Raw genomic sequence first — 72,089 nt, forward strand, 5'->3', positions numbered from 1 at the left:
TGACTCCGCACACTCTTTGTTGGAGTATATATTTTTTTCCGCGAGCCCCCAAGCACTCGGGCTTGACGGTCATTTCTTGCCAAGAGAGGTACGTATTTTATAACGTTCTTTAATCATGTTTGGGGTCGTGCTCGTATGTGCGAGCGACCTTTATGGTGGTGTGCTATTTTGGCGAAGTCGTGGAGTGCGACTTCAGTTTTCGGGCGACAAAGTTTATTTTCCAATAATATCCGGTTTAGCTTGGCCCTGATTAATCTTTTGACAAACAAACATTTTTCATTTTGAGAAACGAACGACTTAATAATATTTTTTGGTGTTTCGAAGAATGACCTTAATATTTATTTTGCTCATATTTGTCTTCAAAAGTGTACATATATATTCCTTGAGACGAGTCTAAGTTTTGACCAAACTTTAACATTCATTTTCTATTTGGGTGCCGAATGAGCTTTTGGGCTTGATCTTGATTGCACTAGGGCCTCGTGTCTACCGACACGGTTTTAAGTCCTTTCCTGTTCCGCGTTTTGTGAGATCCGGGCCTTGGGCTGCATTTTCGGCGCCCAAGGCTAGGCGTTAATTATTTCGGCGCCCAGCCGTGGGCGCTAAAAGTCTTTTCCTGGCGATTGGTGGTTTTCGGATTTCTTAACGCTTTTCCGAATGGGATCAGGATGTCACTTGATGTCTTCAGCTATATATAGGGGCTAGATACGTCCCTCTTTTCCATCACTCTCAATTTTCTTCTCTCTTATAGTTGCTTTAGCTTTAATTCCTCCTTGCTTTTGTCATGTCGATTCCTCCCTTCTCACTCCAACGAGCTGTTAGGTGTTGGCTAAGAGCCCTAACTCCTACAGAAAAGGTTTTGTTGAAAGAATACCACTTAGAGGCACTTTTAGGCTTACAATAAATTAATATTGATTATAACTTTCTGTATGCAGCCCTGAGCTTTTGGGATACCGAATCCATAAATAGGATTGCCTACGTATCTTTGTTAGAATCAGGTCGCGCGTAGTTCTAGCTAGAATACATTCTAGGATGCCGGATTTTAATAGATATGCCCTGAGGTGGAAACATATTATTTAATCGGTAAAATGAGTGAAGTATTATCATTATTTTAGTCTGCTGTTTTTTGCCGTAAGCCCCGTATAAAAATGAAATTCCATGTGTTTTTTGTACGGCTATTTTGGCTATTTTTTTGGTACGCATATCTGGATACGTGTTGTACCCCCCAAGTGTTCGTTATTTTTCCGTTATGTGTGGATAAAATGACGAGCACTTCTAGAAAAAAGTTAGGCAGGCAGAGAGTTTCAACGCCCAGGCTAGGGCGTCAAAGATTTCGGCGCCCAGCCCTGGGCGCTGAAAATGATTTCTGCGCGGTCGTTTTTGACGCTTTGCTTCACATGTTCTTGCATTTATTTCTTTTCTCTTCGTTTTGTGCTTTGCTTTTTACTCGTATTAAAATCAGTTTTGAGGCTATTTCGGAGGCTTTTTTTACTGTTAGCGTGAGACGCGTTTTTGTCCAGATTAATTTTTTCTATTCGTGACTCGAAACGGTTTTGAGAATGGGGTTAGTGTGTGGAAGATATGAAGATCTTTGTGTAGGCTTTTGAGTAGGCTGAGGTGCGTGTTGCTAATGAGGTGGATAATGGGGGTTATGTTTTTTTTTTTTTTGAGCAACATTTGCATTGTTTTGGATTTGATTTCTTTTTGGTTTCTTTGGGTCGCACGGGCTTGACCCTTACGTTTTGGTAATATGATATGTGGTTCATTTTGGGGTTTGATGAATTTCGATGTCACGATTCAAGACCGAGTGGGCCTTGTTTATTGGGCCTAGAGTGGGTCGCCTCTTTGCAAGTACGTTTGGTGCTTATTTAGTGTTAGAATAAAAGTTTTTAGGAGAAATCTTACGCCTTTATTAATTTGAAAAGTCAGGAAAACACACTGAAATAAAATTAACCTATATTCTAAGGGGTCTTTGGACCATCTAAAGCCTTTATTTTTTCTACCAATCTAAAGAACTACTAGGCGCTTTTTACTAAGGTGCTCTATATGGCTCAAGCCTTGGGTTTAGTCTCGTAAAACTTTGGTCCTTCACCGGTACTCATCTTGAATTCTATTCCTTTTGTGTTGACCCACTGACATGTCTTCACCCATCCGTTCTCGATCTCTTCTAGTGTTGATGCAGGAGAGATTAACCGGGTTGGATCGAAACCTTCATCTTGTAAAGCTAGGGTAGTCATCACCGTCTCGTCCTCCATAGGCCTCGATTCGTTAAACAATATCCATAGAGCCTGGTTGTCCAACATTTCAGCTGTTTTGGTCTTGGTGAGGTGGGGTGCCTCATCCAAGGTGTGGCAGTCATGGAAAATTTCAAATCCGGGTTTTAGCAAGCCGTCCTGAACGAAGGGTTCAGGGAAATCGCAGCATGGGTGTTCTTCTCCTTCCCGAACGAACATTCCATTAAGGGTTCTCTGATACGGGGGAAGGAGGGTGGTTTGTTTGGCCTTGTTAAGGCGTAGCCCAGACAGGCGGTCAGCAATATCTTCCTCCGTTGGTTCATAGCCTAGGCCAAAGGGAGTAGATTTGTTGGGTAAAGGATGGAATATGCATTCCTTCTTCTTTATGCCCAATGGGGTTCCTGGGAAATATCCTTGAGCTAACAGCATTCTAGGGATGACTCGGGATGCGTGCGGGTCTAAAAATGCTGGATCATAGTCTTCGATGAACTAGATTGCTTCATCCATTTGAAACCATATAGGTCGTCTGCAGTTTCGGCCGTTCCAACCATAGTACAACTGATGTCGAGAGGAGGGGCGCGGATTTCCAGAATTACCCCGTTATGGTTAAGTTTAACCATTTGGTGCAAGGTAGAAGCCACACCTCCTAAGTCATGCAGCGAAGGTCGCCCCAAGAGGAGGTTGAAAGTGGGCTTGATGTCGATTATTTGAAACTCCGTGGTGCGTGCCACAGGCCCGGTTTGTATTGTAAGGTTGATTTTTCCCAACACAGGCCTTCGAGAGTTATCATAAGCTCGTACTCCTTGCGTGGAGGTTTGGAAGTCATCGTTTTCTAGCCCCAAGAAATGGGCGGTTCGAATGGGAAACGTTAACTGCCGAACCATTATCTACGAGCGCTAGGGGGATGTTTTGTCCCTTGCATCCACCCACTAGATAGAGGGGTTTATTGTGAGCACCCCCCTCTTTGGGCAAGTCTTTGTCAGTGAAAACTATAGCCTTTTCTCTAGCATCTCTCGTGACGTGGTTAACCAATGAGTCAGGTGTGATATCCGTAGGCACCGAAATGAGCTCAAGTGAGCGAATAAGTTTTTCGCGATGCTCCTTCGAAGTACACATGAGATCCCAGATGGTAATCTCGGCCTTAGTTCTTTTTAGTTGCTTCAAGAGAGGATTTTCAATGACTTCTGCGACGGTGGTGTACCGTCCATTCTCAGGAGTTTGTCTGACTGGGATATCGTCCATGGGAGGTGGGCGAATATCCGGTTGGTATATCTGTCCGGATCGGGTGAGATTGTCGACTTCGGGTTCTTGAGGGGTGGTGTCAATGAGAGCATACCCGGGCCAAGTTTCAGTAAAGAGGTCCTGGCCCGATACTTGAGATAGGTAGATATCTTCAGCATCATCATCCCACACACCGCACACTTCTCTCTCGATTCGATCCATAGGGACCACAACGAGTGGTGTTCCTTGGGGTGTAATGTACACCGTAGGGTCGAAGTTCTCATTTTCTGGTTGGTCGAGTGAGATGTGACAAGAGCCGAGTTGGCTCTTGTTGTTGTTGGGTTTGCCAATGTTAGGGAGAGGTATCACTTCATCCTCTATCATGTCCTAGATTGTGTTTTTTAGATTCCAGCAGTTTTTAGTGTCATGCCCATTTCCTTGATGGAATTTGCAGTAAGTACCTTCGACCAAATATTTTCTCTTGACAGGAGGGTCACGGGTGGGGCCTATAGGCCTCAACTTTCCTTGATTGGTTAGTCTTTCAAAGGCTTGTACCAAAGTCGACCTGAGTGGGGCAAACTTTCGATCTCAGACCCATCTTCCAGGGCTTCTTCGGGCGGGAGTCTCTTCTACGGCATGGACTTCTTGGGCTTGGGATGTGTTGCCCCTGTTGTAGGTGTTGCTTTTGTATGTGGGCTTGCTTTGTATGGTTTTTGCGAGGTCATCCTCGATCTTTATTCCCACATCATAAACTCTTTTGAAAGTGTCAAGTCCCAGGTACCTAAGGTGTTGTCTGTAAGCCGGGTCCAGGTTGTCAATGAATTTTTGGACCAATTCTGTTTCGGGAGGCCTATTGATTAGTTGGGCCGCCTGGTCCCTCCATCTAGCAAAGTAGGTCGTGAAACCTTCATTTTTCTTTTGGAAGAGAACTTCCAGCTCGCGCATGGTGACTTTAAAATCCATGTTCGACGAGTATTGCTTGATGAAGACATTGACAAAGTCCTCCCAAGTGGGGAAGAGCTTAGGGTCCTGGTGGTAGTACCATTTGAGCGGCACAGGTTCCAAGGACAAAGGAAAGGCAGGTAAATACATGGACTTGTCTACGCCTTTCAAGTTCATGGAATTCACAAAGCTCAATAGATGATCACGGGGATTGTCCGTGGCTTTAAACTTTGGTAAGTGAGATGAACTAAACTTTTCTGGTAGTTTTCCAGGAAAAGGTTCAGGATCGAGGGAGAAGTACTTGCTCCCCATGGTTTACTGTAGGACCATTTTTTCAATCCTCTTCGTTTTCCATTTTCAGTTGGCCCATAAGTTAGGTCATTTGGACCATCTGGTCTCGCAATTGTTCGATGGACATGTTTGAGGGTGCGAATCGAGGTTGGGGAAACGGAGATCCTTGAAATGAGGGATGACGGACGGAGCTTGGAGTCACTAAACTTGGTGTTGGTGATGTATCTTCGAGACGCACTAACCTTTGATTTCCAGATCGGCACCAAGTGGCAGGACCAGCCCTATGCATAAGATAAGCTAAAGTTTAGGCCCCAAAGTTTCAAGCATTACTTAGTCTAGACTTTGACTCTCTCTATTGGTTTTTTCGCTCTTTCTTTTGTTGGTACACTTTTTGGTTTTTTTTTCTTTTGGTCATTCTTTGGATTTTCGAAACACTTGCCCGTGTGACATTCATAGTTATTAGCATGTTCGGTTTTGGTGCCGAGCATTGTCGTCGTAGGAGGCCTAACAACGACACAAAGAGTTATTTCTTTTTTTTAGTCGCTTTTAGAATCGAGTGCTTTTCATACACCCTTGCAGCAATTTTTACGAATGGATTTTTTTTGCTACGTATTTTTTGCGCGGGCACCGAGGCTGCTGCGCCTGACCAAAAGGCCAGGCAGCAACTTCAGCGCCCAGCGTATGGCGTGAGAAATTTTGGCGCCCAGCCAGGGGCGTTGAAAATGCGTCCCTGGCTGGTTCTCGTTTTCTGTTTGTGTCTATTTTTTGTTTATGCGACTTTGATTTTGCGTGCTTGCCTAATAACGTCCTTTACACGTTGTGCAGCGTTTGTGGGATTCGTTACGGGCCATCCCGAGCGTCGCTTATTTTTGTGGCGATCGTTCGGGTTTGCGGAACACGTATTTTGGTATAACTCTTTGGCCAATTGGTTTATGAATGTTTGGGCAATTTTTAAAGGTCGTTGGTTTTCTAGGATTGTTTGTCACACACCATGATATATTTCGCTACACATAACTAACATTACATCATGAGGCAATAATAACATGTCATGTAGTTTATGATAAGCTTCTATGGGTAGTATTTGCGCCTAGCTTGGTACCGCTTCTATCGCAGATCCAACACATGCCCAGGGCGAGGTAGTGCCTTCAACGGACGAATTTCTCCCAAAAGGCCAATCACGATGTAAGCCAAGGGGGCATGCACCAATGAGAGGGACCTAGTGGGCGAGCGATTGGGTTTGGGACGGGTGTACTACTAGCGAAAGTGCCGAGTGGACAACATTTGAAGCGTATGCACCCCCCGGTTGGCGATGGGTAACCTTAGTCCAAACTCCCTGAGGGAGCCAAGATTCGTTATGCGGTTCTGCCCGTTCATATTAATATGTTGATTTTCAGGTCGTCCCAACTTGATGGAGAAATAAACGCGGGGTAGGATCGTTTCACCCTTCGGATATTTTGATTACCTACAAGCACGAGTATTTCCTTCACTTTCCCCAGCGGAGTCGCCACTGTGAGGGGGTCGAAAAAGCACGAGGCTAATGCGTGACCTCATCCCTCGTGGGTGTGACGATTCTTTTTGTCAAATCAAGTGTAATTGGATTTCCTGTGAGTTTACACCCAATTGACTAGTAATATAGGAGTTGCCATTCATTTTTTAACGACAATGAGAAAAACTGACAAAACCCGGTTATCGTGACATAAAGGGAGTGCAATTATGTTTGACCACGACGGCCGTAAGTTCCCTTGTGATCCCTGGTGTGGGGATCTCTCCACGTACACCCGCAGGGTAGAGATTGAGGGTTCGGGGGACTGTAACTACCGAGAGGAGTACTCGCTCGTCGATAACTCCAGAGGCAGGATATCCTTACTAGCTCAGCATAAATAATTGAAGGGACATGCGTTAACTAATAAACTAATCCACTACTACAAAAAATGGCAAAGAGACCCTTCCAAAATGGCTTAAGAGATCTCCTTTCAAGGGGTCTCTATCTCACAGGTCTCTTTGATAAAGAGACCCCCTCATCGAGAGGGGGTCTGTTTGTTAAAATCTAGAGACCCCCCACGTAAGAAAGAGGGTCTCTTATGTAAAAGCGGGTGAAAATAATTCAAAAGGGAAAGAGACCCCTTATTAGAGATGGGAGATCTGTTTTTTAAATTGTCCAGACCCCATAAGTAGGATAGGAGGTCTCTTTGAATATTTTTATTTTTGTTTATTAAAGCAGTTAAGACCTCATATATAGATAAGGGGTCTCTTTGTTATTTTTATTATTTTTTTTTCAAACTAAGACCTAATATCTTAGATATGGGGTCTCTTTGAATTTTTTATTATTATAACTAGAGAGCCTTTATTACACCTGACGGGTCTATTTGCAACCCTTTTTTTTAAAAAAAAAACGATAATAGCAGAATAATACCGCTGGTCGATCAGCGATATATTCAGAACTAATTAATATACCTATTCAACTTGAGTTTACACCTCTAAAATACCGGCCAACAGGCACCGCATTAATATACACATTACACTTGCGTTTTCACCTCTATAAATACCGGTCAGTCGGCATCAAAGCACAAAACCACACCTGCTATAATAAATAATTTGTAATAATTCGAGAACAACTCCATAATCCATCCCAAAAAAAAAAATTCCAACAAGTGATCCTCAAAACGCAAGCTTTACATAAACTGTGATTTGCATAAGCGTCAAACTTTACATCGAATTTCCAAAAACGTAAAACAAAAATCAATTCCAAAATATAATAATTCACACCAATTTACCAACAATTGGAACCGAAACTCATGGAGTTATTTCCATACCATCAATTTTGTTTTCTTGATCCGCTTTTTGCTTGAGCAAATACTCGACCCACATGTCTCTAACCTCATCCACATTTTCCGATGAATAAGTTTCTTCAGAAAACTGTAATAAGTAGCATAATTATTAATTAGTAGTTAAACAAAGCATAATTTAAAAAAATCGGCATTACAGCGCAATAAGTTTGAAGACACTGTATGAACAAAATAAGGGCAACCAACAATATATTAAGGGCAATTAATTGGTTTGAAGACACTGTATGCAGACTATTGTCATGCTTAAGGTTGAATTATGTAAACCATGACAATATGTATCTTACCAGATGAAAATATCCTAAAGATACAATGGAAACCATGATGCAGACTATGCTTAAGGTTGAAGCATAGTTTACAATTATGTAAACCATTATCTCCTAAAAATACAAGTAAAATACATGATTAAAGAGCTGAGACACATCATTTACAGCAATGCAAGAACCATAAATTGCAGGGGGGAACTTTGTTTCTGCACTAAGTGTGAACCTTGGCCACTGTAATGCTATTAAGGCAGAGTGGATGGCTCTAATCTGAGGTTTGGAATTAGCAAGCAGGTTGGGTATCACTAAGCTACTAGTCCAAGTTGATAACTTGTCCTGCGTTCAAACGCTGCAATCAAATATGGATAAAACTGACCCACTTACCAGGGAACCTTTCAATATAGTGTACAAAATTAGAAATCCCGGGATCATTACTTGACAACTGGGAAGTTTTGAGTAATCGAGAGTCCTTTGGATGAACAAATGAGCTTAGTAAAGAATTGCATGTGGTGATATATTTTTTAAAACAAAGGGAGAAATTCTACTCCCGATTTTTCTTTTACAGAGTGCAGCTAAAGTGTGGAATTGCATATAAACTGATTATTGTAAGGAATTCAGTTACACGCGTACATATTATCCATAATCACCAATATGAAAATCATACGACAAGACGATTGGTAGTTTTAGAACATGTGAAGATAATGCAGTACTAGGAAGAAGAATGCAGTAGGATCATAACCAGTTCTAAGAAGAAGAAAGTTGTGGCATACTAATATTGCAAAGATCACAGGTACACATCTCTATATTCTGTATCAATTCAGAAATATGAATATAAACAATTAATGCAAAAATTGATATCAGAAGTTAAGGAAAATGAAAGAACTCCGGTTTAAAACATACTCTATAGTCTATACTCTCTGTATAATTTCAGAAAATCGGAATATAAACAAGTAATGCAAAAATTGATATCAAAAGCTAAGGAAAATGAAAGTAATACACAATGCATATAGACTTTTCGTAGTTCATTTTGAGTTGTACAAGGGGGGAGAATACAGAAAGTAATACACAATGCATATAGACTTAGCTGAAGATTATGGAAAAGTAACAAATGAAGTTAAATAAAAAATATGACAAAGTATCTCAGAATATATACCTCATCTAAAGCCTTTTCCTTCAGCACTTGAGTTGCTCGTAAGGCCTCAATCTCATTCGTGCACCACCTATCTCATTATCTTTCTCTGAAGCCATGTTTAAAACCCAAAATAAATTGTTGGAAATCAGACATAGCTAACCAAATCCATTGTCTTAAAGGAAGGATAGAATAAGTTCTTAATTATATAATTTGTCGAGAGCTAAATTTTTAACTATGCTAAAATTGTGGAACTCTAAGCTACTACACTCAGTTTAAGGACATATAATGAGGCATATAACCAAACATCTTTGGCTTAATTCATATTATTCAAATTCGACTAAAGCCACAATTTCACACAGTCAATTAGAAATTTGCAGAACCTCAGAAAAGAAAAAACCTAACTTTGTAGTTGAAATTGAATTTGAAAAATTCAGAAAAAAAACCTAACTTTGTAACAACAATTACAAATTAAAATCGCAAATCGAAAATCCCACATGAAAATAACAATTACTAATTTCGCAGAACACACAAACTTAGCCATAATTCTTCATTTTCCGATTTATTACCTAGATTGCCTTTACACCCACGAAACTTTTAACCAATCTGAAATCCTAATTCCCCTCAAATCCTCCCGAAGAACGATCCCTAAAAACCCTAATCTCACAAAACATAACCGTGCAAGTAAAAAACCTTAAATTCCGTGAAATACAGAACAAATAAGAAAAAAAGGCAACACAATTGCAACTAAATCAACATGAACTTAATTCAAATGAAATCAACAAAACATCACAAAATCGGATATTGAAACTAAAAAATTACAGACCTGGAAAAGGTTCTTCCATTTTGGATCTGCGAGAGTGTAGCTTGCTGAACTCTGGATGCTCGCTTCCAGGTTCTTTCAAGTAATGAGGCGCCATTATCGCAGATTATTTTCTCAATCGGGTTTCCAGATCTAGAGGGGAAGTGTAGAGGAAGAGATGGAAGGAAAAGCTCTGGGTTTCACTTTGTTTCTAATGGAACAAGTTTGTTGGAAGATGTGAAAGAAGGAAACGAAAGAGACCCGGTATCAAATAAGGGCTCTCCAGCTTTTCTCGTAAATTGGCTTTGTGGGCCCAGGGTACACAGGAGACCCGTTATCTAAACTAACGGGTCTCACATTTTCCCTTTTGATTTTTTGTACGAAAAATGTGGGCCCTTTGATAAACTAGAGACCCGTTATTTAAAATAAGGGGTCTCTCGTTTTTTCCATCTTATTTTTCGCAGATAATTGTGGGTAATTTCTGTAATTAGAGACCCGTTATCTTTAATATTGGGATTCTTATATTAAAGAGACCCGTTATCTCAACCAATGGATCTTTTCTTAAGGGTCTCTTTGCCCATTTTTGTAGTAGTGATCTGAGTTGATTTTAACAATATGCAACATATAATACTAGATCGATCGCGATTATCCAATTTCCCAAAATATTATCTTTATTAGGCGTGATAGAACAATCAGATTTAATTAGTTTAACAGTTTATAAAAGGGTGAGGAAAGCAATTAAATCATGGAAAAGGGACACATTACGACGCACCCTTGAGAGGTGCGTCACGGTTCTCAGAAAACTAACCACTTTGACTTTGCTATTTCTCCTTTTATTTCACCAATCTCAAGTTACGGGACAGGATACGTTGTGTTCGATTTTTGGATCGATTGCGACAGAACGCGTGATCAATTTCGCAGCGTGAGGCTTAGGCTTAGGGGTTGGAGTCAATACTCAGAATAATGAATTGTGTGTGTTCTTTTCACGTCGAACTTGGGGCTATATTTATAGAAAAGAGTTCGTGGAAAGATAGAATTTTAGAGCTCTAATCCACGAAGAATTAGGAAAGAACACGTCCCGGGTAATTTCAGCGCCCAGAGCCAGGCGTTGAAAATAGGGTCTGGGCCTTTTTCTTTGTCAGATTCGGACTCTTAGAATCCGGAGTGTTTGCGACTTATTCGAGTCTTTTAGTGCGTATTAACTTTGTGACGGAATGCGTCTGGGCCCGTTACGAACTCTAGGCTTGTTAGGATTTTAATTAATACGTAACTCTTATTTTCGAATCATATTAGGAATAGAATTCCTCTTATAATTTCTATCTCATTTAGGATTTATGTTGGAGTGCAACACCTAATTCTGACAGGTTTCTATCTTTTATGACTTGCCACTTTTAACAACTACCCATTACGGCAGTTACTATTTTTAGCAGGTTTCCATAAATAGCAAGTTTCGGGTGAAATGAAAAGGGTGATTCAGATTCGTTATTTTATAGGAGATGCGTTGCCAAGTGGAGATTTATGTTCTCATCATCGAACCTTCCCTTTCTGGAACGGGAACAAAAGTAGGTGTCTACAAACATATACTGTAGGTCAATCAAAAATTAAAGATTTATCAACAAAAATCGCAAATATTCAATTTAACATCTTAAATTTACAAACTTTTGCGTTCGAAAAACTAAAACCTCCGAAAAGTCATAGTTAGGCTTCGAATTTGGGAAGTCTGGGTTCGGCCGAAAAATAGTTTTTTGTCAAAATTTTAGAATGCCTTTTACATGCGGAATTGACACAAAAATCACTCGATTTCGTTGAGTAACGATGCCGAAAAACTACGTACATATAATTAAATAAACGCAATTTGCAATTAATTAACAATTACGAAAATTAATCACCCCTTTTAATTCTTTGCAAATTTGTAAAATTTAACCATGTTATGCAATTTAGATTATGTAAATAATAAGAGGCTCGTGATACCACTGTTAGGTTATGATACATATGAATAAACATAAATTATGCGGAAAAACCTTAATGCCAAGAAACATAATATTTACACATAATCATATAGCATAATTTAGATGCATACACTTTGTAGCATGCCCTCCCTAGCTGTGCCCGAACCGAACAAGAACAAGTCTTTAGGACTCCAAGTGTCGTCCCTCCGTAGATAGTCCACAGCACGTCCGGATCCGCCTTAAGATTGACCAACTAGAATCGCCCTTAAGGTTCTATAATTTTCGGCTAAATAGGCAAGTGTTTATGGCTGATTTTGTGCTTAAAAATCCTAGCTTTGAATACTTGAAACTTGTATATAAATTTGTGACCCTAGGCACATATTTATATGGTTATGGAAAAGGACTTAGAATCCTATTAGAATACCAATTTAGTTTAATTAGGATCCTGTTAGGACTCTATTAAATAAATTCTATCTACTAGGATTAGGGTTTAATCATAGATCAAATTCTAAAATCTTTAGGATTCGTATTGCACACAACCGCACACGAGCACGAGCACAGCCCGCGCAAGCCTCACGGCCCACGCGAGCTGCACTTGCTCGCAGCCCATGTCCGTCGCAGCCCACGACGTTCCGCGCGCGCCATTCCTTGCTGGGCCTGGCCTTGCGCTGGGCCTGGCGAGGCTTTGGCGTGTGTGTTGATGCATATGGCTTGTTGGGCGAGGGCCTGGCTTCGTGATGGGCCTTCGTCTAGCAAGTCTCGTCCGATGCTAATTCGTACGATACGCTTCCGATTAAATTCCCGATTCCAGAATTCATTTCCGATACAAACAATATTTAATATTTCCGATTCCGGAATTAATTTCCGTTTTGAACAAATATTTAATATTTCCGTTTCCGGAATTATTTTCCGATTCCGATAATATTTCCGATTCTGACAATATTTCCGTTTTCGGTAATATTTCCGATACCGGTAATATTTCCATTTCGGGTAATATTTCCATTTCCGATAATATTTTCCGATACGTACCATGTTTACGTTTCCGGCAACATCTACGACTTGGATAATATTTATATTTCCGATACGATCCATATTTCCGTTTCCGACAATATCATCGTTTCCAAAGTATTCATTTACTTGCTTTTGACGATCTCAGGTCCCACTGAAACCAAGATCCGTCGATTTCGAATATCCATAGATGGAGTATTTAATGCCATTAAATACTTGATCCGTTTACGTACTATTTGTGTGACCCTACGGGTTCAGTCAAGAGTAAGCTATGGATTAATATCATTAATTCCACTTGAACTGAAGCGGCCTCTAGCTAGGTATTCAGCTCACTTGATCTCACTGAATTATGAACTTGTTAATTAATACTGAACCGCATTTATTAGACTTAACATTAAATGCATACTTGGACCAAGGGCATTATTTCCTTCAACCTTCCACCTCCATGCACCTCCAAACTTCTTTTGCACCTTTGTACAATTATTTTCTTTAACTCTAATTTCAACAAAAGCTACCAGATTCACTCTATTATTGCTTAAGTACTTCTTCTATTCTTCTATCTTTGAGGGGTCATTCATGCCCCTTACATTCCAGGATGAGATATTCATGTTGCATAAATTGGCATGACCCCCCTGTCACCACCTCCCTTTCCACCATCACCCCCTTACTTCTTGGTACATCTTCATGAACTTGAGCTAATCCCACACTGCTAATGATTGCTCTTGTTTCTCAATTCCTTCCGGTAACCACTCTCCACCCTTCATCATGAGTGACAGAAGGATTGACAATAATAGGATCCTCATGACTCACTGGAAATTGATCACCCTGCTCACTCTCAGTACTCTTATTCTCATTTTCCTTGCCTTCCACTTGCTGAGTCTGCACAGTTTTCTTAGGCTTCCATACTTGAACAACCTTCGTCTGTGGTTGTCCTGCTGGCTGAAATCTAGTTGTGTTGCCCTGTGTCTTCCCACATACATGCCCAACAGTTTGGTATTTGGAGCAATATGGGGGAAGCCATTCATACACCACCTTTTGCAATATTGTTTTACCTAAATGATCCTGGATAGCCACAGTTTTAGGTAATTCTTTTGTTACATCCACTTCTACTAGCAGCCTTGCAAATGAGATTCTCATCTGTTTTGATGTACACTCATCTGCATAAAGTGGTACACCAAGAAAGCTACCTATTCTGCTAAGGGATTCACTCCCCCAACAGTTCAAGGGTAGATTAGGTAATCTGATCCACACAGGAATCACTCTTAATATCTCCTCCTGGAAGTTAAAGTTTACAGACCATGGCTTGATTACCATTGGTTTACCAAAGAAGGTATAAGGTCCATCAACCAGCACAGTATCTCTTTCACTTCTAGTTTTAAATCGAATGACAAAGTACCCTTCATCATGCAAATATACTTGTGGTTTACTAACATTCCTCCATTCCTTCTCAATATATCTAATAACAGCCCCAATATAGGGTTTCTCTCCTACAACATACAATATCATTGCACTATCCCACTGCTTAGCCATTTTAGCAATATCCATCTTATCCAAAACAGCTACTGGTTTACCATCAGAAATCGAAGGTGCAATGAAAGACAGATAAGTACCTTTAGATGTAAGAGTTGCACCAGAAAAGAGGCTAGCACTACTAGAAAAAGGATATTTAACGACGAACAATTTCGTCGTTAAAAGCCTCAATATTCGTCGTTAAAACCTTTAACGACGGTCATGATGTTCGTTGTAACAGGTTCCATCGTTATTGGCTTTAACGACGATGTTCGTCGTTAAAAATTAATGTTTATTAACGACGAACTATGATTTCGTCGTTAAGCATTAACGACGGATTATCGATTCGTCGTTAACAATCTCTAGAAGAAAAATCATCATGTGCTTCCCTTCAAGTGCGGCTCATTTAGTAAATTGGCAGCACTTGAAAGCACTAAATAAAAAAAACAAATTACATTTACACAAGTGCGGGTCATTTAAAAAATTGGCAGCACTTGAGTTCAAGTGCGGGCCTTAAACTCAAGTGCGGGCTCATTTCACAAAGAGCCGCACAAAAGATTTCTAAAAAAAGTTTCACAAAAAAAAAAAATCAGTTCCCGCTTCTCTCCTCCTTCCCCTTCTCTGGTTTTCTTTTCCCTAAAAATGAACATTTTTTTTTCCATTTTCCCTCTTCTCCCCCTTGCTCTGGTTCCCTGGTTTCTAACACATCCTCTGCCAGATACAATCCTCCAAAATCCACACTTTTCATCTTAGTTTCTAAGGAAGACTGTCATGTAATGCAACCCTAGATTTCTCTGGTTCTATGGTGTCCTGGATTCGTCAAATTTGCCGACGTAATCCGGAAGTAATTGAGGTAAGCATTTTTCCGAATTTTAAAATTCAGATGCCCAATTGTGTTTTCGAAACTGCATCATTGGTAGACATCAAAATGTGTCAAAATCTCCAGATGCCCAATTGTGATGGAATTTCGTTTATTAATATTCCTAACTTGAAGAAGCTTGACCTGTATTTTTATGATTCACATTGTTATTTGTTGGGCACCCTTTTTAAGTGTTTGCCTATATTGGAACATTTGGATTTATCGTTGGATTTGACCGAGAATGACCACAGTATTGGTGTATCTGCCCCCAATTTGAAGCGTTTGTTTATACTAATAAAGGATCATGTTCCGAAAAACTGTAGATTTTTTATTGATGCCCCTAAATTGGAGCACTTTGACACAGGGTTATTTTTATCATTTTGTTAATAGCCCAAGTTCTTTACAAGAAGTGGTACTTATCCTAAGTAACAACCATGAGTATGAGTATCTAGACCCGATACCAGGGCTGATTAATGGGATACCTTATGTTAGGACCCTTCACTTAGCTGATAATGTTGGTCATCTGTTGTGGTATTTTAATGATTTGGATAGAATCGACATGCCAGTCTTCCGTAATTTGACGCATCTTAGTTTTCGCAGTGATGTCGATGCTCTGAGGGACAAATTACCAGATTGTATGTTAGGCAACCTTAAGAGGCTAGAGAAAGATGACTTGAAGCTGATTGACTACGATTGTGAAATCGAGTGGATAGAACACACTTGATTGTGAAATCGAGTGGATAAAACATGCTTAAATTTGGCAATATCCCGTATCAAATTGCTGCAAAATAGGAGAGATTCTCAGCCCAATCAGATGCGATAGGAGATAGCTCAGTTTTTGCGGATTTTAACTCATGTATAGGGAGTATAAGGCTTCAGAGTAAAGATATATTGATGATTTTCTATCTTTCCCAGGAAAATGTTGCCAGCTCATCAGGAACTAATTTGAGATCTTCCTACATTGAAATGAGATCTTCCTAAAACTGTAATTTCTCCTTCAATAGTGCTAAACGGGTACTATGTTTCTTGGTCAAATGACTTATTCAATGGTCGCTTGATTTACATTATACATTTTTTTGCTTGTAATTTCAGGTTTCACCTGTTACTAATCAACCTAGAATGTAAGATGCAGGCACTCTGGTGATTCAGATGATGATAAAGGCAATGTCTTGGTGAGTAGTTGCCTTTTTTTCTTGGGATTCTCATTTGTTTCTTCTGCTTATATCTTGTATGTGAATATTTCTGATGTTTCTTGGAAACGCGGTCTGGGGCTGGGTTCATTTTATCATGTAGGACGTGCCTGAGAAGTTGCTACCACTTTGAAATTATCCAAAAAAGTGGTTCAATGCTTGATTGTTTTTGTTCGATTTATTTGGGCAATTGATGCTGGTAGGAAATCAACATGTCTAGTCCTCTGTTTTGTTGGTTAAACACTTACAGTAAACATGTTAATTGTTGATGTAGACTTATTTTGCTGTCTGCTTTGTGTGTTGTGCAAATTCCATATGTCGGTCATAGAGACCCCCTCCCCCACGGGCCGTTTTAAAAATATCCTTGAAAGGATACCCGGCATATATTATGTGTTAGATGTAATTCATATGCATTTAGTGTTCAACTTGGTAGTTGTTTACAACTGGACCATTCAGCAATGTACAATTTCTCCCTCAATTTTATGATTAGTTCTCTCTCTGCATTACTAATGGTGGTCTTAATCAAAAGTGGGTCGGGGTTTGTTCTCTCTCTCTCTCTCTTCACTCTCTCCCTTCCCCGGAAAAGTTCTAATCATATCATTTATTTTGACTGAGTCTATAACAAACAAGTTATAACAGTTTTTAGCATCTAGTAGAATATTTTATAGGCAAAATTTAAGGTTTACTGGGTACAGTCAGGTACCATCGATCCAACTTCAATAGCTTATTCATATATTATTTAATTCTTCAGATGTTCTGTGTTGATGGACAATTTGATCAACTAACATATGTTTAGTCTTGAAATTCAAAGTTCATCTACTATATGTTTTCTTATATGTTTTCTTCTGTTGACCAACTATTTTGCTTAACACTTAGTCATCAGTCGTCACTTCTATTATAACAATGGTGGAACAAATCCTACAATCTGAAGTATATTTTATTCAGGATACTCTGTGATCCTATTAGAACTATGTCTCACAATATATCAAATTATGTCTCCACTTATGATGGTTTTTTGCAAATAAATCTGAACATGTAGTCGTCTTGCTAACAATTACCATATTATACTACACTCCATAGAACATTTATTATATCTTTTACACCATCTCAATGGGGACCTTCAAGATGTTATGTTTGTAATATTGCTTGTTCATTGGGATTCGTTTTGGTAAACATCTTTGCTCTAAGATTTTACTATTTCTTCCGTGGAATGTTACACCTTGTTGTCACTAATAATGAGGATAGGTAAGTATGCCGTTTTTACTTTTTGGATTGGCAAAATGAATGATTGAAATCCACCACTTTCTGTTTGAATGCAGGTATGTGATATTGTGACTGTGGCCCGGATCAATAATGCGACTCTTGTGATCCCTGAACTTGACAAGAGGTTATTTTGGCAAGACTCAAGGTATACATTGTCTTTTCTTTTCACTTGACATGAAATAGGGTGACCTGAGATTGGAATTATCTATCTCTTATTCTAATCTCTCGAAAAATCGGTTGCAACAACTTTGCAGATGTTTTCGTAGTTGGTCTGGGTAAAATCAAATGTGGGCATTAGAATAACATTAGGAATCTGTTTTGCTAACTACTCTTACCCAATTAGATGCATGTAAAAAAGCCATGAGTATGCAGGTTGGGTATCATTCGTATCAATGATTCAAAACTCTAGTTTTCTCTATTCTGCCAATTTCTTGTTTTGGTTGTTAATTTTGCTTGATTTTATTTGGTTTACGGGGTTAAATTTATTTTATTATAAACATGTAAGAGTTTAAAACACTTATTTAGGTTTATTAGCTGAAAGCTAGGAGCGAAATAAGCCATTTTAGTCAAAATGTGGCCTATAATGATCAAACGAGCATTAAATGTACATAACTTGAAAATGATTACTAATAAGCTATCTTGTTATTAGATAGGACTTTCTTACGCATTGTTGAGTCTTAATATCATAAAACTAAGAATATTAAACATGAATAGGTTCATTATTAAAAGTTGGGAGCGAAATAAGCATATTTGGTCAAAATATAACCTATTATGATCAAACGAGCCTGAAATGTGTATAACTTGACCAAAGTACGTGAGAACGAGTCTTAGAACATTACACTAAGTCTAATAAACATATAGGGGTTTAAAATAATTATTTATGTTCATTAGTTGAAAGTTGGTAGCGAAATAAGCCATTTTAGTGAAAAAGTGAACTATAATGACCAAACGAGCCATATATGTGCATAACTTGACCAAAATAGGTGAGAATTAGTCTTTGAAACATAAAAATAAGTATATTAAACATGTAAAGGGTTTAAAATACTTATTTAGGTTCATTAGGTGAAAATTGGGAGCGAAATAAGCTATTTTAGTCAAAATATGACCTATAATGAACAAACTAGCCTTTAATGTGCATAACTTCACCAAAATGGGCGAGGATAAGTCTTTGAAACATAAAACTAAGTGTATTAAAAATGTAAAGACTTTAAAATACTCATTTAAGTTCATTAGTTGAAAGTTGGGACCGAAATTAGCCATTTTAGTCAAAATGTGACCGATAATGAACTAACGAGGCTTAAATGTGCATAACTTCACCAAAATGGGTGAGAATGAGTCTTTGAAACATAAAGCTAAGTGTATTAAACGTGGAAAGACTTTAAAATACTCATTTAAGTTCATTAGTTGAAAGTTGGGACCAAAATAAGCAATTTTAGTCAAAATGTGACCGATAATGATCAAACGAGTCTTAAATGTGCATAACTTCGCCAAAATGGGTGAGAATGAGACTTTAAAACATAAAAATAAGTGTATCAAACATGGAAAAACTTTAAAATACTCATATAAGTTTATTAGTTGAAAGTTGGGACCTAAATTAGTCATTTTAGTCAAAATGTGGCCGATAATGAACTAACGAGGCTTAAATGTGCATAACTTCACAAAAATGGGTGATAATGAGTCTTTGAAACATAAAACTAAGTGTATCAAACATGGAAAAACTTTAAAATACTCATATAAGTTCATTAGTTGAAAGTTGAGACTGAAATTAGCCATTATAGTCAAAATGTGACCGACAATGATCAAAATGGGTGATAATGAGTCTTTGAAACATAGAACTAAGTGTATCAAACATGGAAAACTTTAAAATACTCATATAAGTTCATTAGTTGAAAGTTGAGACCGAAATTAGCCATTTTAGTCAAAATGTGGCCGATAATGATCAAACGAGTCTTAAATGTGCATAACTTCACCAAAATGGGTGAGAATTAGTATTTGTGTTGAGTAATATAGTGTTTTGATGATTATGAACAAATGATGATTATCTAACTAATGTGTGTATTGTTTAGATGTGCATGAACAAGTAATGAAGGTTAATAAAGATCATTTAGTTGGAAATTTCTGAAGATATATACAAGAAGAAGTGAAGTTCCTGAAAGGAACTCAAGAAGTGAAGGGAACTTCAGAAGAGAAGTCTAATTATATAAGTATACCATTAGACTTAGAGTTTGTGTCCTTAACTACTGCATACTTGTTTATTAGTTTGGTTTTCTTCATCTTGCTTGTATTGGTTGTCATCACTGACTTTATGGTTTTGATGACAACTAGCAAACGACTAACCTATGTTTGAGTTTCAATATGTATACGAAACAAATATAGGTTTGATGAAGAAACAAACATGAAGAGTTCAAGTCAATAAATCAAGTATCCAAGCTGCAACAAAGTTCTTCAAAGGAACACAAACAGATCAGTTCCTCAGCAGATCCTACGAGGAACAACGAGTATAAAGTTCCTGAGTAGGAACAAGCATGGAGAAGTTCCAGAGGCGGAACTATCAACATGAGGCTCTTGAGTTGGAGCATCATGAAGCATGAAGAAGAAAATAAGAGTTTATTTTCTAGGATTCATGTAAGTATGTAGAAACTTGAATAATTGAGGAACACGGTGCCAAAAGGAACTTGTCGAAACTTATGAGAAATAACGTCAGTTTATCTTCCTAGAATACTCCTAGTTTTAAGGTAATTTTAAGTGTCAATAACGTGGCTTTTAACACTCCTAGTTGTTAGGGATTTACCTTTGACTTTGAGTATTTATCTCCTAGTAAAACTCTATTTATTTATGTTTTTAAAATAAAAGATAATTTTTATAAAATCTTATTTTAGTTAGGATTCTGATTTTTATATCATATATTTATTTATTTATTATTTAAAATTCGTTTTTAATAATGTCCTATTCATTCTAGGATTTATTTTGAATATCTTTTGTAGTTTAATGTGTTTAAAATTTTATTTTTAATAAATAAAAAATAATTAATCTTTTTGTAAAATAAAATCTGATTGTTAGTTATTTTATTTTAATAAAATTTATTTTTCTATTTTATTAAAATCAGATTTAAAAGGTTTTGTTTTAGAAAATTAAAATCATTGTTTTACGTTGTTTTGGAAAAACTACATTAGTGGAGAAATAATAGGAGATCATGGAAAACCTGATTATGCTTAGCCCTAACTCCATGATTTTCTCTACTGACTAAAGTCATGGTATCATGCCTAAATTGAAGGGCTTAGTGGTTGTTAGTGGAGAAGATTATGGAGAAAGTGGTTGAGGTTTCTTCCTCTATAAAAGGAGAGCTTTCTCATTCATTCAAGAGTGTCTGACTTGCGTTGTCATTCCAAAAAGGGTCTGGTTTATGTGGAATAATTTTACAGAAATTATATTTTGTTTTCCACGTTTTTAGAGTCAGTTCCTACAGTTCCAAGTTCCTGACAGTTCCGAGTTCCTTTACAGTTATTCACTCTCTACATATTAGAGTTTAATCAATTATCAAATGTCAATATTTTAAGAGTTGTTCAAGGGTTGAGTGAGCTCTTGTAATGGGTAATTTGTCAAGGGTTTGAGTGAATTCTTGTATAAGTTTTGGGCAGGAACTTGAGTGAGTTCCTGATGTGTATGGGGTAGGAACTTGAGTGAGTTCCTGTTGTATTTGGGGAGGCTTTGAGTGAAGTCTATGAGAGAGAAGCTGATAGGCTTTGAGTGAAGCAAAAGAGTCAAGAGAGACTTCTAGGGAAGTCAGTGAGAGCGTAGTTGTTTGAGGAACAACTATTGGAACTTGAGTTCGTAGAGGAACTCAAGTAATGCCCGAGTTCCTTATAGGTTTGTAACTGAGTTGTTGCCCTATAGTGAAAAGAGTTTAAGTTGAAATCCCTAGTGGGTCGAGGTTTTCTTTCTAGTTGGGCGTAGAAAGTTTCCTCGTAAAATCTCTCTTGCATTGTTTCTCTACTTGCTTAAAGTTTCTTTATAATTCCGCAAAATTGGCTAGATAGTTCCATACTACAATTCACCCCCCCTCTTGTAGTGTTCCATCCGAATAACAATTGGTATCAGAGCCGGAACTCGCTGAAAAGCAGGAAACCCTGCTGAGTTAAGTTCCTGGAAGGAGGAACAATTACAAGAAACTTGATGAAAGGAACTCGATCCTACCCATTCAAAGGAACAAGGCAGATCTGACTTTTATTGTTGAATAAAAGTCAGTCAAGGTATAACTGGCGATCTTCTAAGGTAAATATCTATTCCTTTAGACCTTCTTTGTGTGCATACATTAATTTATTGCGTGTTCCTTGCATTGTTTCTAATGGAACTTCTGTTTTGTTTTGATTTAAAATTGAATTTGAAAAATCTAAAATCTATATTTAATAAATGATTTTTCAATTTATTTTTTCAAACTTCAGTACATTAAATTTATTTCAAGGAAACGTATTTTGAAAATGCATATCTGTGGAACTCGGAGTTTTTAATTTTTAGGCAACAAAATATCCTACTTATTTTTTCTCTGCCTAAAAACTATTATTTTATATGCTTCATGAATATATTGAATATCATTTATATGAAGGCATATTGTATCTTGGTAGTAGTTGTTGTGTTGATTAATTTCTTAACAGTTACTACTAACAAGAAGGGACCCAAATCTGTTGGGTTCCCTCGACAAAGAAATTGGTACAGGAACAAACAAAGGTGCACATTAATATGTCAGAGTTCCTGTTAATTTAAGTTCTACATTGAGGAACTCGCTGGATCATTGTTGACCCACGAGTTATACTTAGGAACTCACGAAGGTGCGACATTATAAAAATACATTACATCATCTCCCCACATCCGAACAAGGATCAAAATCCGAAGAGAAACTTTCGAATAAAGGAACTCATTTCAGCACCATTCCAAGGAACAGATAAAGGCTGCAACGAAAAGATCCTTAATGATACAGTTAAGGTAAACATCTAATTTTTGAGATCTTTATATGCATACGCTATTTATTTAAATCAAGTTCCTAACAACGTTTTATGAAAATTGTTCAAATATATTTTAAAATTTGTTTAATCGATTTTGGATTGTCTCAAATATGTTTTTGTGAGACAAATTTCAGATTCTAAAACTGATTTTGCATTCATGCATTATTTGAATGGTTCAAGGAACAAGACAAAGGAACAATGCATATAGCCACTCTTGGAACTTGGTTTCCCTGCAAAGGAAACTTTATTCTTTGGGCTGCATAATTTAATGTTATATCATTTTATTGTCCAAATAACGGATTTTTCATGTATTATGAGTATATTGAATATTTATTATATGTATGCATGTTAAATCTTAGATCTAGCAGTTTAAAATAATCATTTTCTAAGATGCTACTGCTAAAAAGAAAGGAACTGAAATTATGTCAGGTTCCCAAGACCATGAATTGTTTACAGGTCTGTTAGTATACAATTTTTGTATACTTTAATCTTCTAAATTATGCTACCTAAATATATTTACTACTAATGCATGATTTTGGAAGGTAGTAGAAGCGAAATTATTTTTACAGGTTTATAACTCATGATTGAGTGTGTGTATGAGGTAAAGGAACAACATCAGAACTACACCAAGAAAAAATGAGTTGGAAATCCATTAGATTCGTTGGAACAGTGAAGAGGAACTCAGGCTCGGAACTTGGAACTTAAGATGTAAACTAGTTCCAGTTCCACCAACATGTAAGTTCCTTTCAAATATGATGGGTCATATCAACGAATCAACTCACATGAACTATATAATTGGAAGTCACTTTGAACATCTCAAAGGAACTCAATCATGTGAAATGTTAGTAAGGTTGTTCCCTCATTTTACTTGTGTTAATTAATGTTGAATATTTTTTTGATAACCTGTTTCCCTTAAATTGTTGTGCAAACTAACCTTATTTGTGTCATAGGTTTTATTTTGAAATTTAATATTTATAAAATGCATAATAATAAGTTCCATTGATCAAAGGAACTCTTCCTAAGATCTGGTGGAACAATCAACGAACTCAAGGTTACAGTAACTTGATAAATGGTACATAAACTATTTGACATTAAATTTATGGTGTCAAAGTTTTTCATGTACAAGTTCTTGATTCTTGTTAACCTAAGTTCCATGGAACAAAATATATGTTTCATGTTTCTTTCGTGAAGTAAATTTTGCAGGAACATTATATGTTGTTATTATGTTTGAGTATATATTTATTTAGACTAACTTGCTAATCATAAATTTGCACAAAAGTATTACACTTGAGTTTTATTTTTTTTCCAAATTACTCATATTAAAATAGCTCAAGATGGACAATTTTCATGAATACCATAGGAACATGTTCTAGCTTACTTGAAACATGAAAAATGAGGTGGCTCCAACTAAGGGGGAACACCTCGTTATATCTCGACAACGATTGTTCTATGAGAGAAAATTCACTATATTGTTTGGTTCTACCTACAATGGTTGTAACTTTGGACAACTAAAAAGATCAACTCGATCAATCAATATCATGCAACAAGTTCCACTACTTCTCTAGTAGTAGAGAAATTGCCAATTTCAGTCATCGAGTTCCTATGTGCACTACAACTTTCATTTAATCAATTTATCAATGACATCGGCAAAGGAACTCGGAGAAGGTTGGTTCTTGAAAGGAACAACCAGTAAAAAAGGTATTGATTTTTAGGAGACTCTCACTCCATTAGCTTGCTTATAAGGTAATTATGTATAATTTTATGTTGATGCACATATGGGACTTAGGTTGTTCCAAACAGAATATGAATTCTTTTTGCCTATAAGGAACAATGTCAAGTTCCTTCTTGAAAAATGATTTTAAAATTACTATTTTTTGTTTTCAAGAGAAACTGATTCATTAGTATATATATTTACAATGATATATATACATAAGTGTAGATCCTAACGAATTTTTTTAAAGGGTTCATGAGCATAAGTGTTTATATTAACATGATGAAGGAACTTTTGAAGAATGATTGACAATATTCGAGTGTAAGTGAAAGTTTCCATAAGATATGAGGGCATCAAGATGATGGAACTAGCACTCAAGGAACTCGAACATAAATTCATCAAAATTAGTCCAGCACCTCAAAGTAATCATACACATGATAAAAAATTATATAAGGTACATTTTTCTTATTCATATCATATCATGTTTTAATGTGTTATATTGTTTACTTATTAATTTAATTGTACAAGTCTTGAAATGCATTATGTGATTATGCTTTCCTTATGATTTCATCTATTCATGGACTGTTTAGAGGATCAATACTTAATGAAGCAATGACATGAGCATAACCTAGTCTTTTCTATGAGTTTTGTTGATTTGGAACTCCTATACATATTTAGATAAGGCAATTATGTATGCTTAAAGTAAATGTGTCGCAGTTATATTTTGTGCTGTAAAAGGCATACTCACTTGCCCAAAGAGTATTAGAGGTCTCATAATAGAACTATATGGATGCTATCAAACAAGAAAATCCTAAGTTGCCAAAGAAACAATGGAAGAAACATTGATGGAACTAGGCAAGTAGATTCCCATAAAAATAGTTCTTTATCTTGCTTAATATTGTCAGAGGGAACAAACCTATATTTTAACCAACTTCCACTTATCCACACCATATGTATTTGAAGAACAACATCTTTCCACAAGACTGGTTTGTGTGTTCGTGATTGGGTTGAGCATTATACTACATTCGCAAAGAGTGTTCTATTGTGCCGAGCCATTAGCATTATTCTACAACCTTTGGGTTGTGTGTCCGTGCTAAGTACAATCATACTCTACAATCCAGTATTGTATCTCTACGTTGTATTCTTTATTCCTATCATTAACATTTCATAACTTCGAAGATCCTTATTTCCAAAATTATCATTCCACTCATATCCCGACACTTCAAATATACTACTTCCCACGAGCTCTAAGTTAATATTCATTGATTTGTATGGTTTGATGATACATAAAGAGTTATAAATGGATGGATACATTTTGAGGGGGAAGTTTGTGGAAGAAGTGAGAAGCAAGTTTATTATACTTTATCAATTGATATTTCGAGGGAAATCATTAGATGGAGCTACACTTACAAGCTCCAAAATGAAGAGAGGAATGGTAAGAAACTCTGGGGGAATAAGAGAGGAACAAATGTAAATGATTCATATTTGGTGGTGGAACTCAAGTATGTATGAATATATTTTCTCTTTACTGTTGTACTTAAAAACTCTAGGAAAGTGCCACAACGTGTAATGACACCCTTGTTTCAAAAAAAAAAAAAAGGTATGATGAAAAAAAAATGAAAAAAAAGAAAAAGAAAAAGAAAAACAAGGGTGATCAAATCTTTATTATTTCCTAGATGACATATGATTCTGAAGACGTTTACTCATGGAATCAGTTGAAAGGGGAACATAAACAAAAATTGAAAGAACTTGATGAAATACGTTCAAGTTCCTTTTATCAGTGTGTTTCTCAAGGAAAGTTGGTGGTTGAAGAGAAGTGAACTTGATTGGTACATATCATGGTGAACGTGTGTTATGTTTAGAAGAAATTTCAAGATTGTGAGGTAAAGTGATAAACTCTAATGATTGTTAAGAACCTCACTTTGAAAACCTAACTATAGAGCACACTATCTATCTCAAAGTTCCCTCTATTCTAATTGTTCCATAAATTTCTCTCATACTTCTTTGAGCCTGATATTACAATATCATACTCTCTTAATCCATTTTTGACTTTCAAATTTGATCTATGCTTGACTTTAATTTATTATTTGTCAAGTTCCTTCAGTAATTTTAAAGTTGGATCTTTGGATTGTGAATTGGAAATTCGTGTAGCATATGCATCCTAAGTTTGAAAATTGAGCATCTTGAGACTTTTAGGACTAACAAGTGTTTAACCTTTATGGTGGTAATTGTGGCATATAGCAATATGTATATATGATTTACCTAAAGCAAATATGTGTAAGAATGTCCTTTTCGATAATGACAAAAGGGGGAAGATTATGTATAATGCTTATTGTCTAATATAGTCAAGTCTAAATCCTCTTATGCATGACTTGTTCAATAGTTTCCAGTCTGTATTATTAAGGGGGAATTAATGTAAATCTTTAATGTCTAATTTGCGATAAGCATCATTTGTTTGTCATCATCAAAAAGGGGGAATATTGTTGAGTAATATAGTGTTTTGATGATTATTATGAACAAATGATGATTATCTAACTAATGTGTGTATTGTTTAGATGTGCATGAACAAGTAATGAAGGTTAATAAAGATCATTTAGTTGGAAATTTCTGAAGATATATACAAGAAGAAGTGAAGTTCCTGAAAGGAACTCAAGAAGTGAAGGGAACTTCAGAAGAGAAGTCTAATTATATAAGTATACCATTAGACTTAGAGTTTGTGTCCTTAACTACTGCATACTTGTTTATTAGTTTGGTTTTCTTCATCTTGCTTGTATTGGTTGTCATCACTGACTTTATGGTTTTGATGACAACTAGCAAACGACTAACCTATGTTTGAGTTTCAATATGTATACGAAACAAATATAGGTTTGATGAAGAAACAAACATGAAGAGTTCAAGTCAATAAATCAAGTATCCAAGCTGCAACAAAGTTCTTCAAAGGAACACAAACAGATCAGTTCCTCAGCAGATCCTACGAGGAACAACGAGTATAAAGTTCCTGAGTAGGAACAAGCATGGAGAAGTTCCAGAGGCGGAACTATCAACATGAGGCTCTTGAGTTGGAGCATCATGAAGCATGAAGAAGAAAATAAGAGTTTATTTTCTAGGATTCATGTAAGTATGTAGAAACTTGAATAATTGAGGAACACGGTGCCAAAAGGAACTTGTGTCGGAACTTATGAGAAATAACGTCAGTTTATCTTCCTAGAATACTCCTAGTTTTAAGGTAATTTTAAGTGTCAATAACGTGGCTTTTAACACTCCTAGTTGTTAGGGATTTACCTTTGACTTTGAGTATTTATCTCCTAGTAAAACTCTATTTATTTATGTTTTTAAAATAAAAGATAATTTTTATAAAATCTTATTTTAGTTAGGATTCTGATTTTTATATCATATATTTATTTATTTATTATTTAAAATTCGTTTTTAATAATGTCCTATTCATTCTAGGATTTATTTTGAATATCTTTTGTAGTTTAATGTGTTTAAAATTTTATTTTTAATAAATAAAAAATAATTAATCTTTTTGTAAAATAAAATCTGATTGTTAGTTATTTTATTTTAATAAAATTTATTTTCCTATTTTATTAAAATCAGATTTAAAAGGTTTTGTTTTAGAAAATTAAAATCATTGTTTTACGTTGTTTTGGAAAAACTACATTAGTGGAGAAATAATAGGAGATCATGGAAAACCTGATTATGCTTAGCCCTAACTCCATGATTTTCTCTACTGACTAAAGTCATGGTATCATGCCTAAATTGAAGGGCTTAGTGGTTGTTAGTGGAGAAGATTATGGAGAAAGTGGTTGAGGTTTCTTCCTCTATAAAAGGAGAGCTTTCTCATTCATTCAAGAGTGTCTGACTTGCGTTGTCATTCCAAAAAGGGTCTGGTTTATGTGGAATAATTTTACAGAAATTATATTTTGTTTTCCACGTTTTTAGAGTCAGTTCCTACAGTTCCAAGTTCCTGACAGTTCCGAGTTCCTTTACAGTTATTCACTCTCTACATATTAGAGTTTAATCAATTATCAAATGTCAATATTTTAAGAGTTGTTCAAGGGTTGAGTGAGCTCTTGTAATGGGTAATTTGTCAAGGGTTTGAGTGAATTCTTGTATAAGTTTTGGGCAGGAACTTGAGTGAGTTCCTGATGTGTATGGGGTAGGAACTTGAGTGAGTTCCTGTTGTATTTGGGGAGGCTTTGAGTGAAGTCTATGAGAGAGAAGCTGATAGGCTTTGAGTGAAGCAAAAGAGTCAAGAGAGACTTCTAGGGAAGTCAGTGAGAGCGTAGTTGTTTGAGGAACAACTATTGGAACTTGAGTTCGTAGAGGAACTCAAGTAATGCCCGAGTTCCTTATAGGTTTGTAACTGAGTTGTTGCCCTATAGTGAAAAGAGTTTAAGTTGAAATCCCTAGTGGGTCGAGGTTTTCTTTCTAGTTGGGCGTAGAAAGTTTCCTCGTAAAATCTCTCTTGCATTGTTTCTCTACTTGCTTAAAGTTTCTTTATAATTCCGCAAAATTGGCTAGATAGTTCCATACTACAATTCACCCCCCCTCTTGTAGTGTTCCATCCGAATAACAATTTGAAATATAAAACTAAGTGTATCAAACATTTAAAGACTTTAAAATACGTATTTAAGTTCGTTAGTTGAAAGTTGGGACCGAAATTAGCCATTTTAGTCAAAATATGACCCGATAATGAACTAACGAGGCTTAAATGTGCATAACTTCACCAAATGGGTGGAAATGAGTATTTGAAAAATAAAACTAAGTGTATTAATCATGGAAAGACTTTAAAATACTTATTTAAGTTCATTAGTTGAAAGTTGGGACCGAATTAGCCATTTTAGTCAAAATGTGACCGATAATGAACTAACGAGGCTGAAATGTGCATAACTTCACCAAAATGGGTGAGAATGAGTTCATTATTTCTTTGTTATGAACACATTAAGTCTTAATTTATTGTACGATTCAATATTTATAATATAACTAAAGTGTATATTTATTTTTTGATGGTCGATCTTTTTAAGGTATTCAATAATCCGAGGGAGCGACCTTTCACTTTTGAGGAGATAGTTGAAGTTCGAGAAATGGTTGCAAACTTCATTACCAGTGATTGTCTTTGATATTTTTTTGTACTGAATCTTAAATTATGGATGCTAGCTATTTTTTCATATGATTGTAATGTAATCGACTTTTATATTTACAATTATATACTATTTAATTTAATTATCTATATAATTGGATACTTTTTATATGACTTATGGAGGTTAATTAGTGGCGTGGTCCAATTGTAATATGTAGCAGGGAAATCAGTTATACAACAAATCTAGCTCAAGTGCGGCTCATTTATTTTCCAAGTGCAGCTCATTTATAAGCCAAGTGCGACTCATTAATATAACAAGTGCGACTCATTTTTATGCTTGTGCTGCCCATTTCTATGTCAAGTGCGGGCTCATTTTCAAATTTGGCAGCACCAAATATGTCAAGTGCGGGCTCATTTTCAAATTTGGCAGCACCAAATAAGTCAAGTGCGGGCTCATTTTTAATATTGGCAGCACCAAATATGTCAAGTGCGGGCTCATTTTCAAAATTGGCAGCACCAAATATATCAAGTGCGGGCTCATATTCTAAAATTGGCAGCACAAAATATGTCAAGTGCGGGCTCATTTTCCAAATTGGTAGCACTTGAAACATCAAGTGCTGCCAATATTTTGGCAGCACTTGAGAAACATCAAGGCAGGCCATGTGTTGCACATGTAAAAGCCCGCACTAAACCCCTTAAAATGAGCCCGCACTTGAGGTTTTTTCCTCTAGTGAATTAACGACGAAATCATAATTCGTCGTTAATTACTAACGACGAAGTTACAATTTCATCGTTAAAAGTTAACGACGAAACGGTAATCCATTGTTAATTGTTAACGACAAACCGATAATCCGTCGTTAATATTTAACAACGAAACAGTAATTCGTCGTTAAATACTTATTCACGATGATCAATTAAGCAATAACGACCAAAAAATCTCTTGTAAAATGTCATTCCCAACCGTCAAAAAAAAAAATTTGGCAATAACGACCAACTATTATGTCGATTATATTGCAATCATAATAATATTATTTGTGCTCTTCGAAGAACCTACATTTTCCCTGTGAAACAATATAAGATAATTATAAATCAATTAAAACAAATAAAAATTTCATTACTCAAAAGATTTTTGACAATAGAATTTCAAGTTATGTGAAATCAAAATCACATCCCATAGTCTTTAAATTCTAAAAAAGTTAAAAGATAAATAATTCTTGTTCACTATAAAAGAACAAAATAAAAATCTAACTAGTTGAAGTGTTCTCTCTTTGAGTGTCATCTCCTGAAAAAGCGTTGTAAGAACAATTCTTTAATGCTTTAAGCTCATCTTCAACTGAACTCATGTGACTCTTAATGCATTGTTTTCCGCTTGTACCGTACGTATCCACGCGTTTGGCAATACATGATTTTGTTTGTTTGCCTCATTCTACTTAGATAGAAGTTCCTCCCTACTGTGTTGTGGTTGTGGTCCTTATATTTCTTCAAGTGTTATTCCTCCTCCAAAACCCGATCATAAGACAATATCACCCACAACTAACCAGTGAAATAAGGGAAGTGATTATTAAAAACCTTAATTGAAAAACAAAACAAGCAAACAATGGAAAACAATGCATGAGAAAACAGATGTATCAGCGTCAATTAAAAGTAATGCTAGTACTTGAAAACTGAAGGAAATAGACAAGTCGGGTTTTAACCTGAAGGTGTGAGTTCTACAATAAAAAAATACAAAACAGGACAAATAATGATATATGAGATCGAATACTACCAGTCAGGCAACCATGTCTAACAACGAAAGGCGGTATAGATGTAGCACTGTTTGATCATCTTGTTGCATGCTGCTTGCTTACTGCAAAACAAAATCACATCAACATTAGTACGACAAGAAAGCATATACTACTACTTGATTTGTAGACACAAAAGAAGCAAACATTAAGAGCATTCAAAACCGATTCGACATTGACTTTGACTTTAATCTCCGCCTAAAAACAAGATAAGGACAAAATCAGCAAGCATTCATAATTTGTAAGTTCCAAACCGATTCGACATCGAAATTGACTTTAATATCCGCCTTAACCAGACGCTCTGTCCATGAACTCACAACCTCACAATTCACCTTTAGTATCCTATTTTCCCTCACCTGCTGCAGCTGCTAATGTTCATCTGCTCTCTAATCCCTGCTCTCTCAAATCTATCGTTGCCAACGTATACACCAACAATTAGTCTCCCCTACTTGCTACAAATACATGTTTAAATTAAGCGCATTACTAATATTAATTAATATGTCGAATAAAACGTCTAGCAATATGAAAATGTAGGATCGAATGTTCTTGTGAGAAATAGGGGGTTAGGATTTGCAAGAATTGTGTTCTGTTGTGTGGCGGCATTCAATTTAGTTTGAAGTTCTCATGTGCTAATCTATTCCTCTTCCCAAACCTATAACCTAATCTCAAAGACTTGGATTTAAAAACCTTATATACTACTTTAATTTGTGAGACAAAAAAATTACATCAATAACATGAAAGTCACCTACAGAAACTAGCCTAGACATGTGAAAGAGTTGGTTTTTCTTCCATTATTTTTCGAATTTCACCCTACAACATATCTACCATAACCATGACCAAATTAATCCCATACGCTAATTACAACCAACTGTCAAATCTCATAGCCTCGAGGAAAACCAGTGGCCAAAATTAAGAATAATTTCAGTCACAATGTAGTATACAGACATTTATATAAATTTAAAGTGATTTAGTAACTTGATGCGTTTTAATCATACATTTATATGCCTTAATAATGATTAAACACTCTCCCTAAAGTAAAACCATCAGCTAGCACACTCCCATTTATAAAATGCACTGCAGAGTAAAGCTTAAAAACAACACACTTACATTATGTTAAGAAGCAGGTGGCATCAGTTTTGCCTCTACTACAAGATATTTCTGACATCTAGCTGTCCAACCTAATACTCAAGCACAACACAAAAACAAGAATTCAGTGGGTATAATAACTTAAAAAACACAGAATCCATCAAGTCACCATCATAGAACAATTACATAAATAAATAAAACTAGGCATTGTCTACAGAGTGCAAGAATTATTGCACCATATTCAAATGCCAACCCTCTTGTGGCTCAATCAGGTATCAGGAAAGGCCCTTATGGTACTAATGACCGTCCTCACAGTTTACAGGGGTTAGATTAAATCCAATCCATATTAAAACTTCAGAATTAATTCGATTAATTCTGACATTCAGTAACAACTAAGGGAATAAATATAGCAGCATGCTTATGCTTTTTACTGGTCAGCTGTAAAGGGCATGAATACGCATCTACAGGTCTAAATATTCCAGAGGAAAAAAAAAGTCCAGAGATGGTATAACTAAATAGAAGCTAAAAAGAAAACCTGAAAAACATCCTTATAGACACAAAAAACTCCGACGGAGCTAGGTGAGAGAAAAATGAAACTTGAAAGACAAAACACTAAGAATTATGCATATGGAGCAATAGTTTTAGTGAGAACTGAGTTACATGTTGATTATTTCAAGTAAACAAATCTTTGGTTGGTCAAAGTGAAATGCAGAATATTTATAAAGGTTTTGTTTTTACCGAATTGACAATTTCACATTGTATATGTCTTCCCTGCTGCGACTCCAGTCTTCCCAATAGTTACAGAAAAATTGAGCAAATGAATAATGTTAGTAAATCCCTAAAACGATATTACATTCTTCCACTCTATCAATTAACAATAGTAAGAAATCCTAAGAATATAAATAAAAGAATAACATACCTTATCCCAACTATTAGCCAATAGAAATGATGCCTTGTCCTGTTCAATGTCCATTGACTCGTTGACCTCATCATCTAAGAGAATACCCTGCTCGTAGACATAGGAGCAAGATCCTCGACTGACAAAGAAACATTTGCACTGCTGTCAATAACTGGAGAAATCTCACTGGTGTCTGTGTGGTAACTGAATCAGCTTCGTGTGTGTTGTGTATTGAATCAGCATGATTTTTTATTGCAATCTCCCTTTGTTGCAATCTCCTGTTAATTATAAAAAAAAAAAAAAAGATAATTCACCAATACCAATACAACACACACACACATCAAAGGTTTCTCTCACGTGGTTCCAGCCAGGGAATCCCTAGGAATTCAAACACCTGCTTTTCTGTATCAAAGTGCAAACTCGTCGTTCCTCTTGAACCCAGAAAAACAACTTGATTCATAACTATACAAGAAAAAACATGATCAACTACATGACAGTTTAAAACTAGGTAGCAACTTATTAATCCTTACTCGATGGCTGCCTGAACTTGGAGTTGCAAAAATAACCCTATTTCATCAAGTCGATACCCTTTCGATTCTGCCAGTATTCTCAGCCTACACAACACAGATGTCACACAAACAACTCAGTCAAAGATAATTCAACAATTCAATTAAGAAAAGAAATTTTAGATTATACTGGAACCTTGGAATTTTCAATTATCAAGTCAAAGAAACATACGGGAATTAAGAGAAATTCGTCATCAAACTTTCAATGCCACAATTTAAACGGCGAACAAAGCTATCACCAACTACACTTACCATTCTGAAATATATGAAATAATTCTAAAATATATGAAATACTCAATATAAGAATACTCGATACAAGTGGTAGGACAAAACTAAATTTAGAAGTATAATATTCACAAACAACTGGCGTACATTGCATTTTCAAAATTGGACAAAATTGGACAAACTTGCTACAAATTAAACTCAACCCAACATCTGAATTATAAAAACATGAAGACCAAGAGGTAATTAAGAGTGTACCTACGATTAAGAGCTCAAATTCAAGTTAAGATCTGGTTGATAGGGAGGATAAAGAAGGTGGAAGCTATTGTTTAACGTCGCTTTACTACTCTCCCACCATAGAACACTACCGACGCCACCATCTTTTCCGGTGCAACCCTGACCCAAAACGCTCACCGCCAGCTAGATATCTTCCGTTGACAATTCCTCAAGCCCCAAAGAAAGGTGGAAATCAGGGCAATGAGAACCCTCGCCGCCATGAAATTTAAGGAATAAAGAACTGCAGAAGCAAAACTATGGAGAGTTTTCAATTAGGTTTTGGAGAGTTTGAGGGACTTTTTTTCTTCTTTTTTATTTTTGACGGGAGGGGGACTTTATTAGCTGCTTTAAGACTTAACGACGAACGAGAACTAAAATCTCGTCTTTTTTTATTGTTAAAATTTCCAGGATGTTCCGCGCTTCCTTTTCTTTAAACATTTTAAATTATCGCTCTTTTAACCACAAATATTTTACTTCCGTCGTTATTTACTTGACGTTATAAGTGCTAATTCTAGTAGTGTAGCCCAGGGTTTCTTGGGTTCCAAGTCATTCTTATGCATCAATGGTGGATTTCCAATCACCCCTTCCTCACACTCTATTTCTGGGTTAGGAACTTCACTACTCAGGCCATGGTTAGCACTCGAACTACTTGTCAATCCCAAAGCAACATTCACACTTCTCATTACTTCTCTCATTCTAGACATCGCATCACCCTCAATCTGTTGTCCACCCTGCAATTTCTCCACTGCATCTTCGATTAGTAATGGGGTATGAACCATGGAAGCTTCATGGGCTTGAAGAAGAGGTCTCCTAACAGAGTCATGGTAAGCTTTAATGACCTCCATTAATTTCGGCGACGGTGGCCCATTACTTGGGTGAGGGGGCACAGGTGAACCCAGATCCAACCTTCGAACTCCAAAATCACTGGGTATGGCATTGCTAGTTTGTTTCGCAGTCATCGTCTTCATGGATTGCATAGGAGGTTGAGGAGAAGATTCCCCACTCAAGTCTCTATTTTCTGGCTTGTTTTGCTTCTTCTTCCTTGCCATAGCTGAAGTGGGCGCACGATAGTAGGAGACCTTATCCTACACCCTTATCGTCATTTTAGAGAGAAAAGAAGAAAAGTCAGGCTTGAGTTTAAAGTAAAATGAAAAAAATGATGCAATATTTTTTTTTTGGCAAGTAATAAGATTTTATTAATTACCAAGAGGGAAAAAACCCCACCACCAATACAACCAAACCACAGCCACACCAGGTCAAGGAGCAACTAGCTATTACAAGCTACCCTAAACAGAATTCTGTTTACAATACTTAAGCTACTGTCTAACTGGTTAGAGAACACTTTAGAGTTCCTAGCAAGCCAGATAGAATACACAGTTTCACAAAACAAACTATTACACATTCAAGCATTACTTCTAGTACTCCTGCTTGCTTTCTGCACCCACTGCACTTCATCATTCCAAGCTCCAACTGTTATATGAATTCCACTTCTCTGCAGAACCTGATTCCAAATATCAGCTGCAAAACTGCAGGCAAAGAAAAGGTGATCCCTACTTTCATCTGTGCTGTGACAAAGGCAACACACACTATCAGCTATAACATTCCATCTTCTCAGCCTTTCCTTAGTTGCAAGTCTATCCTGCAGGGCCAACCACACAATAAAAACACTTTTAGGACTAGCATGACTGTTGCAAACAATCCTCTTCCACCCCACAGACTCCCCTTGCTGTCTCAAATGATTATACATTCTCTGAATCTTAAATCTTCCTGCAGTTACAAACTGTTGCAAATCACCAGAGCTACTCAGAGTCTCCCTTTGCTGCCAAATCTTCTTCAAAGACCAAGACAGCCCATTAGGGATTGGCATGGTCCAAAAGTCATTATGCTTCACATAGTAGGTGTGAATCCATTTCACCCATAGCTTATCAGCTTTCAAAGATAAAGCCCAACAATGTTTAGCAACAACTGACTTGTTCCACAAAGCTAAATCTTTAAGATTCCAACCCCCACAGATTTTGGGTAAACACAATTGATCCCAAGCAATAAGAGCTTTCCTGGAATTCCCTTCAGCTCCAGTCCATAGAAAACATCTACAAATTCTTTGAATTTCTTTCAACACCTTCTTAGGCATAATGAATATCTGGCACCAGTACAACTGGATGCCAAATAAAACTGATCTAATCAGTTGCAGCCTTCCAGCATAACTAAGCAGCTTAGCAGACCAACTTTTTACCCTTGCTACAGTCTTCTCAATCAGGGGCTTGCAGTCTGTAAAGCTCAATTTCTTAGTTGAGAGAGGGACACCAAGGTATCTAAAAGGAAAAGAACCCCTAGGTATACCAATCTTAGCTAGAATACTGAGAGCTACAGAATCAGGCACACCACCAAAATACAGTTCACTCTTCATCATGTTAGCTTCCAACCCAGAAGCAGCAGAAAACTTAGAGAAAGCTTCAAAAAGGAGAGAAACTGAAGCATCATCTCCCCTAGCAAACATTAGTAAATCATCTGCAAACATCAAGTGAGTCAGATCAATTCTTTTACATCTTGGATGAAACTTGAACTCTTTGGATTGTCCAAGTAAGGATAAGAATCTAGACAGGTATTCCATTCCTATTGCAAACAGGAATGGTGACATTGGATCACCCTGTCTCAACCCTTTCTTAGCAGGAATTCGCTTGGAAGGAAAACCATTCACCGGAATAGAATAAGACACTGAACACAAGCAAGCCATAACCCATTTGACAAACTTATCAGGGAATCCCAGTTCTTGCAACATGCTTCTCAAAAAAGGCCATTCTAGGGAATCATAGGCCTTTTTAAGGTCAACTTTTATCATACATCTGGGGGACACATGTTTCCTTGAATAGCATTTTACCAACTCAGTAGCCATGATGATATTATCAGAAATGACTCTCCCTGGTATAAAACCAGATTGTGCTGCACTTACAATTTCCCCAATGACTGGCTGCATTCTATTTGTCATAATTTTTGAAATCAGCTTGTAAATCATAGTACAGCAGGCAATAGGTCTGTAATCTTTAACTTGAGTTGCATTCTGAATCTTAGGAACCAAAGTAACCACTGTATTATTCACTTGCCTTAGCATATGACCTGTCTGAAAGAAATGAATAACAGCAGCATATACATCCTCCTTTACTATAGTCCAAGCTTTCCTGAAGAAAAGACCATTTAGGCCATCAATACCAGGAGCCTTGTTCACATCAATGCTTTTAAGAGCTTCATCTATCTCTGTGGGGGTAACAGGTTGAATCAGACTTTCTGCAGCAAGGGGAGAGAGTTGTTTGCCCTTTCTAACAAGCTCTATATCAATACCAGTGAGGTTAGGGGCTGCAGTACCAATGAGATTCACATAGAAATCTTTAATTTCTGCTTTAATGTCTTCTGTAGTAACTAATTTGTCACCAGCAGCATTGTAAAGTACATCAATGTTGTTCCTTGAAATTCTCTCTTTCATGGCACTAAAGAAGAATTTAGTGTTTGCATCTCCCTCTTTAATCCACTGAATTCTAGATTTTTGCCAGTATTCACTCTCCTGAATTTTCAAAAATTTCTTCAGTAATCTATTACAGGATGATTCTTTTTGCTGTAATTCAGTGTCAGTACTAATAGCTAACTTGCTTTGCACCTCGTCAAGATCCTGTCTTATCTGCTCAATTTTATCATCTAGTCTGGCAAACTCTTTATAGTGAAGAGTTTTCAGCCCACCCTTGATCACCTTTAATTTCTGCCACACAGAAAACATAGGAGATCCAACACACCTCTGAGCCCAACCATCTTGCACAATTTTCAGAAAGTCCACATGGGTGGCCATATAGTTGAAAAATTTGAAAGGTCTTCCTCCAGTTGTGCCCTCCACTTTACAGTTCAACAACAAAGGTGAGTGATCTGACAACCCTGGGTTCAGAAAATCAACCACTACATCAACATATTTAGTATGCCAGTCAATACTACCAAAAGCTCTGTTAATTCTAGAAGAAATTCTAGCATTCCCTTGCCCCTTATTACTCCAAGAAAAGAAGTGCCCACAACTCTTAATTTCAGCTAAATTACACTACTACAAAAATGTCCAAAGAGACCTAAAAAAACAGATCCATTAGAGTACTTAACGGGTCTCTTTACTTAATAAGACCTCGTGATACAAATCAGAGGTCTCTTATGTTATCTGGGCGCAAAAAAGAGACCCGTTAGCTTAGAAAGGAGATTTCTCGTAGAGGCGGGGTCCACTAATAAAAAATGAAGAGACCCGTTATCTCCTATAACAGGTCTGCTCCTCAATTAAATTATTATTAGAAGGTCAGAAATCATAACCCCTACTTCTCTCTCCCTTCCCTGTACAGCGAAAATAAAACCCCAAATACCTCAATTTCAGATCTGATTAAATTCGCAGAGAATTCATTCATCTCTCAAACTTCTCACTCCGTTATTCTCAATCGAAATCCCCAATTTATATTCTTGCAGATCACCAATTTCTGCAGCTCATCGAAATTGAATAAAAGAACCCTAATTTTCGAAATATAAATTTCAATTTCCGACTTTAATTCATACAATAGTTTCCAATTTTTCCATTGTAAAGTTTATCAACCTTGGAGGTTTCGTATGGTGAGTAAGTCGCGGAGCTCAAACAACAACTAACAGAGCAAGGTATATCTGCACTTTATTTTTCATGTTTTTTTTTCCGCCATGAATTTGATTTGGTTTCTAAGGTTTTTTAAATATATTATTTAGTAATTAGTTTGTTCTTGAACGTGTTTGCTTGATAATCTGATTTTTATACAGGCGTATGAAATTTGGTTGATTGGCAGCTATTGTACAGACATGTTAATTTGATTTGGAAGTTTGAAGTGAGGTAAAAATTAGATATTTTTTCGTATAATTTGGTATCATTGAAGATTGTAAATTTGTATATTTTTAATTGGATTTGATATTGACTTTGTATGGTAGGGTTTTTGTTTTGGTTTTTGTTCATGACGATACTTATGATAAGATTACGAATGATGTTCCTGCTTGATTTTGTGTGTTAAAATGGTTTTAGTACAATCAGCCCAAGTTGTGCAGCTTCTAAAGACTTGAGATTAGTCAGAATTCTTTGTTACTTGAGTCTCATATGATAGAGATTATTCGGGCATAATTAAAATCTCTTAGACTTCAGCGCGTCCCTTCTGTTTACACCAGTATATAACATTCTCATAATTAACAGAAATTAGTTTACTTTCTTTTTGTATCTTTTTTTAAAAAGTGAAAAAGTTAATGAGCAATAAAAATAAACCTTATGTTGAGCAGATTGGTGTTCAGTTTTAGTTTTCAGGAACCAGGTATAATCAAGTTGAAATAGCTGAATTGGGCAGAATGATGTTCAGTTTTAGTTTTCAGGAAACAGGTATAATCAAGCTGAAATTTGATCAGTTTCAGTAAAAATAACATCACAAGTAGACATTCCCATAAAGTGGCCGTAACTCAGAGCCTTACAGCCGCAGGCATTTGTTTTTTCATGAATTTTTTACGAGTATTTGATTATGCCTTGTTTAGAAAATTACATTGTTAATGTCACCATTACTAATGGCGTACTTGAATGCCAAAATTTTGTTAGAGAAGGAGCTTCCCTTAACATCAGAAATTGTAGTTGCCTAGTTGGCATTCATCTTGGTCTTTCTTTCTTGAGCATTGGTGTAACAAGGAATTCATCAATTGAACAATATCACAAATGCGGAGTGCAGAGCCTGTTGTTGATATATATTTATAAGAAGTCTTATTAGTTACTTCAATTCATTGGTATTGAGTTTTGCTCCTAGAATAGTCTTATTCTTAAGAACTTTATAACTTTCTAGGCCTTGAGTCAAAGTAAATCTATGTTGCTTTCAGTTGTTTAGACTTTAGAGGGCTTAGTTTATGTTGGGGTTTGTTTTGTGTGGTTTTTTCCTGCGTTTATTCTTTATTCAGTACACGAATGAATGTAGAGTCTTGGGTTTCTGTCAACAACTATGTGTTTGGAACTGGTTCTGTTGGTGGTAGTGTATAGGTCTGATTGCTTGAGGTGTTAGCACTTAGCAGCAGTTTTGTGCATTGCGCCTTAGAAGTAGAAGTATCCTTTTATGGCAATAATGGTTCTGACTCTTATTTGGTCTACTTTCTTCATGAAAGCGATGCATGTCATTTAGAATTTTAGAAATAACTTCAATTTGGCAAGACTGAAGGAACAATTCTGCATTGTGAAGGATTGTGGACCACTGGACCTTGACATATCTCATTAGCTTGCATGGATCAATGGATCAACATACTTTCCAGGTAATTATATACTCTCCATTGGAACGATATATAGCCTCGAACCTGGTATGCAAAGTCCTGATTTGAAGTTCTGGTTTGAAGAGCTTACTGGGAGTCTGGGGCTGATAGCTTGATGTCTGCTTTGCTACTTTATGTTGTGAACTTGTGATCACTGTTTTTGTACAAAAAACTGATGGTTCATCGCTTGTTATCATCATAAGTTCCTGCTTGATTCACTGTGGTTGTTGATATTCATGAGATCATAATTTTGAACAATCGTGTTAAGGGTTCAGACAGAAATTGTCTTTCATAAGTTGTAACTTTGATTATCTGGATAAAATTTGGTGGAAATAAAATGAAGTTTTGTTCGTTAATTTTCTGTATTTACTGTGCTGTCTGAAATTTAATCTTCTGAAATTTAAGTCCTGCAAGATATATCTGCTATTCAGAGTAAATTCTGTGGTGGTCAAAATAGTGTTGGTTCTTGCTGATTTGCCGTTCATGGGCAATTTTGTGCTTATCAGCTTGTCTTGTTCTGCGTTCTTAATCCGAGTTTCTTCATGTTGTTTTGCACAACTTTGACTTGTGAATTAGTGACATTATGCTTTGTGATTATGACTTCTAAAGTTGTTATCCTTGGGCTCTCTCTCACGTGCTTTAGTTGTCTTGTAGTTATTTGTTCGAGCTCCCGGTGCCTACTCCAACTAATATTGATGAGATCAAGGGCGTGATGTGGATTTGACACATATGTTGGAGCGTGTTACGTTAGAATAATGCTTTGGGTGATTTTTTTTTTTGAGGGGATGCTTTGGGTGATATTTCACGGAGCATAAAGACACAACTTAGAAAAATGTAGGTGGTCGTATGAAATGGTTTAATGCTATAGTTGTAGCAGGACTTAATTTTATATGTGTTTAGTTCTAAATTTTTGTTGTAAAATATTGTATATAATACTAATTATTATGGTAATTTTGTTTTGATGCTTCCCTTTTGGTGTGTGTGTGCGCTACTGTTTTTTTTTTTATTTAAAATATAGCTGAAAAGAGACCCGTTATCTATAAGCATAGGTCTTTCGATTTTCAAAATAAAAAAAAATTTAAAATGTCAAAGAGACCCCCTTTCTTCAATATAGGGTTTGAATTTTTCTAACAAAGAGACCCCATTTCTCTGATGGTGGGTCTTTTTTATTTATCAAAGAGACCCCATTTCTTTAATGATGGGTCTGTTCTTCTATTAAATTATTTTTAGAGTTGCTAGGAAAACAGACCCCCTTTCTCTGATAAAGGGTCTTTTCTTTATTAATAAGAGACCCCCTTTAATGAGGGGGTCTCTTTATCAAAGAGACCTCTGAGATAGAGACCTGTCCAGAGGAGGTCTCTTATGCATATTTGGACGGGTCTCTTTGCCTATTTTTGTAGTAGTGTTAGCCACATCAATACACCCCTGAAAATCTCTGGTTTCAGCATCATGAACAGGATTGCCATTGATTCTATCCCCTGAATAAAGCACTGCATTGAAGTCACCCATTATTAGCCAAGGACCAACAGTACTACTACTCAACTGAATCAAATCAGCCCACAAAGGTCTTCTGGTGTCAACTGAGTGCAAACCATAAACTGCAGTAAAAGCAGTTTGGAACTTTCCAAATGATGCAATATTTATGGAACAAAAGTAGATTATTTCTTAGTTGGTTAGATTCAGTGCCGAGGCTATAATTACGCCATAATAATAAGGCCCTGTGCAATTTCTCAATTTGGAGCCTTAATTCATCCAATTATTAAACAAAAAACTGTATACTAGTATAATCACTTGGGGAAGAAAGGATGAAATCAAATTTGAAGGAGATTTGGAGAAGAATGGATGACAATAAATTGAAGGATTTAAACGAGATTTGGGGAAAATGATGAATTTGTGTTTCCAAGTAATTACTCTTCCCATAACTGAAAGGTAACTGAAGGGATACGGGAACCTAAAAAAATAAAATTAAATGACTCAGTCAAAGTACAGCGCTGTCAAACTCCAAAAATCCCAGCAAAATAATGAAATGGGATTCGAACCCAGACTTACAGTGTTTTAGCACATAACTTTAACCAATGCTCCAATTAAGTTTTAATGTATATTTAGGAAACTGTTTACACTATATGTGAAATTAAAATTTGGGGGCCCTGTTCCGTCGCTCACCCCGCGCTGCCCCAGAACCGGCCCTGGTTAGATTATGTGAATGAACTAAAGAATTTAAAGGAAATAGTATTCCTAAGACACCAACTAAAAAGAAACACTACACAATTTAATCGTTTTGAATATTATGATACAAATCTAAAAGAAAATTTGGGGTTATAATTAAATTTTCAAGACAAAAAAATTATTGTATTAGTATATTTTATACAAATACTATCTAAGGTCTAAATCACTAGCTACTCATTAGTACTCGTTGTTGTCATCGATGAAGGTACACTTAACCTTGATACAACTGAGGAATCTGCACTGCTACTATAAAAGGAGCGAGGGCATTGAGGCGTCGATAACGTACTGGTGGTAGAGTCACAATTGAGCACAAGGACAACTGTTGACATGGTTGGTCTCGCATTTGTGTTCTCTTGTGCACACGATAAGCCTAAGTGAATGCATCTTACAACTTCTTCATTCACGTATGAGCTTTTCAATGTTGGATCCATAAATGCCGACGGGTTTTCTTCCGTGAAACTTCTCCATGCCTAAGAGAATTGAAAATTGATGCCGAGTTAATTGAAAAATTACAAACTTATTCGAGGATAATGTACTGTTATGAATTAAGGAAACTGAGTAGCTTAGATTAAACTTACATGGGTCAAGAGGTCTCCTACACCTGATAGGTGGTGTCTTGCGCTAATCTTTTGTCCACTTATAATCTCCAATACTAACACGCCAAAGCTATACACATCTGATTTTACAGAAAACTGACCGTGCATAGCGTATTCTGGACTCATATAACCACTACAATGCAAGTCACACACAAATATAGCATAATTAAACAATAATCAAAACTAAGGGAATTCACTTATTTATATTTGTTCCTAGAACAAATTAAAATAGTATTGTCATTGAGAATGAGAATGAGAATGAGAATGAGAATGAGAAAAATAGAACTTACTACGTCCCAACAATTTTGCTGGTGTCGGCCTCTGTTTGTTCAACCTTAAACATCCTCGCCAAACCAAAATCTGCAATTTTGGGGTTCATCTTTTCGTCAAGCAAAACATTGCCTGATTTAAGGTCACGGTGGACTATTCTTGGCCGAGAGTCTTCATGAAGATAGAGTAGTCCTCTAGCAATGCCTTTTATTATATTGTAGCGTGTAGGCCAATTCAATTCTCCTTGCCTTTTTTCATCTGTAAAATTTTTACTTAGGACTAAGCTAAATTCTCATTGACTACGTACGTACATTAGAAAGAAAGACATTCAACAACAAACATCTAAAATGTCTAACGGTCACACAAACAAAATGGACATACCGAACAAGAAGTAATTCAGGCTTTTGTTGGGAACATATTCATAAACAAGTAACTTCTCCTCCCCTGCTAAGCAAAATCCCAACAACCTTACAAGATTTCTATGTTGAAGATTTGCTATCAACACCACCTCGTTCTTGAACTCTTCCACTCCTTGGCCAGAGGTCTTTGATAGTCTTTTAACTGCTATATCTTCTCCATTTGACAGGGTTCCCTAAAGTTCAAAAACAGACGCACCAAAAGCATGATTAATGCTGATTTGGTTTAGTTACAACAATTATTCTACGAATATGATAATGTACGTACTCTTCATGTTTGTAACTTAAATGGGCATTCTATTTGCACACACTCTGCTTTTATAAATAACTAAACTTATTTTGCGTGAAAAAAAATTGTTTGCCTGTTTTTTACAAGAATTTGCAAAAGCCCTTGATGATTGTGTTTACCTAATACACCAAAACCACCATGGTAGATATATAACTAAAACATTTAATTAGTGAATTATCAATGCTTATTTATAGTATTTTTAACTAAATTTTGCACACATTTTATTCATATGGGGTTTAATTTAGAGATTCAAACTAGTATAATACTCGTGCGATGCACGGTTTATATATTATGCAAACTAATAATTTTTTTTATAAAATTTTAACTATAGTGGTAGACCATTTTCATTAAAATAGAGTTTTTAGATATTTTTCAAATTAAAATCAATGATGGATAAATTTATTATTGCCCCATTTAATGTCTTATTTATTAAAAAAGTAGTAACAAATAAGGGTAAATAGATAAAATTATTTTCCAACTCATTCATCCTCTATGTCAAGCATAAAGTTATTTTTCATCCACCCTTCACTTTGATACTCATACTCGCTTAGGGGGCGTTTGGTTGGGGGTAATAATCAAAGCGAATGGAAATGGGAGGATATCATTCCCTTTACCCCAAAACCATCTACACTCATCCCCCCCCCCCCCCCCCACACACACACACACACACAAACACTTTCCCATTACATTCCCTCATTCACTTCCCCTAACCTAGATCTTCAACCAGACCAATACCCCATAGGCCGCCGCCGCCGGATAGTCCACCGGAGAAGAGGTGGCTGCGAGGGAGAAGAGGAGACTTCGGCGATGCAGTGCGGGAGAAGAGGGGACTTCGGCGGTGGGGTGCGGTGCGGGACAAGAGGCGACTTTGGCGGTGGGGTGCGGTGCGGGACAAGAGGAGATTTCGCCGGTGCGGTGCGGGACAAGAGGCAACTTTGCCAATGCATGATAATAGGCGGGCTTACCGCCTGTTTCTCCTTTGCTGGGTTTTCGTTCCTCTAAACTTATTAAAACTTATCAAAGATTATTTTACTCATAATTTAATCGAGCTCCGTTCTATTGGATTTATTTTGTCTGGACATATATTATATGAACTTCACATAACTTATCTTAACTTATTTGGACTTATTTTATCTGAAAAAAACTTAAATTTTCTGAAATAAACTTATTTGTGTGTGAAAATGTCTGAAAAAAGCTTACTTTTTATGAACTTAATTGAACCTAACTGAACTTATCTAATATCTGAATTTAAATAAACTTATATGAACTTATTTTGTCTTAAATAAGTCAAAATTAGTCGAATAGAACACAGTTTTGGTCAACCCTTATTTTTCCTAAACTTATCTGAATTTATCTAAACTTAACTTAACCGGACTTATTTTTCCATAAATAAGTGGAATTAAGGTAAATAAACAATGCCTTAGTGTAGTATATAGGTATAGATTTGCTGAAATCTTTATCCCATTTCTCTGGTTTTCAATTCCATGTAATAAGTAACTTTTGGTTCGGTTAATTATGCCAATTGAAATCTTACTTGAGCATATTACCTTAATTATGCATATTATCTTACATTTGTCATCTCCACATTAATTTTCTCTCTTTTAGTATACTATATAGATAGATAGTATAGATATAGATAGATTTCTTTGGTATATATGGCTGTTATAAAACGTAGAAATTTCAAATACTTATCCTGATATATGCGATGTATGTTTCAATTAGATTATGTGTAGAATTTGATTATGTATACATATATAGGAAATCCTCTATATAAGTTAGTAAAAACACTGCTAGTAAAAATATTGATGAATCTTTTAATTCTTTATATATTTTTCCATATTAATTTTTGTTACCGTAAAATACAGCAAGTTGAACATATATTACGTGATATTATTGTGTTGTAAAATATTTGTTGCTTAATTTTATTTTTTTAACTTTATTTTTAATATTAAAAGAGAGGCCAGTCAACGAGTGACATTTGTCATCATATCACCACATTGATTTCCTCTCTTTAGTATATTATATAGATAATATCATATGGTTGGAACAATGTTAACTATTTACCTTATAGACAGTTCCAAATCCACCTTGGCCAAGCTTTCGGTCCTCCGAAAAGTTGTTAGTGGCAGCTTCAAGTACCCCCAATTCGAACATCAAGGACTCCGCGGTGTTCAAATCATCAAGCACTATAACACCATTAAACACATTAGACCACTTCATGAACTAATCGTTAATGCCTATTTGGTAAGCTAATGTTAACAATAAGAAAATATGGATCAAATATCAGACTTCATACGTAGTAAACTAGTAACTGATGATAATGCACTTAAAAAGTTACAAGTACGAAGTATTCCCTAGTCGCTACGGAGTGCGTCGAGGCTGATATCGGGCATGCAACAACAAACACATATCAACTAAAAGACAAATAGCTAAAAGACAAAAAAGGAAGTACCATTCATGTAAAAAAAGTACCATTCTAATACCATTCTGTAAAAAAAAGTACCATTTGTGTTTAGAAAAGTACCATTTAATTTTTTTTTTGTCTTTTTTCCTATTTTGTCTTATGTTCTGATATGTATTTGGACACACATATCAGATATGTGTTTTTACTTCCTCGTCGCTACGAGGGATACGTCCCCATTACTTCTCATTTCACAGAAAAGTATTTCTCTCCTATTCAATTTTCTATTGGTCATTTTGGGTAGGTCAATAAAACAAGCTAGACATTATTTTTAATATCCGTATATTTACATTCTTTTATCAAATTATTTTTTAGCAGCAACCAAACGGACATATAGTTTGTGAATAACAATAACAAAATCAGTATCGAACGTAGACTTATGGAGAAGATGGTTACCATTTCTAACGTCTTGAGAAGGGTATCTCTTTGATTTCTTCTTAAAGAGGTAAATGGTTATGGCAAATATCATTCCTAAGACAGCTAATGGCACAACGATTGCTACCACTACTTTTGTGGCTGATATTTTCTTCTTTCCTGCAAAATTATACATGCATTACGTTGCAAATTAATTATTATAGATAAAGAAGCAATAGAGCTAACTGCTAAGCAGGAAATTAAATTCCGCTAAAAAAACTTGTTAATTATTGTGCAAATTCATCCAATTTCAAGATTCAACCCAAGCACGTACGGTTTAATGGAAATCATTTTTAGAAAAGTTACAATTTAAGAGAAATTCAAATGCAAAAATGAAAAACTAATGGAAGTGTGGGGTTTGGGAGATGAGAACAAGTATCACATGTAGAGCCGTAGAGGTTAGCAAAAACTTGTCCAACACATCAGTCATTCGAGACAGGGACACAATTGGCCTGAAACAACATGATGACCTTGTTGTAAGCCCGGCCCTCTATCAGAGTAACTCATCCATAGGTTGCGCATGGACTTCAATTTAAAAGTTTAACACAAACACGATCGAAAGGATGAATGCATGTTTATTTTTATCCTATTAAAAACTCAAAATTTTTTGAAAGGTGTCCACAGTTGTGACACGAACCGACACGACATGCACCAAACATAAACCAAACTGTATATGAGTCTTATAGATGGAATATAAGTATGACTTTTACTTTTCCGTTCTTAACCCGACCCATTGTTATAAAAAAAAACCGAGTCCGACACATGGGCCAGGACAACCCGTCATGTGTTGATAACTTGAAGTAGATGCGTATCTAATTAGAGAGAAAAGATGATACCTAATTTTATGTATTTGGAAAGTGATCAAAAAAAAAGTGTGGAAAATACCAAAAAAAGGTTGGAGAGAGTCTATTAATTAAAGTATCTTGTCAAATATTGTGTAATCTCGTGTCATTCTCATTAATAACACACGTATATATATTACAACTCAGTTACCTAAACCCTAGGTACACATTAGGTAACTTACCATAGTTAGGACTCTACAGAATATTCACAGAATAATATCTAATATCTTAACATATCTTAACATCCCCCCTCAAGGTGGAGCATGTAGATCTCGAATGCCCATCTTGTTCAAAAAAAACTCAAATTGCGCCTTCCCCAACGCTTTGGTGAAGATATCTGCTAACTGAACCTTCGTCGACACGTACGACGGACTGATGATCCCTTCCTTGATTGCATCTCGAATGAAATGACAATCTGACTCGATGTGTTTTGTCCTTTCATGGAACACCGGATTCTGTGCAATATGCAACGCAGACTGACTGTCGCAATACATCCTCATGCCTTGGTCGTGTGTCACCCCCAAGTCGCGTAGTAGTTGTTTCAACCACTTCAACTCACACGTCAGAGCTGCCATCGATCGATATTCTGCCTCAGCAGACGACCGAGAAACAGTATGCTGTTTCTTGGTCTTCCAAGAAACTGGCGACATACCAAGTGGCACAAACCATCCAGTCACCGACCGACGCGTCATTGGACACCCTGCCCAATCCGAGTCGCACCACCCCTCCAACTGCAACGCACTGTCCGACCGAAGTAGTATACCTTGACCCGGACACTTCTTCAAATATCTCACTACTCGCAAAGCTGCTTCCCAATGTGCCTCCTTTGGTGCTTGCATAAATTGAGATAGGACATGTACAGAGTAGGCAACGTCTGGTCGCGTGACAGCCAAATAAACCAGACGTCCGATCAGACGCCTATACTGCTCACCGTCCGACAGGTCTGGCCCGTCTGCCAATGCCAACCTATGATTCTGTTCCATGGGAAAGTCCACAGGCTTTGCTCCCAACAATCCGGCCTCTGAGATGATGTCGAGGGCATATTTTCTCTGACATACATAGAACCCTTGACTACTTCGTGCCACTTCTAACCCAAGGAAGTACTTCAGAGCCCCGAGGTCTTTCATTTTAAAACACTCCTTCAAGTATGCTTTAAAACTCTCAAGCGAAAACTTGTTATTGCCTGCGATAATCATGTCATCCACATAAATGAGCACACTCAGCTGCAACGTACCTTTAGACAGAGTAAAGAGCGAATAATCGGACATCGACTGTCGAAATCCATAGTGCGTCAATGCCGTCGACAACTTCTGGAACCAACATCTAGGTGCTTGTTTCAACCCATACAACGACTTTCTCATTCGACACACTTTGTCAAAGTGATTCTTCTGGAATCCAGGAGGAATCTTCATATAAATCTCTTCCTCCAAGTCACCGTGCAAGAACGCATTGTGGACGTCCATCTGATGCACGTCCCACTGTTTCACAACTGCGACAGCTAGGAAAGTTCGAACTGTCGCCATCTTCGCGACGGGAGCAAATGTCACATTATAATCCAACCCTTCCTCCTGATGATTCCCTAAACATACCAATCGAGCCTTCAGTCTCAACAAATTCCCATCCTCATCACGCTTCTCAGTATACACCCATTTACTCCCCAGTGCTTTCTTCCCTTCCGGTAAATTTTCCAACGTCCATGTCCCCTGTTCCTCCAACGCGTCGATTTCAGCAGCCATTGCCTGTCGCCACCCCTCATGCTGCATCGCTTGTTTAAAACTCTTAGGAACTTGCCCTTCTTGCAATGCTGCTATATAATGCCTGTGCTTTGACGAAAAACGCTCATAATTAACAAAATATGTGATAGGATAAGGAGTACCTGAGAGTGATGACGCCGTAGGTGTTTTGTCGGAAGTACTATATTTTTCCCGTATTGTATGTATCACACAGTCTTTCAGCTTTGTCGACGGAAACTTCGCACGCTTCCCCCTTCCTAACTCCGTATCCTCCACACACTGCCTTGTCTCACTCTCGTCACTACCCGTCGTCTCCTCTACACCTGTCCGTGAGGAGACGACGTCTGAATCCACTCGACTAGGTGTTTCATGTTGTTGTTCCTCCCTCACAGGCGACGACACTCCCCTGTCGTCGCCACTGGTCAATGACACCCCCTCATCAGCTCCCGGATGCGACAACACTCCCTCAGTATCACCTGTAGGCGGCGACACCCCAGCAGTATCACCTGCAGGCGACGACACGGTCTCAGGACCCGTAGTCCCACTCTCATCCAAACTCCAATGGTCAAGCCCCCCATGACCATCATGCACCAGTGGCAACACATCCGATTCATCTACAAAAGGAAACGTCCCTTCATGAAACTTGACATCCCGTGAGACGAAGAACTCATGTGTCTCTAGATCATAAAGTTGCCATCCCTTCCTGCCAAACGGATAACCCAAAAACACACATCGGCGACTCCGAGACTCAAACTTATCCCCTTTACACCGGAGATTATATGCATAACACAGACACCCAAACACGCGGATAGGCACATACGATGGTGGTTTACCAAACAACATCTCATAAGGTCTTTTATTGTCAAGGATCGGGGTAGGTGTACGGTTTATCAAGTAACAGGCGGCCAAAATACATTCCCCCCAAAATTTTATTGGAAGATTTCCTTGAAAACGTAACGCCCTCCCAACATTCAAAATATGTTGGTGTTTTCTCTCGACTCTCCCATTTTGTTGAGGCGTCCCAACACACGACGACTCAAACAGAATCCCATGTTGACGAAAATAATTTTGTAAGCAATTGAATTCAGTACCATTATCACTGCGTACTACTCGAAGGGATCTATTAAACTGACACTTAATCATGGCAACAAAATTAAGAAATGTCGATGCAACTTCCATTTTATTACTCAGTAAATAAATCCACACACCTCTAGAATAATCGTCAACAATGGTAAAAAAATACTTTGCCCCACAAGATGAGGGAGTCTTGTAGGGTCCCCATAAATCAAGATGAACCAATTCAAATGTGCGACTAGCACGACTAACACTAACTGGAAAACTCTCCCTACATTGTCTCGCCCGCGGACATACATCACAAATTGTTTTATTCTTCCTAATCTTATGACTCACATGAGGAAGTAACTGCAACACTTTTTCCGACGGATGCCCCATCCGTTGATGCCACAAGTCGACCACACACTCCACTGCTAGCACACGAACCTTTGGAGCCCCACGGAAAAAATATAGTCCTTCCTGTCGATCACCTACGCCAATCACCATCCTCGTCGAGCGGTCCTGCAGAACACACATTTTGTTAGTAAATTGAGCAGCACAATGTAATTCGTCACTTAATTGAGTTATAGAAATTAAATTGCAGTTCAATTTAGGCACAAATAGAACATTATCGAGCACGAAACCATCCTCCAAGACCACCGAACCATATTGGTTTGAATTTGCAGGTTGACCGTCCGGCAACACAACCTGTTGATTTCTTGATGTCTTGATATTTCTCAGGATTGAAATATCACCCGTCACATGACGTGAGGCCCCACTGTCAACAATCCATCGTAAATCAAGATTACCTTGCAACTTGTTTGAAGGTCGTGACAAGATGTCAACTATTTGCTGGACTTGCTCCTTCGTCACCCCAACAAGCTCATGATTGGTTGTCGTCACTGCACCCTGCGATCCGTCTCCACTCGTCACAGTGGTTGTCGCCCCTCCTGTGGCATTGCTCACGGCATTGGCACGAGCGACACCACTGGTCGACGACGCTGCCCCACGAGCTACTCTGCCTCCTCTAATCGACGTCCTGCCTCCTCGACCAGGCCCTCGTCCACCTCGTTTCTTCTCATCCCACCATTCAGGAAATCCAATCAGCTGATAACAAGTTTCTTCCTCATGACCCTCACGATTGCAATGACCATAAAATCTGCCACTGACATCTCCCGACCTCGACCGAGCCTTAGTCTCGACCTTGAACGCCATGACACTCTCCGGACCTCTCGCAGCCTTGGCGCGCATGGTCTCGGTATTCATAACCGTCTGGTACGCCTCGTCGAGTCCTGGCAACGGCGATCGTTCTAACAGTTGTGCACGAATGGCTTCATAGTGATCATCCAGGCCAATTAGGAAATAGTGCAGACGATCTTCATCGTGAATGTCCCCCACCTGCTTCGCTATATTACACGTACAACCCGCACATACACACCTGGGAACTCGTGCATACTGTACGTACTCCTTCCATACCTTCGACAAGCGGCCATAGTACTCCATGACGCCCTCAGACGTGCCCTGCTTGCAACCACTCAGAGCCATCTTAATATGGCAGACCCTGGTGCCCGACACGACGCAGTACCGCGTCCTCAAATGACTCCACAACTCGTGAGCAATATCAAAGTCCTCCAGATTCGAACGCAAACTCTCGTCAATGGTGTTTGTGATCCAAGACACCACCATCGAATTGACCGCAATCCAATGTTTCATCTTCGTCTCGTCCGTAATGGGCTCCTTCACAGACCCATCAAGAAAACCAAATTTGAATTTTGAAATCATCGAGCGACGAACCGCTTTGGCCCACTCATCGTAGTTCGACGCTCCTCGAAGTTTTACAGGGGTGATGACAATACCGGGGCCGTCACCTGACCCAAGATAGTAGTCCAGATCGACGGCGGCGGCGATTGTCTTTTGTGGTGGCTCCTCGTCATTACCCATTGTTATGCCCTAGGAATTTGTAACTCCTCAGAACGCAGTACTCAACAAGCGAAGGAATTCGCTGTTCTCAAACTCGCTCAAACTCGTGCGGAAAAAAAAAATCTAGGGTTTTTAACCTAGGCTCTTGATACCATGTCAAATATTGTGTAATCTCGTGTCATTCTCATTAATAACACACGTATATATAGTACAACTCAGTTACCTAAACCCTAGGTACACATTAGGTAACTTACCATAGTTAGGACTCTACAGAATATTCACAGAATAATATCTAATATCTTAACATATCTTCACCCGGGTCTCTTGATTACGGATAATATTCTCGTTGCTTCTGAACTAAGGCGGGTGGAGGGTTTTGTACTTGTATTGCAATGAAATTGGATATGTTAGAAGTCGTACGACAAGAAAGAATGGTCTTTTTAGGAGATAGTTCCGACTAAATTTGCGTTTGATGGTGGATGCTGTGAAAAGGTGATGGACTTTGTAAGCACATTTTCAATTTCGGTTCTTGGTAATGGGTGCCCCTCTAAGGAACTTTCCCTAGATAAAGGAACGAGACAAGGTGTAAAAAATAATTTAACCTTAAAAAAAGCACTTACAGAAGACAAGTAATGCATTAAAAAATATAATAATAAAGCACAGACAATATTTGCCTATTCATTACTTGTGTTTCGTAATGTGTTATGGCAACCTAGTCGGCTACCTAGCCCATTGGAGATCTGTATGCATGAATGTATGATGTACAAGTACATTTGGTTATCCAATGCTATAAAATAAAATTACAAAAATAAACAAAAGGTTATATGAATTGTAAAACAAAAGAAGTAGTGGTATATGAATTGGCAAATATTGAGATAACTGCAAATCAAAGTTGAAATTAATATTTGAAAAGATAGAGTACATACCTGAAGCAGTGATTGTTGCAATATGTTGAGGCGGAGGAGCCAAGGTCGAGAACGGTGATTGGCCGTTACTAGAATTCCTATAAAATGGATAAATTTCATACCTAACAGTACAACTGGGCGTCAGCACAAGCCCTCCTACCTGCCTAATGTCATAAAACCTGGAACGGGCTACAGTTAAGCAATCAGCGCAATCATCCGTCTTCAAGTCAGGATTACATTGAGCCGTAGTGAACAAAGTCTTGTTCATTGGTGAAAACCACGCATCCTTAGCTGCAAAGTTGCCGCCGGACTTGTCGGAAGCGGCCGTTGATGTTACCTCGTCCATCGTATTCTTTACTAACTTGATCCAATCGTTTACGTGGTCCGTGAAATTATTAAAATTGTATCGCACTTTCAAAGGTTCTTCTTCTAGGAAAGAGAACAAGGAATGATTATTTGTGTATCGAATCATGCATTGTTCCTTCCAGAGTATAGCTTGTCTAGCCCTTGGACAGACATTAATCACCAGCTGGTTGCTAGCCTTTTGAACACAATCTTGACAGTCGTCGGAATTTATGTCACCTCGGCACGAGGCCATGCCGTATAAACGACCTTGATGAGTCTCAGACCCGTATGTAACGAACCCATGTTCAGATGTCGAGATTCGGGAGACCAAAGTGGAGAGTAATTTGACAGTGTTTTGATTTGAGGTTTCGACAGGAATAGGATAATTATTTAATGATATGTTATAGCAATCCCATATCGTATAGTCTATTGTCACTGGAAACGAATTTGAGGGTTGAACTAGCATACATAGTAGAATCAAGATGAGCACCATGGTTTTCTTTTTCTTTTTTTTTTTAAATTAGGAGAGAAAAAACTAAGTTAGGCTTGAATAACAGACCAACTTAATACATCATTACATATGATTAGTGACTAAAAGAGAATGACGAATATGAAAAAGTCGGGGATGAATGAGCGTTGTTGTTGGCCATAGGAGCAAGATGAGTAACAGGGTAGTCTTGAAAAAGCATTTTGTGTTTTTTATTGACCGGTTCAAGGAAATTCGTACACCACTTGCAAACCTATCTAATCGCTAACAAGTTGCTACTTCTGGACCAGATGCATACATACAACAACTGTCAAGTGTCAAGAAATGGCAGATGGGTAGCAGTTATTAGCATGTCAAAACCGACTATGAAATGTCAATTTTCAATTGAATTTTCTATGAAACAATCAGACACTATATACCCTCAATTCTACGGTATGGAATGAATTTAATGTTTTTTTTTTCCTTTTATTTATATGAGACATCGGAATAAGATGTTTAATTTAACTATTTGCTTGTGAAAATGACTCGTTTATTATTGAATTTTTTTCTTTTTACTGAAACGTTATTTTCTGGCTGGTCTTATTCAGATTTTATAATAAATTATAATTTTTGTTGATGTGTGGATATAGCCATATAGGTTCATATGCGATTATGCGAAGGCATAATCTTGAAGAAAGCAGATGATGAGAGGAGTTCCTACTTCTTAGGAACTGGTTAGAGGTTCGCCGAAACGTACGGAGCGAACAAAAGGGCAAATGAGCCTGCATAATTCATCCGACTGAACCTGACGTTGGTTTGTCCAAATTGTTGGGCGAGCTGATGTTCGTTTTTTGAGGCTTCAAAACGCAAGTCAATGTTTCTCTAATTAGCTACTCCCTCTTTTTCGAAATACGGCCTACGGGGACAATTATCTTTTCACACTTGCTAATGTAAATGTTTGGTAATTAATATTTTTAATTTTGTACTTTTAAAAATTATAAAAAGTTGATATTCTGAAATCACATATCAAGACAAATCAAACAAGATCCCACACGACTTTATTTTTCCTAATCAAATTGAAATTCGTGAATAACGTCAAAAGTCAAAGTATCCTTATTATTTCGAAACATATGTAGTATGTACTTATATTTTTAGGCTATGTTTGTCATCCAATTTCAGTCACATTAAATTATTAGGTGCTAATAATTTAAGTCACCTTAAATATTAAAAGTGTTTGGTAGATAGCTCAATTTTATTTAACAGCGATTAGATGACTAAAATTGAAACGTTAATAGACATTAACGTTTAGAAATCACTCAACTGAAATTTTTTCGCCTAACATGCATGAACTTTGGTAAGTTCAACGTACCATCATGGAGGCAGTAATAGGTGGTCCTTTAAAGCCACCAGATGATGCTCATATGTGGGACACAATCAGAGGTGGACCTATGAATTTGGTAATGGTAGTACACTATCGACCTATTTGACCATGCTAAAAATATACAAATTTATTTACGTTAACCTTAAAAAATACTATTTACACGAATATAAACTTGGTTCACGTGGACCCCGTCAATGGAGTAATTTGATTGGGTAACATGGGTAACTGTTACTCCCTCCGTCCCGGAATACTTGACCTGTTTTCCTTATCGGGCCGTCCCTTAATACTTGACCTGTTTTTAAAAATGGAAATATTCTAACAATATTATATTATTTCTCACTCCACCCCTATTAACCCACCTACCCCCTACTCCATACAAAAATAATTAAAAATTCAACCCCTACTCTCCCCTAACCTCACCCCTTTACACATTTCCCACTAACTACATTAAAATAATACCCCACTATCAACTACTACCTATTAAATTAAATAAGTCAATTCAAATCCTTAAACTCTGTGCCGGTCAAACCGGGTTGAGTATTCCGGGACGGAGGGAGTATGTGACAGTTATTTTTGATTTTAAATAGTAATTATATACGTAGTACAGTAACTATGTGTTTTAAAGAGGAGAAACTTTTGTGTGAGGCCGCCTCACAGGAAAGACCGCCTTGTTGGCAGTCTTGCTGGCAGCCATGTTGACGCGTGTGCTGACGTCATGCTGACGTCAGCATGTAATTTTTTTAAAAAAAAATTAATTTTTTTTTTAAAATATTTTTTTTTTTTTTGATTTTTTTCAGGCTTAACTAATTGGACTTCAGGCTTAATTAATTGGACTTCAGGCTTAACTAATTGGATTTCAGGCTTAACTAATTGAATTTCAGGCTTAAATTATTATTTTTTAGCATTTTTTTTCAAAATTAAAATTTTCAATTTTTTTTGGTACTAACTAAACTAGTATAAAACATAACTAAAAATAATAAAAATCATAACTAATTGAATAACAAAATAGTTAACGTATATAGACAAATAGTTAAACTTATGAATCAAATAGTTATTAATTTTAAACAAACTTATTATTAACTAAAACTCATAAAATCTTAACTAATCAGTTGCAATGCTTAACTAATTGATTTAATTGCTTAACTAATTGGTTCAGTACTTAACTAATTGATTTCGTTGCATAACTAATTAGTTTCGTTGCTTAACTAATTGAACTTTAAACTTAACTAATTAGTTCCAGTGATTAACTTAATTAAATCCAGTGCATAACTAATTGATTCTAGTGCTTCACTAATTGGTTGCATGATTTAACTAATATGTTACATTACTTAACTAATTTATTACATTGCTTAACTAATTGGTTCTGAAGCTTAACTTATTAGTTTAAATTTTAACTAATTGATTCAATTGCTTACCCAATTATTTTCAATGCTTAAAATTTTGTATCTTAACTAAAAATCTAAAAATCGTTATCTGAAAATCAAAAATACATAACTAAAACTCAAAAAATATTAACTAAAACCAAGAAAATCGTAACTTAAACAGGTAAAATCATAACTAAACTCGAAAAATCATAACTAAAGCCCTGAATGGAAACTCAAAAATACGTAACTAAAACTCAAAAAAAATTAACTAAAACAAAAAAATCGTGACTAAAACTTAAAAATTCATAACTAAAACATAGAAAATCAATCCAGCAATTCCACTGAGAAGACCATTATTTCAAAATTATAACTAAAACTAAAACATAATTATTCTTAACTAAATACAAAAAATGTGTAACTAAAACATTACAATTCTTAACTAAAACTAAAACACCAGTACTTCCAGCTACGAATCCTCAGTTTGCAGCGATTCTATCACAATAATCGGCATCACACTGCAGCACCAACACTGCACAACCATCAGCCAGACCGCCACCACCGCAAAGCCTCCTCCTCCTGCCGGAAACAAGAACAAATCAATTACATCCACATAAACTGAAAAAAGTAAACCTAATCAATCCAATCTAATCGACACCAAAAACCTAAAGGATTGAACAAAAACCTAATCAATTCAATCGAAACGAAACAAAAACCTAATCGAATCAAAAACAAAATCGCAAGAGTTGACCTAATTACATCAAAAATCAAAATCCAAAAACTCTAGCGTAAACATAGCTTCAACCATTAAAATCGACAACAATAAAAAAAACGAATTACATACCTTGAAGATTTAGTTCGAGCGAGAGAGAAGCCGGAAATTTATAGGTTGCGCGAAGGAGATTAGATTTTCGACAACCTTCGTTGGCGACGGCAGCTACGCCGGATTCTCCTTCATCTCTTTCCTTCGCCGATCTGGTTTTCACTTCCCCATCCCGCCGGCCACCAGGATCCCGCTGCTAAACACCACAATCGACTTCGCTGTTCTCCTCCTCCACCACCACCACTGTCGTCGCTTCTTCTGTTACAAATCATCAACAATTAGGGTTTCGAAAATCAAAATTGAAAAAATTGAAGAATTTCAGAGGAGATAGAAAAGAGAAATCCAGATGAAGGAGAGAGATGAGGAATTACCTCAACAAGCCACCACCATTGTCTGTTCTGTCGGCTTCTTAGCCATCTCCGACGGCAATTTGGGCAGGCAAGGATTCGAGAAGAGAGAGAAAGGCAGAGTTTCTGAGGAGTGAGAAATGAATTAGGGTGAAAATGAAATGAGATGAAATGATAAATACGCATATATATTTTCATTAAAAAAGCTAAATGTATGCTTACGTCAGCAAATTACGTGGCAGACTAAGTGCCATTAAGGCGGTCTTACGAAAAAGACCGCCTTATACAAAAGTTTGTATTTAAAGAGTCACTGTATGTTTTGTAGAGTTTATATTCGATTTGTGTCTAGCCCACTTTATATACTTCCTCCGTTCCACAATAGATGCATCATTTCTCATTTGCGCACTATTCATCAATCAACTTTGACAACCTTTCTTTCACTGTTGTGTAAGAAAAAATATAGTCAAGTGATATCTTGTTAAATTCGTATTAATGCAATGATTCCAAATATCAACTTTTTATAATTTTTACTTATACGCATTTAGAGATATTAATGTTCAAATAAGTGCGTTGGCATACGTGCAATGAGAAATGAATAATGATGCATCTATTGTGAAACGGGGGAAGTACCTTTTAATTTTTTTTATTTTTCAAAACTTCAGATCTACATTTTGTTCGTTTCTCTCTCTTTATTTTCTCTCTATGCTTTTCAGATTTTTTTTCCAAATATCTAGGGTTTGTTAAATTTTGATCGATTTTCTTCGTAATTATCTGTAACACCCCGACTTCTAATCAATTTTATTAAGTTAATTAATCTATAATTAGTAGCTGAATCCTAGTTTATTCGGTGTGTCATATGTCGTACCTCTCTATTGAGGATACAAGGCGCATAATTCAATATTAATCTAAACTAAGATTAACGAAATAGAAGGCTCGTGATATTAACTAAATCATCATAATACAAACCATAGAAATTTTTAGAATTAAAGCTAGAGTTTTAGCACAATAATTAACTAGTGAAGCTCACTTATGAAAGTGAGTAACCTTGCATTAACTGATACGTTCTCACACTAATATATCTTGTTGTCCTTCTTCAGTACCTAAAACCAAAAACAACATCATGAACCGAGGCCCGATAACAACTACCCTAACAATTTAAATTCATTTTAGTTGCAAACACAGGGAAAGCAGAGTATTGTAAAACCTTTTTGCAAATCATTTCATAAAATCCTTTGCAATTCAAGATAAAACAAATAAGATAAACATAATAGTTTTCCATTATATTATTAAAACATTCATTCATGGTTACTGGCAAGTATGAACAGAATGTAGGACGTCTCCCACCAGATTGTACCATCATAATACGATAGAAACAGACGTTATCCATCAAGGAGTAGCGGGGTACGAAGGTACGTGCACGACCATGATCAAAATCAGAATTAGAACTGAACAGATCAGAATACTTCCAGAACCTTGTCTTTCACACTAGTAGATAAACCCTAGCTTGTTGCAGCCCCCTTATTGCAGCGTACATGTATTAATACGCTTTAACAACCAGTCGGTCAACGCGGGTCAAACCATTTAAAGGGTTGTTGCAGCGTACAATTTAATTGTTCTCTGCAAAAAAGGTTGTTGAAGCGTACATTTTAAAAGACCCCTGCAATAGCCCGTGTTTGTTGCAGCGTACATCTTAAAAGCCCCCTGCAATAGCCCAGTTAAAAAATTATTCGCTTCAATATTGGTTGAGTAACAAATTCAGAACAAAAGGATTAAAACTTCAGTTCCCCGCTCAACTCTCCTCTTCTTCCTTTAACTTTTCCAGCTGCGTCGTCCCCTCCAAAAATAAACCCTTAAGACAAAAAAGCTTTCCCTGCGTCGTCAATCGATAGTTCTGGTTCCTCGTCGGTGGTTCTGGCCTCCTCGCTAGTCGCTGGTGGTTCTGGTCTCTTTTCTCGCCTCCCCTCCGCCTGTTAGTTGCTCAGCCGATGGTTCCAAGAAAGAAGTTAGCTTGGTCGCCCGGTGGTTCCAAGAAAGAAGGTTGCTCGGCCGGTGGTTCTCCGTCAATCTCCTCGCCGCGGAAGTAATTATCTCCCTTGCCCCCTCTTGATTTTCGTTTTACGAATTAGGGTTTGTTCAATTCTTTTAGAGTAGACAGGTTCCTAGAGTAGACAGGTTCCTATTGCCTCTGGGCTCCGGCTGTGTCCAAACTCCAAACTAAGTTGGGGTAGGATAGTAGATATGCAGTTGATTAGTGCAGTTAGAATTGTTTCCATGCACTTGATCATTGCAGTTAGAGTTTTTCGATTCTTTGTGAATAAAAAGAAAAACTCTGTAATTGCAAAACTCAGAAAACTCGATTCTTTGTGAATAATAACTGGTCATTGAAGATATAAATTGGATTTTCAGTTGGATGTTTTTGCCGTGTATCTGTTTTAATTGAAATGAACACAATGGTAATGTTGTCTTGTTATGAAACTGGAGTCCTATCGTTTGTTTAAAGTATTTTCTTAGTTCAAGTACTATGTTCTAGGGTTTGGCTTTCAAAATTTGTACTTTGTCAAGCTTTTCTAAAGTTTCTAATTGCCTTGGGTAATATGCATTGTACATCATAATATGTTGTCTCATAATAGTTTGTCGAGGTTTCAAAATGCGTTAGTTCATTTTTCAGTAATTTAGTTAATGTTTTTTTTTTTGTAATGAAGGGATTTAGGTAAAGCTTTAAGAAATATATCAATGATGATTTGGATAAACTTATGGCTCAAGTATAATATTATAAATTGACAAATAATAAAAATAAGCATGCACAATACATTTTAAAAACAAACTACCACTAATGTAATTAGATAAATGATAAACCGAATGCATAACTAATTTACCTTTCAATTGTATAATAAGTTTTGATAACTTGGGGGACCGCGCGCTATTGATAAATGATAAATCTAATGCATAACTAATTTACCTTTCAATTTGTATAATAAGTTTTGAGAACTTGGGGGACCACGCGCGATAGAGTGCGGTCCAACAACTAGCTAGTATGGATAAAAAGCAAAAAAGAACAACAAAAATCAAAGACCTGACCTAAAATTTCTTTAATGCTAAAAGGTACTTTTTAGGGGCATCAGAAATTTCATTGTCGCTAAAATAAACTTTTAGAGGCAAGCATTACTTTTTGAAAGCTTAAAATAATAATTTAGGGGCAACTAAAGTTTCACCGGTGCTAAATTTTTTATTTAGAAGCAACCATTACTTCATTAATACTAAAAAAAATACTTTGTTAGGGGCAATTTATTTTCAACTGATGGTAAAAATGTTTTAGAGACAACCATTACCTCATTAATTCTAAAAAGTACTTTTTAGGGTAACATGAATTTCACTGATACTAAAAAAAAGATTTTTGAGGCAAACATTATTTTAATAATGCTAAAAAGTACTTTTAGGGGCAACTAAAATTTTACTGATACTAAAAAAAAGTTATAGAGGCAACCATTATTTTCTGATGTTAAAAAATGTTTTAGAGGCAACTATTATTTCATTAATTCTAAAAAGTACTTTTTAGGGGCAACTAAAGTTTAACTGATGTTAAAAAAAAGTTATAGAGGCAACCATTATTTTCTGATGCTAAAAACATGTTTTAGAGGCAACCATTATTTCATTAATGCTAAAAAGTACTTTTTAGGGGCAACGTAAATTTCATTGACGCTAAATAACAGTTTTAGAGTCAACTGTTATTTCATTAATGCTAAAAGATACTTAACTTAATTTTTTTTGATGCTAAAAAAACCTTTTAGGGGCAACCATTATTTTATTAATGTTAAAAAGTATTTTTAGGGGCAGGCTAAATTTCACTGACCCTAAAAGTAACTTTTAGAGGCTACCATAATTAACTAATGCTAAAAGACACTTTTAGAGGCCATAAAGAATGGTGTTGCCTCTGTATCTAAATTTTCTTGTAGTGATAATAACGGAACAACCCTAAAGCCAGGAATCATGTATAAAGTACAGATCAAGCAGACTTACGTTTGTAGCGTGTTTTCCCAAGATTCAACGTATCACGAACACGAACAAGAACTCCAGATGTCGTTCCTCTAGCTACTTGGTTCACCGACACTTTCAGATCGGTCTTGAGATCGATGGCTTAGAAGTCACTCAAGATATTTGCTTTTGGGAAGAACAGTTTGTAATGGAGGCACAGAGAGAGTTTAGGTTTTATCTTTTGTTTAGATTAAAACTGATTAGGCAAAGTGTGAGGAAAAACATAAGGGTGGATAGGTGTTATAACCCTAAGCTTATAACACCAACCGGCCAAGGCACTAAGGCCAAGAGCCGGCCAGCATTGCTCGCACAAGCCCACGAGCACACAACCACACGAGCTGGGCCGTGGGCCTTGCCGTGTGCGTTGTTGCTGCTGCTTGTCGCCGCGCTCGCCCAGCCTAGGGCATGGGCCTTGCTTGGCGCTGGCACGCTGCTGCGCCTCGATGGGCCTTGCGTGCTTGCGCGCTTGGCTCGTTGGGTCGGCGGTCGTATTTGCGTCTAATGCATTCCGGCGATTATTTATCGTATAGTGCTTTGACGATCCAATATCGTGCATATACGATTATTCGTTTCGCCTAACTTGCGAATATACGCAATACGATATACGATTCCGATCCAACGTCATATCGAATATTTATGTTTTTCCGAACTGATTCCCGAAAAGCTATTAAAGAATTTCCGATTCATTTAATCTGGTGTTACATGCCAATGGTGTGACCTTATAAGTTTAGTCAAGAGTAAGCTGTGAGCCTAATATAGATTAGAACTCACTGATCGCAAGCATTGCTCCAGCCAGCGGTTCCGATCACTTGATCTCACTGAATTAATTGTTCGTAATTAATCTGAACCTTGGAATAGGAATAATGCACCTTGGGTGAAGGATATATTTTCTTCATATATTCTGGACAATCTAAGCTAAAAGGAACTTAAAACTGAGAAGATAATATATCAAGCTTCCTTGTTGTTATGAGGAAATTTTGACTTTTACCACCTAAAAAATGACGAATTGTGTTTTACTATCAAAAAAATATAGAAATTGCATTTTGCCGCCTACAAATAAAATATAATTATTTTTTACCACTTCCTGGAATAATGGACAAAAACGTTTTGCGGACTCTATTGAACGACTATATGTCTGATTTCCTTCTTTTTTCTCACGATTTTCATTTCCATAAACTACCATTTTTCCCTGCTTCTCATTAATTCATATAATATTTTTTCGTTGTTATTATATTAATTAATTAATTAGACTTCTATAAGAAAGTATATATAATAATACATGAAATGTAGAACTAAAAAAGAAATTGGATTTCTACATATATGATAATTGACTTTCCTTTCTGTTTTTTTTTCGTCCTTTTGCTATTTCTCAAATTTGATAGAGGCATGATACTTTTCCTAATTTGCAAACGATAATCAAGTTGCTTTAAGTTATGATTTTATGTTTGATTTGCTTCAAATAAGAGCCCCGAATAATGTTTCCGTCTATCTTGCAGTTAAGATGTGGTAAAAATAATTACTTTTAGGTGATAAAAAACAATTTTTATATTTTTTGGTGATAAAAAACAATACTAACTTCGTTCTTGTTTATTACTCCTCTTTCTGTATTGGAATGTTTTTTTATTATAACCGTTTAGAATCTTTCTCTATTTGTTCAACAGTTATTGCACTTTTACCCTTATACTCCTTCCGTTTCGAAATAATGGGGACAATTTACTTTTTCCGCTTGCCGATGTAAATGTTTGGACATTAATATATCTAATTATGTATTCCTAAAATTTATAAAAGGTTGTTATTCCAAAAATAGACATTGATACGAATCAAACAAGATCTCACACGAATATATTTTTCCTTACCATAAATCACCAATGATAGTGAAATTGAAATTTGTGGATATTGTCAGAAGTCAAAGTGTTCCTATTATTTCGAAACGGATGTAGTATTGCAATTGTAATTCTTTTTCAATCCAAATTAAATATGCAAGTGGTCCCTTTATTTTCTAATTAAACAACAATAAACACTCTACATATCCATATTTTTTTAACTTTTTCTCTCTCCTATCTACATAGTGAGATTCTTTATAGATTCACATACAAGTTTTTCTTTTAATGCAAATGGATTGTTCAATATCTCATAAGTGACTAATAAACAACAACAAAGAAAATATGTCAATATTTTGTTTTTTTTTTCGGATAAAAACCACTTTACCTTTTTTAGTTGTCATTAAGAAAATTCTTAGTATACTTTTCAGCGGTGTCGGAGGTCCTGGCAGCTTAGGGGCCGTTTGGTTGGAGAAAGGGAAAGGGAAAGAGAATGAGAATGGGAATCAAGGAGAATGGAATGAAAACCCTTTGTTTAAGAATGTTGTTTGGTTTGTCCATTCTTCTCCCCTCTCTCTCTCCTAAGTAAGATAATAAATAATAAATAGTAAATAAATAAATAATAAATAATAAATAATTATTAATTAATATTTATTATTTATTATTTATTATTTATTACTAATTATTTATTATTAATTATTGATTATTAATTATTAATTATTATTTATTATGTATTTATTATTTAATATTAACTATTTAATATTTATTATTTATTATTAATTATTTAATATTCATTGTTTATATTTATTATTTATTATTAATTACTAATTATAAATATTAATTATTAATTATTAATTATTAATTACTAATTATTAATTATTATTTTTTAATTATTAATTATTAAATTAATTATTAATTGTTAATTGTTAATTGTTAATTGTTAATTATTAATTGTTAATTGTTAATTATTAATTATTAATTATTAATTATTAATTATTAATTATTAATTATTAATTTTTAATTATTAATTATTAATTATTAATTATTGATTATTAATTATTAATTAATAAAATTTATTAATTATTAACTGTTAATTGTTAATTGTTAATTAATAATTGTTAATTATTAATTATTAATTATTAATTATTAATTAAGCATTATTAATTATTAATTATTAATTATTAATTACGTAGTATTAATTATTAATTATTAATTATTAATTATTAATTATTAATTATTAATTATTAATTTAATTATTAATTATTAATTATTAATTATAAAGTATTAATTATTAAGTATTAATTATTAATTAATAATTACTAATTAATAATTAATAATTAATAAATAATAAATAATAAATATTAAATAACAAATAATAATTATTAATTATTAATTATTAATTATTAATTATTAATTATTAATTATTAATTATTAATTATTAATTATTAATTATTAATTATTAATTATTAATTATTAATTATTAATTATTAATTATTAATTATTAATTATTAATTATTAATTATTAATTATTAATTATTAATTATTAATTATTAATTATTAATTATTAATTATTAATTATTAATTATTATTTATTATTTGTTATTTATTATTTATTATTTATTATTATTATTTATTATTATTAAAGAGTGGTCAAGGGAAAGGGAATGACAAACCTTGGGGGGTGGTAGGGTATCATTGTAGAGGGATTTGGGGGTAAGTGAAAAAGAAAATAGGGTAAAGAGAATGACAAAAACCACCAAACAAACAACAACAAATGGAATGAAGCTCCATCATTCCCTTTCCCTTTCCTGAAAACCCCCAACCAAACACCCCGTTAGTTTGTGGTCTGGATTCACAACCGCTTATAAATACATATCCAAATCTTGCACTTCTCTATTATCCCTCACACAAAAATAAAAAGATATTTTATAGGTTGTTAAAAGAAAATGGCAACTTCAAAAGCTTATCTTCTTGTCATTCTTTGTGCCGCAACTCTTCTCATCCCTAACGAGGTTTCAGCTCGTGAGCTTGCTGACTCTCAGTCAACTCAACACGCCCGTTAGTTTCTTTATCTTCTCATTAATTATGTACGAAAATGATAAAGGTCGCAACATGCGACCTTTACGCCGTGTCACAATGGTGACATGGCATGTTTATGTGTCATGAACGTAATTGGAAACTAAAATATATAGATTTTATAACCTATTATACATGTTATAAAAAAGGTAGGAAAATCTTAATATTCTAATTTAGAAATTGAATCATGTAATTTTTTATTTCAGGAAAATATTTATAAATTATAATTTATATAGGAAATAATACTTTTACATTATTTATATGATATAGGAAATAAAAATAAAAATTACATTTACTGATTTATACTTTAGAAAATAAAAGATTAGAAAAAGGTATTTGTTTCCGTCAATTACCTTTTTATCTCCTGTTTATTGGTTTATTGGTTTTGGTATTCTCTTATCATCAAGCTAACCATTAAAAAAAAAAAAATTGGGAATTAGAAATTTGTGGAGGAATTAATTGTTGATCAATTAGTCTATAAATGTTGCATACATTTTTTCCAACGATTTGAGTGAGCAATTATCATTTAGAGCATACAGACTGACATAATTAATCTAGAGCCAGAAAAAGCTTTTAAAAAAAATCTGACAATTTGGGTGATAGAAATCGTCATTCCGCTATGGTAATCTGCTAGTTTGTCAAAGAAATCAACAAATTAGTACTCCTAATTGGTAATCAGCTACACAAATCAGTACTACTGATGTTGTTGTTGGGTGCCCTTTTTTCCCTTTATACTGTGTTGCTAATCTGTCAAACGACTTAAACTCAAACTTAAACTTCTCTAATTAATAGGAGCATTTAGGTTAGCACATGGTGGATTTTGCAAATTAATTTTGCCCATAGTTACCCTTTTCAGATCTTCCTTGGACATTCATAATAGCCTAAGAACTAGTATCATCAATATAATACTTTCATCGTTACTTAGAAGCTGATGGTTAACGTTGTTAGTATTGTAAATGCACACTATGATGTACTCCGTATTCTTTTAATTAAATTGATGTTTTTTTTAAAAATTAAATTGATTTATTTTTAAAATTAGACCAAAATATATTATTAGATTATATTCCGTAGTTTTTATTTTTTTAATTGGTAATTTACAAGATTAAAGGAAATATATATTTACTATAAATATAATAAATATTTGTTTCCTTCTTTGTATTGATTACCTTATTTACATATTTTCATAGTAAAAATATTGCATTGATAGTAAAAATAAATTGATGACGTGTAGCCTACGTGGCGCCTATATGTACCAATTAAACTCCGACAAATAAGATTGCAACAACTAAATGTTGTCGCAACTTGCGACCTTTATCATCGTCCAATTATGTATTACTCCGTATAAGTTTATTGTAGATATGGATTAATTAGCTTAATTGTGTATTTAGGCCCATATATATTAGGTTGTATATAAACCATATTTTGACAAGAAATACAACGAAAACCAAATCCTGACAATTTTACTATCAATTGATCTAAGAATTTCTCACAAAATAGTAAAATTTTAACTAGAAAAATGAAGTAGAATGAGTGTTTTGAAATAAACTTAACTATCTATTTCGTTATGCAGATTCCGTGGAGGAGTCAAAGAACGGATATGATGGTTCATCACCTTATGGTTCCTATGGTGGTAGTCCAGGCGGTGGCCCGATAGGTTATGGCCCCCCGAAGGAAACAAAAGAGAAGCTGGCCGGCCAAGGAAAAGCGTAACTAAATAATATCATACGTAGTACGAATTATGACTCAGAAAGGCCACGCGCAACAAGTTTTTCTCGAAATTTGATCTTTGTAAATGTAGCGTAACGGTCTGTTATAGCTATATTATAGGCTCTGTTTGGCAATAGTAGCTACAACTGAGCTGAAATCAATAAGATAGCTGAAATTGATAAGGTAACATCAGAAATTAATAAGGTGTTGAAATTGATAAATTAGCTATTTGCATTACCTGTCTAGTAAAACTATGTTTTTTTAAGTACCTGAAATTTTAAGTTTTGTAAGTACTATTTTATATATTTCTTAAATATTTATGTTGAAAAATGGTTATGAATGAAATATTGAATCTTATTTAATTTATGTTTTTATCGTAATTGAAAATTTATATTGTAAACATCGAAACAATTTTATACTTCCACCGATTTTTAATACTTACAACGTTTGTGATTTCTACACTATTCACATATTATACTTTGACCATTGTTGGTGATTTGTACATAAGATAAAACATAGTTATGTGAATTTTGTTAGATTCGTCTTAATATATATTTTTAAAATATTTTTTATTTTTTATAATTTTTGCTTAAATAGAATTAAAGATATTAAAGATCAAAGTTGTGCATTGACATGCGTGAAAGTGACAAATGTTGCGAGTAAAAATGAACGGGGGAAGTATATAAAAAACAAGTATTGGTACAACATTTTGATTTTTTAGGGTACTTTTCTAACCTTTAGGAGCACGAGTTGGACTACAACTTTTAGTCCTTACCTAATGATGAATCGTAAGGCGATTCAAACGCTTAGGTATTTTATCTTACGTGGCTGCTATTCTGGGTAACGTTCATGTATGGCAGTTACTATAAATAGTAGCTTCTAAAAATGGAAATGTGGATTACAGGATTGTCAGTCAGTCATGGATCGTTTGCTGCATGTTTAGGAAAGCATAGTCAAGCGGTGTTTGGTTTCATCATCGAACACACCATGTCGGGCCTAGGGACAAATGTAGGCGTCTACAGTTAGCCCCCCACTTTGATTGAGTCCGAGTAAGACGATAATCAAAGTATTGGTAGACGGAATGCGTCTGGGACTTAGCTTGGTGGAAACTAAGTCTTAGCGAAGGTCTCGCGAACCCCCGAGGGATAACATTTGACTGAAGGGTCATCACTGGAAATGCTAATAGTTCCCTCGCAAGTCATTGGAAACATACTGACTTGAACGGTCTTTGTTATTCCAGTAGGAACACGCACAAGAGGGGGGGGGTGAATTGTAATTAGAACTTTGATAAAGTTTCTTGCGGAACTTAAGAAACAATCAAGAAACTGAGAATAGAGAAGACAATAACAACAATTGTGAAAACTTCTTGATACTAATCAAGAAGAGAATTCTTTTATTATGGTAATGCCTCGATTACAATAATCTCTCCAACACAAGTTCCTCTCAAACTCGTGTTCCTCACAGTAATCTACTTCGATTACAACTCCTTAACTTCTCTCTCTCAGACTTAAACTCTAAGTCTAAACAGGATAACTCTATCCTTACTAATACAAAATATAATTCGTGTTTGGATAACTCTAGATATTAATAATGCTTTTGTGAGGATATAAGAAACTTAGGAACTTTGAATTAACTAGGACACAAACTGTTTTAGAAAATCTTAGACAAAACGTTTTTAGGAAAGCAAAAACTCTCAGAATGTTTGTGTGCTTTAAACCAAAAACGATTTCCCTTTTATAGTGTTTATCCTTAGGGTTAGTTCCCTTCAAAACCTCAACTGCTAACTGCCAGCACTTTGGTCTCCACGTCCCTTGACTTGAGGAACAAGGGGAAGACCACTTCCCACGTTCAGCCATAAAGCAGTTGGTGATTTGACTCAATCAAACCCTAAAATATTTCTTTAAAACAGATTTTATTTATCTACAAAAACTTAGGAGAATTTTTAGGAAAATAAGTTTTGTTTAAATAAAATAAAACGTAAATCTATTTTATATTAAATATGCAAAACTTGTTTTTATTTATGAAAATGTTTTCCATAAAAATCGCTTCCAATAAAATAAATGGCCTAATTAAATCATAAGTTCCTTGAGTACTCTATATACCATTAGCATAATTAATATTTACATAAAATTCTAAGTACAGTGGACTACCTAGACTTCATGTTTTCCCTTTGTCTGGAACTTGCAACTCAGAAGCTTCAGACGTTCCAGCCAAGGAACATTGATGAGTTCCTCTCTAGCTAACACAGGAACTCTTGGCTATGAGTCTGTAATAGTTCTTGTGGATATTCGGAACTCTTGATATGTAACTGTGTTGCTCCTCTTGTGACTTCAAACTGGAACAGATACAACTTCCAGCTCTGAAACTCCATTGACTGTTCCAAGTGTACCTCAGGAACTTCACCAGTTTATTCAAGTTCCTATCCTAATAGAAACTTGGGCATATGCCTGTTCAAAGTCATTTAGCAACCATAATCAGGAAGTTTGCAATATGTGTGTGTCATCAACCAAAACTTAGGAACAACAATATTCCCCCTTTTTGGTGATGACAACACTTGCAAACTTTTTACAAAGAGAGTAAGTACAAACAAACAAGAACTTATACAGACTATTGTGAAACAGAACATAAAAATTGAAAAACAAAAGAGAAAGATTAGAGAGAAGAAAGAGGAGCACCCTTGGCTTACAGAGAGATTCAGAGAGATTGATTCAGGAACTGGATTGAGTGTGCCTTGGAAGTTTGCACCCATGACTTCCCCCTGTTGACATCAACAAAAAGCATAGCACGAAATATAGCCATTCCAAACACAGTGCCCCACGATCAACGTTTGGCAAGTTAAGCTAGCCTCAAAGTATTAAACTAACTCATACAATAAATTGAAAGCAAGCAGTAATGATCAAGACTAGAAAGCATAGATATGTGTAACCAAGCAAGTCAAAATAAGATGGAACAAATACCCAAGTTTAAAAATTATACAAACCGAAAGCAAATTAAAAAGATTGTTCCATGGCAAAAGATAAAAGAAACATGGGATAGGGTGATTTAGGCTTGGGATGGGGAACCAGAACCAGCAGTTTCTTCTATCACAGTCTCCTCAAAAGATTCCAGATTGTTGATCTTGGTGAGGATTGTGGCACGAGTTGCATTGGCTTGTTCTGAGTAGTGGTGAAGATCGTTTTGGAGAGTCTTGACACTTGTAACCAATGCACCTATGTGGGCCTGCATTGAGCTAATCCTGTGATCTGTTCCCTCCTGTAGTTCCACCAGACGAGCAACTGTTGCCTTTAGCTCCAATATCTGATCATCCTTTGTGTTCCAGGCACCCCCATGATCTTGAACATGTTCCTGTTCAGATGGAACACGACGAGCTTTGGACTTTTTGGAGGATCTGGGTGTCCTTTTTCTTGGCCTAACAGTTTCAGGCAGTTCCTCTTGATTCAGTGGAACAGCATCCTCCTCTATGGGCATCTCCTTGACATCCCCTTCCTCATTTATTTCCATGAAGACAGGCCCTCTTTTCTTGTTCTCCTTCATTGCTACCCTCATGCTCTTTCTTTTTCCTACACTCTTCCTGTTCCCTCGAGGTAAAGGGACCTCTATTTGTTCGAGTTCCTCCTCCTCCTCCACTTCTTCTTTAACTGCAATTCCTTCCTGATCTTCCTCATCTTGTTTCTCTTCCTTTCCAGCCCTAATGACTTTACCCTGAACCACTTTAAGATTTAATAGATGGAGCATTTCAAGTTGAAGGATTTGGGTGGATTTTAAGGGAATCACAAAGTATGGGCTAAGGTCAACTGAGAAGCTTTTGAAGATTTCTGTAAGAAGGGAGGAGTATGGAATTTTGAATTTGGGGATACAGGTGGATAAGTGTTTGATCATGATTGCAGGAAAGTTTATGGGAATTTTCCTTTCAAGACAATACATGAGACATGCATCAAACAGACTTGCTATGTTCCTTTTCTGAGTTCGAGGAACTACACCTCTCCACACAATATTAAACAGTAATTTTTGAAGAGGTGAAAAGCAGTTGTGTGAGGTGGAGGTGGATACTTTAGAATCTCCTCCAATGGAACCAACTATATCTTTCTCATCTACATTATCTATGGTCACTGTGATTTGACCTTTGAGCCACATATCAAAACCCCTATTGGGTGTACCAAACAGCTGTTCCAGATAAGAG

General features: G+C 36.0%; 2 protein-coding genes and 3 long non-coding RNA genes across 7 annotated transcripts; 3 read left to right on the plus strand and 2 right to left on the minus strand.

Annotated features, from left to right (window-relative positions):
- Positions 1-14,762: 14,762 nt before the first annotated feature.
- Positions 14,763-29,465, plus strand: LOC110775614 (uncharacterized). 2 transcript variants are annotated; one of them, XR_008921894.1, is made up of 5 exons: positions 14,763-15,041; positions 15,639-16,032; positions 16,140-16,219; positions 17,557-17,645; positions 29,239-29,465. It is a non-coding gene; the product is annotated as an uncharacterized lncRNA (long non-coding RNA). The 2 variants fall into 2 exon arrangements; XR_008921893.1 differs by having other exon boundaries at positions 14,766-15,041; positions 15,648-16,032.
- Positions 29,466-30,382: 917 nt separating this feature from the next.
- Positions 30,383-34,473, minus strand: LOC130461129 (uncharacterized). 2 transcript variants are annotated; one of them, XR_008921504.1, is made up of 7 exons: positions 34,106-34,473; positions 33,590-33,673; positions 33,081-33,198; positions 32,900-32,948; positions 32,183-32,253; positions 31,060-31,140; positions 30,383-30,827 (listed from the first exon to the last, which is right to left on the minus strand). It is a non-coding gene; the product is annotated as an uncharacterized lncRNA (long non-coding RNA). The 2 variants fall into 2 exon arrangements; XR_008921505.1 differs by adding an exon at positions 31,432-31,482 and having other exon boundaries at positions 30,383-31,140.
- A 3,983-nt stretch (positions 34,474-38,456) lies between these two features.
- Positions 38,457-41,568, plus strand: LOC110800096 (uncharacterized). The gene is made up of 4 exons (XR_008922026.1): positions 38,457-38,788; positions 38,924-38,993; positions 40,360-40,429; positions 41,081-41,568. It is a non-coding gene; the product is annotated as an uncharacterized lncRNA (long non-coding RNA).
- Positions 41,569-42,674: 1,106 nt separating this feature from the next.
- LOC110775606 (cysteine-rich receptor-like protein kinase 44) lies at positions 42,675-54,689 on the minus strand. The gene is made up of 7 exons (XM_021980218.2): positions 53,573-54,689; positions 47,081-47,218; positions 46,288-46,409; positions 43,900-44,110; positions 43,539-43,776; positions 43,231-43,381; positions 42,675-43,122 (listed from the first exon to the last, which is right to left on the minus strand). Exons 1-7 carry the CDS (start codon positions 54,387-54,389, stop codon positions 42,823-42,825), a joined length of 1,977 nt encoding a protein of 658 aa, XP_021835910.2. The 5' UTR covers positions 54,390-54,689; the 3' UTR covers positions 42,675-42,822.
- An 11,325-nt stretch (positions 54,690-66,014) lies between these two features.
- LOC110775610 (uncharacterized) lies at positions 66,015-68,271 on the plus strand. Its single transcript, XM_021980221.2, has 2 exons — positions 66,015-66,184; positions 67,773-68,271. The coding sequence occupies exons 1-2, from the start codon at positions 66,073-66,075 to the stop codon at positions 67,910-67,912; spliced, it is 252 nt and encodes an 83-aa protein (XP_021835913.1). The 5' UTR covers positions 66,015-66,072; the 3' UTR covers positions 67,913-68,271.
- The last annotated feature ends 3,818 nt before the right edge of the window (positions 68,272-72,089 follow it).

The sequence above is a fragment of the Spinacia oleracea genome, chromosome 5 (assembly GCF_020520425.1).
Source record: "Spinacia oleracea cultivar Varoflay chromosome 5, BTI_SOV_V1, whole genome shotgun sequence".
In the NCBI taxonomy this organism is placed as follows: domain Eukaryota; kingdom Viridiplantae; phylum Streptophyta; class Magnoliopsida; order Caryophyllales; family Amaranthaceae; genus Spinacia; species Spinacia oleracea.

Bases quoted from the DNA above. Each gene is read 5' to 3' on its own strand.
- LOC110775610 (XM_021980221.2), top strand. From the start codon at position 66,073: ATGGCAACTTCAAAAGCTTATCTTCTTGTCATTCTTTGTGCCGCAACT. The intron at 66,185-67,772 runs GTTAGTTTCTTT...TTCGTTATGCAG, and splicing joins TCAGTCAACTCAACACGCCC to ATTCCGTGGAGGAGTCAAAG.
- LOC110775606 (XM_021980218.2), bottom strand. From the start codon at position 54,389: ATGGTGCTCATCTTGATTCTACTATGTATGCTAGTTCAACCCTCAAAT. The intron at 44,111-46,287 runs GTAAATAGTTAA...TTTGAACTTTAG, and splicing joins GATTTGGAACTGTCTATAAG to GGAACCCTGTCAAATGGAGA. The intron at 43,123-43,230 runs GTAAGTTTAATC...CAATTCTCTTAG, and splicing joins TAGGAGACCTCTTGACCCAT to GCATGGAGAAGTTTCACGGA.